The sequence below is a fragment of the Felis catus genome, chromosome X (assembly GCF_018350175.1).
Source record: "Felis catus isolate Fca126 chromosome X, F.catus_Fca126_mat1.0, whole genome shotgun sequence".
NCBI lineage: Eukaryota > Metazoa > Chordata > Mammalia > Carnivora > Felidae > Felis > Felis catus.
Window position 1 is genome coordinate 40,135,276 of NC_058386.1, and position 72,089 is coordinate 40,207,364.

At 44.1% G+C, this 72,089-nt stretch overlaps 1 long non-coding RNA gene across 1 annotated transcript; it reads right to left on the reverse strand.

Moving 5' to 3' along the window:
- Positions 1–33,410: 33,410 nt before the first annotated feature.
- LOC123383403 lies at positions 33,411–57,016 on the reverse strand. The gene is made up of 3 exons (XR_006593098.1): positions 56,849–57,016; positions 56,542–56,708; positions 33,411–33,984 (listed from the first exon to the last, which is right to left on the reverse strand). It is a non-coding gene; the product is annotated as an uncharacterized LOC123383403 (long non-coding RNA).
- Positions 57,017–72,089: the final 15,073 nt, after the last annotated feature.

The window sequence follows — 72,089 nt, forward strand, 5'->3', positions numbered from 1 at the left end:
AAACCTCTTGTGGAGTAGACTTGCCATCGTGACGTAAGTCCTCAGAGAGCGGGGACCTGGTCTTCTTTGTTTTGGACCCTCAGACCTTTGCACAATATCTGGCACGTATTAGGCATTTGATACGTGTTTCCCAAATGAGTGAACGATACCTCAGCCTTGTCCAAGCCCCGCCACCTGGACGGTACAAATCGGGGCGAGATCACAAAATGGTGGTCACCTATATGTATTTTTTAGGACTCTAGACGACGTTGGGCCTCAGCCCCAGAACCGTCTCCCCTCTTAGTCATTTCGGTCACCTCTCGGACCTTAAGGGGTGTTTTACATGTGCTCGCGCACTGTCCTCTCTTATTCTTCCATTCTGTCCTTTAGCCAGTGCTCTAAAAGGGGAAGCCCCCCAGTCGTGCCCACTGTGCAGGGCCACCGCCCCCTCTGCGAGCATGGGGTATGTGCCCAGGCTTTTCTCTCGTGCCCCCACAGCTGCCACAGTGGAGGCCGCGAAGGCATCACAGTCACTTCTGACTCTTGGCATCGAAGATGTATTAATTCTACGGAGAAATGGGGAGGACGGCCTCTTGCCTTCTAGGGTCATACACAGACATGCCTCGTGTCTGACACAGGATCCTCGAAACCTTCAGCTTCTACCTGTCCCAACCCCGAGCAGACGACGGACACCGTGCAGCTCCTTCTACCCACCATCCCCTTCTTTCTGCGCTTACAAAAGAATACACACTGGAAAGCGTGGGGGGGGGGGTATGTGAGGATATGAAATGTTTTAACTTGGCTTGAGCAAAAGGCAGGTCCGGGGGAGCAAGGGCACGAGTTCGCCTCGACAGAAACTGAGTCAAGCACTGATAACGGAGGAGTGGAAAACCATTTAAACGCTATTTGAGGAGGGGGTCATAGTTTTACCCTTAAATATGGAGAAAAACATCATTAGGGCTGCTTGGAGATGTGACAAAGTCCAGGCAGAACAGGGCAGAGGAGTCACACAGACCTAGGTTTGAGTCTCGGGGACCTTGGTTTCGTCGCTTAACCTCAGGGACTCTGTTTTCTTATCTGTAAAGTAGGCGTACCTACTTCTCGAGATTTTTTATAAGAATAATGTTCGTTAAATGCTTAGCACAAAACGTGGCACATAGTCAACGCCTAAGCAAGTGCCCACGAAAAGCAGTGTATTATGGGGTACACCCACTTCTAAGGCAATCGCTCATCAGGGATCCCCCAAAGATAGCCACATAAGAAGTAGGCAAAACCATAGAGGTTTTGCTTACTTGCCATAGAGGAGACCAACGGTCCTGACATTAACTAGGGAACCGGTTCCGTTAATTAATTCACTTCCTGGTGGCAGGCACTTGTTTTTCTTCCGTAGACCCAAGAGGAGGGAAGGTGGGGAGTGACTGGTGGTAGAAGATTAAGGATCAGTAGCAGCTGGGGACAAGGGTGATGAACTTTTGAGTGTAAACTCTTGGTCCCTAACCTTTTGCACCATATCCTTAAGGTGAGTCGTCATCACCCAGCGTTTATTTGGATACAAATGACTCAAGGCTTTTACTCCATTGAGCACCGTGTGCATTTCAGTCAGAGGTCATTGTAAAAGATGGCGGATGAGTAGCGATAAGCCGCGCATCTTTCACGTCTTATCGCTACCCACCCGCCATCTTTTTAAAGCATTCTTTTCCCTGAAGCCAGAAAGCCATGGATTCGAGGCCAGGTTCCACTTACCAAAGGTTTGTAAGCTCTTAGCAGATCAACTTCTACCTTATCAAACACCTTCCACGTATTCTGGAATGGGTGAAAGCACGATCTCTTTTCGGGATCGTGTGCGCAAGCCTAGAGGTTCCCAAAGGGCCTTTACTGTCGCATATTTTAGATCTGCTGACGCTACTTTCAGTAACAGGAAGAAGAGAACGTATTTAAAAGTACCTGTTTGCGAATCTTGCCCATTTTGAATCCATGACGTGGCTAAGAATCACTCATACCAGGTGGGACTAGACTAGCAAGAAGTTTCTTGATGTTCTACTTCCCCGAAAGACACAAAACCACCAAATCTTGCCTCAGTCTGAAGACTGAGTGACTTTGCTGTGCGATATCTGATTTTGGAATAGGGTAATAGGGCCATGCCACGTCCGGGGGACTAGCCTAAGCCTGAGGAAACCTGGGTTCTTCATTCTCTTCGCCCACCTCTTGGAGCTTTGGAGACGGGAGTGTCCAGGAACCTCCCCACGACATGCTCGTTTTGGACCGTGAGAGTTAAGGACAGAAAGAGCTTCAGACTAACTGAATGCGAACCTTACAGCCAATATTTCTGACATTTCAGGAGGCTGGGAAATTCCAGTGGCTTTCTGCTGTCTGAGGCAGAGCCTCCTCTGAGGAAGTCCTCCCGAAGCGACAAGTGTTTTCTTTTCCACTGCTTGAAGGTCACACCAAATCACTTCTTCCTCAAATAGATCTCACTTTCACAGTCTCATAAAATGGTCGGGTTAGAACGTGTCTCGGTGGATGAAGTCAGTGGAGGGTGTGAAGCTGGCTCAGGCCTACCCGAGTTCCCCTGTTTATTCAGTAGCAGAAATATCTAAATCCGAGCTGACCTTAAAATAGCAACTTTTTTTGAAAAAGGGCTCAGTGCTGACTCCTGAGGGCCTCCTGTAGCCTCCCTTCTGACTTTTCTATTCCCGCGATCGCTGCTTAGAAAGTCCGTGATGATATATCCCTTGTGGCTGATCTTTTCATTTTCGTTGATGAACATTATTATGCTACATCAAATGCTAAAATTCATGAGGGCTAATGAGAATACCTTAAGTCCTTTTGCTCACTGAGAGAATGTTAATGGAAGATTTTTTTTTTCTTGGTTGAAGGGATTCAGTTTCTAAAAATTATTTTATTCAGGGGGCGCCTGGGTGGCTCTGTTGAGCCTCCAACTTTGGCTCAGGTCATCAGCTCACCGTTCGTGGGTTCGAGCCCCACGTCGGGCTCTGTGCTGACAGCTCAGAGCCTGGAGCCTGCTTCAGGTTCTGTGCCTCCCTCTCCCTCTCTGCCCCTCCCCAACTCACACTCTGTCTGTCTCAAACATAAACATTAAAAAAATAAAAATAATAAAATCTTAAAAATTATTTTATTCAGGGGCACCTGGCTGGCTCAGTCCGTAGAGCACATGACTCTTGACCTTGGGGTCGTGAATTCAAGCCCCATGTTGGGTGTAGAGCTTACTTTTTTAAAAAAAGGAAAGTGGGGCGCCTGGGTGGCGCAGTCGGTTAAGCGTCCGACTTCAGCCAGGTCACGATCTCGTGGTCCGGGAGTTCGAGCCCCGCGTCAGGCTCTGGGCTGATGGCTCAGAGCCTGGAGCCTGTTTCCGATTCTGTGTTTCCCTCTCTCTCTGCCCCTCCCCCATTCATGCTCTGTCTCTCTCTGTCCCACAAATAAATTAAAAAAAAAAGGAAAGAAAGAAACTACTTTATTGAGGGATAATTGATATACAATGTCTTATAAGTTTCAGGTGTACATCATGGTGATTTGATATTCTCATAAATTACAAAATTATCTCCTCGATAAGTCTAGTTATCATCTGCCACCATAAACGTTATTGCAAGATTGCGATATATTCCTTATGCTGTACATTACATCCCCGTGACTTATTTAGTTTATTAGCGGAGGTTTGTACCTCTTAATTCCCTTCACCTATTTTGCCCATCCCAACTCCTCCCTCCTCTGGTAACGAACAATTTCTTTCCTGTATCTACAAGTCTATTTCTCTTCTGTTTGTTCATTTGTTTTCTTTTTCAGATTCCACGTATAAGTGAATTTTTGTATACTCCACATATAAGTACTTTTCTTTCTCTGATTTATTCCACTTAGCATAATACCCTCTAGGTCCATCCATGTTGTTGCAAATGGCAAGATTCCATTCTCTTATGGCTGAGAAATATTCCATTGTGCCGCATCTCCTTTATCCATTTATCCATTCATCTCCTTTATCCATTCATCTCCTTTATCCATTCATCTATTGACAGACACTTAGGTTGTTTCCATGTCTTTTTTCTTTTAATGTTTGTTTATTTATTTTGAGAGAGACAGCACAAGCAGGGAAGGGGCAGAGAGAGGGAGAAAGAGACCCCCAAGCAGGCTCCGCACCGTCAGCCTCACGTGGGGCTCGAGGTCACAAACCCTGTGATCGTGACCGGAGCTGAAACCAAGAGTCAGACGCTCAATGGACTGAGCCACCCGGGCGCCCTGGTTGTTTCCATGCCTTGACTATTGTAAATAATGCTGCAAGGAGCACAGTGGTGGCATATATCTCTTCAGATAGATACCCAGAAGTGCTGGATCCTAGGGTAGCTCTATTTTTAGTTTTTTGAGGAACCTCCATACTGTTTTTGGTAGCGGCTGCACCAATTTATGTTCCTTCCAACAGTGTACAAGGATTCCCTTTTCTCCACACCCTTGCCAACACCTGTCTTTGTTTTTTGAGAAAGAAAGAGTACACATGCAAGTGGGGGAGAGGGTCAGAAGGAGAGAGGAGAGAAAGAGAGAGAGAGAGAGATGGTATTTCACTGTGGCTTTGGTTTGCACTTCCCAGATGATTAGTGACGGTGAGCATCTTTTCATGTACCTATTAGCCAACTCTGTTTCTTCTTTGGAAAAAATGTCTGTTCAAGTCCTCTGCCCGGTTTTGAATCAGGTTGTTTGAGTTTTTTTTATAGTAAGTTGTGTAAGCTCTTTATATATTTTGGATATTAACCCTTTTTCAGACGTGTGATCATTCAGTAGGTTGCCTTTTCATTTGGTTAACGGTTTCCTTTACCATGCCAAAGATTTTTAGTCCGATGTAATCCCATTTATTTATTTTAGCTTTTGTTATCCTTGCCTGAGGAGACTGGTCCAAATTATTTTTCTAGGACCAATGTCAAAGAGCTTACTGCCTGTGTTTTTGTTTTGTTTTGTTTTTCCCCTAGGACTATCATAGCTTTGTGTCTCACATTCAAGTCTTCAGCCCATTTTGAATTAAGTTTTGCATGGGGTATAAGATAGAGGTCCGGTTTCATTCTTTTGCACATAGCTGTCCAGTTTTCCTAACCATTTATTGAAGAGATTGTTCTCCATTGCCTCCTGTGTCATTGATCAATCGGCCATATATGTGTGGGGTTATTTCTGGGCTCACTATCCTGTTCTCTTGATCTGTGCATATTGTTTTGATTACTATAGCTTTGTAGTAGAGTTTGAAGCCAGCCCTGTTCTTCTGTTTCAGGACTGCGTTGGCTACTCAGGGTCTTTTGTGGTTCCATACAGATTTTAGGATTCTTTGTTCTAGTTCTGCGGACAGTGCTGTTGGTATTTTGATGGGGATTGCAGTGAATCTGTAGATCGCTTTGGCCACTACGAAGACTTTAAAACTATCAATTCTTCCAATCCAGGAGCTCATGGTCCCATCTGGCATTGCCTCCAGTTTATTTTATCAAGGTCTTATCATTTTCAGACTACAGGCCCTTCACTTCCTCGATTAAAGTAAGTACCGCCAGGCATTTTTTTTCTTTCCGGTGTAATTGTAAATGTGATCGTTTTCTTAATTCCTCCTTCTGAAAGCTTGTTATTAGCATATAGAAATGCAACTGATTTCTGTATGTTAATTTTGGATCCGGTGGTTGCACTGAATTTTATCCCCTGCACTGAGATCCTCAGAAATGGACCTGCATGTATGTTTTTGATTGATAGATATCTGAAGTACAAAACTCTTCAGATAACCAGAATGCCAGATTATTTTCTTGTCCGTTGATGTATGATGGTCAAAGCCATTTTGATCATTCTGACTATGATATAATGCCATTGCCCCTCAGACCTCTCTTAAGGTCCAACTGGCTGCTGTAACTTTTCACACGGAATGGTTCTTAGCCACCCCAGACTCCGCGAGGCTGAATGAGAATTCAAGCCTCGCCTGCCTTCTGTCTCTGTCTTAGCTAGTGACACAATAACGGTCAATTCTCCTAAATTGGAGAGGTGTGTATTTATTTGTTCTCGATGTCTCCCTCTTATTCATGCTTAGCGTGTACAGAGTCTCTTGCAGGAATGTTTCCCGGACTAGTCTACATCCCCTCGGCCTGCATTCGGGGACTCCTATCCTTTTTTGGATGCTACCTTCCTTGCTCTGAAACTGAAACTTCAGGCTGTTGGAAGATCAAAACTCAGTCTCCTCGGCTCGGTACTCACAGACTGTAGACAGCTTTTCACCACCCTAAAAATAAAACGAACCCGTTTTCCATGCTTTCTCTGGCTCAGTCACCCCCCCCCCCTTGAATGCCACCCCTGTCCCATCTTGGCCTAGCCAAATGCTACTCATTCTTCAATACCCATTTCAAATGTGTCCTCCCAGGAGAGGGCCTTCCTTGACCGGTTCCCTGGATCCACCCGAAGGTCATGACTCTACTCTTCATGTTGCCTCAGGATTTTGTTCACTCTGCAATAATGAAATTCTCACCCGCTCTACGTGAGTGCTTTGTAAAAGGGTCCCCATAGAAGGGAGCTGCTTACAATTCACTTACTGCTTTGCAAAAGGGTCCCTGTCTTGTAATTCATTTTATCCTTGGTACTACTCAATAGCATCTGATAAATGAATTAGTGGGTAGATGGATGGGTTGAGTAGTAGGAGCCTGGGCTGACATCGGAGGGAAGGTACAGTAAGAAAATGGAGAAAAGGAAAAGGAAACCAGAAATCACACCTCCTCATTCATTCATTCACTTCTAATCTTTTAGCCAACTCATCTTTTTCCTTCAAACACAATTAAAATGAATATTGATCTTCTTAATGTCCCCTGCCCTTAAATCCAATCTAAGAAGCTGGGAGATTAAATTTGGTTTCTAACTCTGCTTACTAAATCCATGAAAACCATTTTCTATGGAGCCCTGGGTAGCTCTGTCAGTTAAGCTCCAACTTCGGCTCAGGTCATGACCTCGCGAGTTCGAGCACCATCTCGGGCTCTGTGCTGACAGCACTCTGAGCAACTTCCTCCTCTGGTCAAGATGGAATAACAGATAGAAGATGTATCCTCTCCTCTTAAACAAAGAAGGAATTGGACAAAATCTACAAAGCAGTTGGACAAGGAATTGGAATTGGACAAAGAAGGAATTGGACAAAATCTACAAAACGGTTATCTAGGCGTTGGATAGCAAAGACAGTGACCCTTAAAAGATAAGAAACGAGGGAGGTGAGTCCCGTGATTGCTTCTGCTTACTGCCTGGAGAAGGTATCTCGGTCACAGTGCAAGAAGGGGGGGTCCAGAGAGGGGAGCAGAAGACCCTTTGAGCTGAAGTAAAAGAGTTGAGAATCTGGGGAGATCAAGGCAACTAGAGGTGACAGTGTATAGAGAAGAGAGCGTACAGAGAAAAAACTCAGTAGAGCAGCAGAAGGTCTCCCTTGAGTACTGAACAGAGTACTACTAATCCACATGAGCATATGAGGAACCTAGACGAGGCTGGGGAAAGAATCACCCAAGAGATACAGAAAAGAACAGTGTCCAGTGTCCCTACAGAGCGAGCAATAGTGAATAGTGCCTGGTCTCCCCAGTCTGAGAGTGGGTGTGGGAGGCAGAGCTATAAGGAATGGGAGGGAGAGATTATAAAAGGTCATGAGGAAATTTCTGGAGGTGATGGACATGTTGGTTATCTTGACTGTGAAGATGGCTTCACACGTTTATACATATGCGAAAACTTATCAAAATGTGTACTTTAAATACGTGCAGCGTATTTAATATGAATTATAACTCAATAGAGCTATTAAAAATACAGCAATCTGGGGCACGTGGAGGACTCAGTCGGTCAGTCGTCTGCGTTCGGCTCAGGTCATGATCTCACGGTTCGTGGGTTCAAGCAAGCCCCGCATGGGGCTCTGTGCTGACTGCTTAGAGCCTGGAGCCTGCTTCGGACTCTGTCTCTCTCTCTCTCTCTCTCTCTCAAAAGTAAATAAAAACATTTTTAAAAATTTAAAAATAAATAAATTAATAAACTTAAAAATATTTAAAAAAAAAGAAAAACAAAAATTACATAACAAAGTAAAACATAGGTCAGCGAGAAAATATACGCTGGGAGGAGGATGGAAAGTGAGCCACTTCTGTCCCAGAGAGAACCTTGGGGTAGAGGGAGCAGCCCCTCCAGGAACATCTCATCACTCAACTGGCGGGAACGGGCAAGCCCAAAATCTGACTCAAGCTGGGTAATCACTGGAAAAAAAAAAAAATCTGTGTTTTTTACAGGTGCTCACCAGAATGGAGGGAGGATCTATGAACACGTTTCAAGGACCAAGATGGCGGCAGAATTAACAGTGAGTCTATTCACTCCCATTTTTAGACCGGCAGGGGCGTGAAGGAACACTGGAATCAAGCAGAGTGTAATTGGAATTACTATAATTTTCCCAGTGGCTTCCCCATAATCTCCAATCGCTTCGGGCTGGAGTAGGGGGACAGAGGTATGTGTGGGGTTGGGCAATGCTAGGCAACTTATTTTTCCTTTCGTTGTTTCGTATGGCGCTTTCCCACACAGGCCTCACAGCCCTTTACAATATGGAGGTTCCATTCGTTGTGTCTTTTTCGAAGACCAGTTGTGGCAAATTTTGATTCTCATTTTCTCTGTGGTCCTAGTATTTGGCCTCCCGTGGGATGCTCCTGGAAGCCCGATCACAGGCACAGATAGCAGAAGAAGGATGGCATTTGCCTGTGAGAAACAGGGTGGTGGGAAACCAAAGTTTCAGAAATTCTCCCTGAGACCTCAGAATTGCTTCATTTGCTTTCTTTTCTGGAAACATGATCAGAATGACCATCAGAAATAATTATCAGGGCAGATCATGCAGAAGAGGTTGACCAAAATTGGGATGGGCGATTTGAATCAACACTTACTGAAGTCTGGTGGGTACAAAGTTGTGCTTGGTGCCATCGGAGATATCCCAGAGGGTAAGCCCCAGGCCCTGCTTTCAGGAGGTCAGTAAGTAGCCTATTAAAGACGAAATGACCAGGGGTGCCTGGGTGGCGCAGTCGGTTAAGTGTCCGACTTCAGCCAGGTCACGATCTCGCGGTCCGTGAGTTCGAGCCCTGCGTCAGGCTCTGGGCTGATGGCTCGGAGCCTGGAGCCTGTTTCCGATTCTGTGTCTCCCTCTCTCTCTGCCCCTCCCCCGTTCATGCTCTGTCTCTCTCTGTCCCCCCAAAAAATAAAACGTTGAAAAAAAAAAAAGACGAAATGACCAGTAGGCAAATGGCTGGAACACAAAACAGAGTTAAAGTAGAGACCTAAGGTTGGGTTGGCAGGTTTAAGCTGGGGAAGGACTGGGGGTTCTCCCCGTGTTATACAGGCACCAGGCAAATTAGTTTAAAGTGAGCCCTAAGGCCACCATCGCAGAGAGCCAAAGTCACAAAATGGCTTCCGGAACAGAGAGCAGGCTGGGATCCTGCTGGCAGGGTGTTGTGGCAATTTACGTGACTTGTTTTGACCAGTAGAATGGGTCAAATTTACATCACATGAGCAGGACTTGTTTAACATAACGAGTACTGCAGGTCTTCCTGAATCTCCCACCTCCCCCCGCCCCGCCAAAAAAAAGTAATTAGCTCAGACTCCAAATGTTTTAAGGTGTCACTTCCTTTGCTACCCTCGACTGTCAAGAATTTGCCGTCTCCCTTGCATCTAGGTGTGGCCTTTGTGACTAGTTCTCATTACTGGAAGTGCACGCAAGTGAGGCGTCACTTTCGGGTTGAGGCATTAAGAGGCGGGGGGCCTTCTCTGTGTTCTCACTACCCACCCTCTGCCTGTAAGCAAATGTCCCAGGATAACTATGAAGCCGTATATAGATGGCGGAGCCCCACAGTGAAAGGAGTTGAAGTCTTGAATTATTACGTGGAGCAGAGCCCCCCATCAGCTGGTATTACACGGGATGTGAGTAAGAAAAATCCATTACATCAAGTCAACTGAGATACTGAGATGGTCTTGAACAGTATTTCACGTAACCAGTTGCGTGCCAGTCAACGCTTAGCGACTGGATCTCCAGATGAAACAAAACCAAACCCCGATTGGTAATTTGCTGATTTCCATGGTGTCAAATACTCCCACCATGGCTGATGTCAAGCCACCAAAGTGACGTCGCCGAACGCAGAGTGGGGACGAGATGCTAACCATTGGTTCCTGTGAGCTCGCACGAGCTAAGTCCTGAACACGGCTGTGCACAAACTACCTTGGCTCGCGTCCTCTGCCGTCTTGAATGCAGGCTGGGTTTGGTAAGAATCCAGTCAGTCTGTCACATGAAGCCACAGACTGCATAAAGCCTGGGGCACCCTACCATCCTGAGGCCACTTTCTGGCTCCATTAGTCTTTGACTCAAGTGTTCAGTTGCTGACATTGGAGGATTGTTTGTTAAAAGAAATTCAATACCTTCTTAGAATCTGTCTGAGATCCAGAACCGGAGGGTCTTCCGCTAAGTGAAATAAGTCAGCCAGAGAAAGACAGATGTCATATGATTTCACGCCTATGTGGAATTTGAGAAACTGATACAATAATCACACTATTGGGGGTTCACCCCCCAAAATACAAAAACACTAATTGAGGGGCACCTGGGTGGCTCAGTCGGTTAAGGGTCCCACTTCGGCTCAGGTCATGATCTCACAGGTCGTGGGTTCGAGCCCCACATAGGCTCTGTGCTGACAGCTCAGAGCCTGGAGCCTGTTTTGGATTCTGTGTCTCCCTCTCTCTCTGCCCCTCCCCAGCTCGCACTCTGTCTCTGTCTCTCTCAAGAATAAATAAATGTTTTAAAAAAAAGAAGAATGCAGGCTAGGAATGTTCAAAATTCAGTCAAATTAGCCTCTTGTGATATATGTCTGAAATGTATATAAATAGATATTATAAATATAAACATAATATTTTTTTTCTTGTCATCACATTTATTATGTGCTAACAAAATATTCCGAATTGGAAATATATATATCAGTTTGATACATATATGCTGATGATGAAGATTCTTTAAAGTTATTTTGCCCAAAGCAGAGACATATCTTGGCTTTCTAGCTGGGTCTCAGTACTCTCATCTGGTAAAGTGAGGGTGATGATCTCTATCTATTGCTGACATCCTTTGATCTAAAAGATCAAATTAGCTGAAAAGCTAATATTGTTAAAAAGGAACTTATGCTCTAGAGTTGATTTTCTAATTTTTTAATTTCCTCCCAGCTACGAAGTTTACTCCATATTTGCCCTTTCGTTCAAACGTTTCCCTTAATGTGATGTACAACTTTGGAAATGTACATCGTCAACTGGGAGATATATATTACAGGTCAAAAACTTCCTTCAATTCTATGTTTAGTCTCGGGACTCACTGAAATGTGAATACCGATGAACCACGTGTGTAGATTCCAGTCGCTGAAAAGGGAGAGAAAGACATTTCCACAAAGAGATCAGATGTAAGCTGGAATGATGACTTTTACCAGAGGCCATGGAAGCCACCTAACTGACAGAAGAGGCTACCCCCCAAAACCCTCTTATGCTGCAAAGAATTGTACTCAGCTCAAAATAGCCATCCTGGAGGAAAGAACAAAATGGAAATCAACTTTACTTATTCCTCGATGTGAAAGCTCAGATTTAGACAGAACCCCTGGCAGCTGAGGTGAAATCAAACGAGAAAAACCCAGGAACAAAATTTGGGGCATGTGAGCTCAAGCCTTCTTTTTTGAAAAAAACTTTTTCTCAGTGTTTATTTTTGAGAGACAGAGAGTGAGCAGGGGAGGGGCAGAGAGAGGAAGACACAGAATCTGAAGTGGGGTCCGGGCTCCAAGCTGTCAGCACAGAGCCCAGCGTGGGGCTCGAACTCACGAACTGTGAGATCATGACCCGGGTCAAGGTTGGACGCTTAACCGACGGAGCCACCCAGGCGCCCTGTGAGCCCAGCCTTCTTTGGCTTATGGGTGACATCCCTTTCAATGGCTGCTTTCATAATGTCTACAGCTCGCCGAGTTCCGCTGGGGTAAAAATTTCCAGGCTTATCGTCTCTGTACCCGCAAAAATCTTTGTTTAAACAGCAATTTGGAGTGGCAATTTTTTAAAAAAATGGAGGATATTCAGCTTACTCCTTTCGGTCACGTATTATGTTCTTTTCTCTTATGAATGACAATGAGTTATTTCGCTATTTATACCTTGGTGACACACGCTCACTCTGTTTCCAATTACTGCCCTTTTTGAACTCACTTATGTTTGCTATTATCTAGAAAAGTGTTCTCTGCAAATAAACTTGCACCAAACATTATGGTCCTTGTGCACCTACCGTAAGGCTGTATGAAGGTTCTGAGCACCTTATAACACTCTTCGAAGCTTCTGCAACTAAACCGATCCCTACTAAACAGAGTCCTACTCTGCTCCATTACAAAACACCAAAATGTCTTACTGGGAGAAAGACCATATGCAAAGTAAGGTAAAATTAAAATTCTTCTTTAAAATTACAAGGTTGAGGATCACACACGTATGTCAGTAACTACTTAGAACTAAAAAAGTACGATGTCACGGGGCACCTGGATGGCTCAGTCAGTTAAGCGTCCCACCTCGGCTCACGTCATGAACTTTCAGTTTGTGGGTTCGAGCCCCACGTAGGGCTCAGTGCTGACAGCTCAGAGCCTGGAGCCTGCTTTGGATTCTGTCTCCCTCTCTCTCTGCCCGTCCCCTGCTTACACTCCATCTCTCTCTCCCCAAAATAAATAAATATTTAAAAAGTTTTTTGAAAGTGTGATGTCAAAAATAATATTAATGGTCACAAGCGTCGTAACTGGCTTCTATAGCAAGACTTTGGACATCAACGTTGCCATATTCCATCGACGCTGATGTCCAACATTTGGGGGACTGTTTTAAAATATAATGCTATATGATCTTTTTACCAAATGTAGGATCAGAACCACTCAAGCAAAAGGGGTATTCTACTGAAGACTGTGGACAGATCACAGGGAAACAGGCTTTCTAGGACACTGAGAAGATGAATTCAGAGAATGTCCAGGGACGTATTGTTTTCCTTTGAACACGAAGGGGGCTTACTGATGCTACGTTTAGCCCAAGAATCGCTTGCCCATCTACTCTCCAGCTTGCCTCTAATGTGCTAGGATATCTCCAAATATTTCCCTCTGACGGCATACATTATTTCTCTGAATTCTTCTTCAGTGATACTGTGGTGCGGTTTAAAAATATGTTTCCCTTGGGGCGCCTGGGTGGCTCTGTCGGTTGAGTGCCCGACAGATCTCGCGGTCCATGAGTTCAAGCCCCGTGTCGGGCTCCGTGCTGACAGCTCGGAGCCTGGAGCCTGCTTTGGATTCTGCGTCTCCCTCCCTCTCTCTCTCTCTCTCTCTCTCTGCCCTCCACCGCTCATGCTCTCTCTCTGCGTCAAAAATAAATAAACATTAAAAAATATATGTTTCCCAGATCAAAAAAGAAAACAAACAAAACATCTCAACTTCATACGTTTGGTGTCACTTGCAGCTTCCAAGATATGCTGAACCTGCCCTTATTCTGTTTGGCCAGCTTGCTTCCAAGATGATTCCGTACTCTTCCTTAAATAAACGAGGTGTCTGATCTAATCATAGTGCGTGCGTGCATGTGTGTGCGTATATGTGTGTCTGTACACGTGCATGCACACTCGCATCACATGTTTTCTTCCAACAGTTGTCCTGAAATCTGCAACTGTCATTCAGAACCTTGCGTATGTCTCATAAATGAGATTCAACATTTGAACATATGGCTACATTGAGGGAAGAGAGGGATGGTGGGAGCAATGGGTGGAAATGAATGTATTAGAAAAGCACCAGAACGTTGTAATGAATTTACGTTGAAAGGAGGGCACTATTCGGGATGATGATGACCAAAAGAACACACACACTGTATCTGCCAGAGAGCCACAGGAACAGAGAGAAGAAAGAGAAGATGACAGCAATAAAATTTTGGAAGCTGGGAAACAGATGGATAAGTGGTAACTGACTTAAGAGGCTCAACTCAGCTGAATTCTAAGCCAGCAGTGGGAAAGCCAAGAAACAACCCATTTTGCACCTCAGAATTCCCTAAGAGCTCAGAGATTGGTGGAAACTGTAGAAACGGCAGTTAAGGTAAGGCTAAAAACAGGTTTCATTGAAAATCTGTGTACGAAGTTAGGCTCCAAAGTGTCTCCTTCACTCCAAACAGCCAAGAGACAGATTCTATCTCATTTTAGCAGAAGACTGAAGTTTTATTCATTTTAGTGAAAAAGAAGGACAGCAAGTCTCCCAGCTAGGGAACACCAGGTACAGCAGATGGTATAAAAGTACTAAAATAAACATAAGGAGAATAAGGGAAATTTGACATACTAAATGTTGACTCGGCCAGCTTTCTTTTCCCAGTCAGCTTTTCAGAGGCTGGCAAAAGATGGTAGGGGTCCTCTCTTGGGAATCTGACCAGTTCAAAGGGAAAATACATATTATTGTTGAGGATTTCATAATGATTCAGTTCAGGCAGATTGTTCTATGGTGCCTCCCACTGTTGAAAAACCTGCTTATGCGTCCAAAGCTTTATCATGTAGTCAGACATTCAAGGGTCACCAGCTAGGAGAAACATGAAACAAAGTCCACAAAAGAACCAAAAAGAAAACAAGAGGAAACAAACTGCAGAGGGAAGAAAACTCTTTATATCCTCAGAGAGACAAAGCATTATATTCATGAAACAAGAACAAGATGATATGAAAAAAGGACATTCGGAATACGCAGAAAGCTGAAACACCGTTGGAAATAAAAGAAAAATTCAATAAAATACTAGGAAAATAAAGTTGAGAAAATCTTTCAAAAATCAGGGTAAAAGTATAAGGTTAAAAATAGAAGAAAAAAGGTAAGTAAAGGAACAATTCAGAAGTTCCAGATTTGAGTAATGTGAGTTAATTTTATAGAGGGAAATTGGAAATATTTTAAATCATTTGCTGAAGCAGTCTTATAAATTCTTAGGTTTTACAAATTGTTTCTTTCAAAGTTTTAGCTGTTTTTCTTATCTATAGCTTACATATAGTTTTCTAAAAGTAGTGGGGAAATGTATATAGTTCGAGAGGCAAATAGGTCTCTAAGACCTCTGAAGAAGATTAGTAGCTGTCCCTCTCTCCCATCCCTGTGTTCCACAAACACAAAGCAGGGGAAAACAGAAGGGAAGACATCATCAGTAAAATAATTCCAGAACATTTCCCAAAATTGAAAGATTTGAATTTCCAGTTTGAAAGACCTCATCACAAATGGAGAAAAATAGATCCACATCAAGGCAGGGTTTTAAATCGCTTGGGGCAAAGAAAAAATCATTGCAGAGAAAAAGAGATCAAAAAAAATAAACCCAAGCTTTTATATAAAGGATCATGAATCATTATGGCATTTTATTTTTCCACAGCAATGCTGGAAGCTAGAAAACAATGGAACAATGCCATCAAAACTTGAAGGAAAAGGCATTTCCAACCTAGAACTCTACATTCCACAAAACTATGAATTAAGTATGAGAGCAAAATGAAACACCTATAGTCTCAAAAATTTCACCTCCCGTGCCCTCTTTCTTGGGAAACTACTGGGGGAGGTGCTCACCAAAAGACAGTAAGCCACAAAAAAAGGAAAATACAAAGCAACAGGAGAACCAAATGAGGAAGAAGGCACAAAAGAATACCTAATATGGGGGCGCCTGGGTGGCTCAGTCGGTTATGTGTCCGATTTGGGCTCAGGTCATGATCTCACCACTCACGAGTTTGAGCCCCACACAGGGCTCTGTGCTGACAGCTCAGAGCCTGGAGCCTGCTTCAGATTCTGTGTCTCCCTCTCTGTCCCTCTGGCACTTGCTCTCTCTCTCTCTCTCTTTCTCTCCACAGGCCTAGAGAGCAAGCTGTCCATATTTAAGCAAATCAGAAGTCTTGGAAGAGATTTCTCAGAAAAAGAAGAAGAAATCGATAGAGTATCTAACGCATGCAAACTTCCTGAGAGGAAGACTAGAGAAGAGTCTAGGGGTGAAGTATTGGTAGGTACACAGAAAACTAAACAAACAGAAAAAAGAAAATGATTTATTCCAGAGAAAACAGAAAGTTATGTGGTTAAAAAAAACCAAGTAGTCATCGTATACTTCGTGACTTAGCTATGACTAGTGTTCATTACACGGCCATAATCATTAGACACAGAACATTGTTCCAGTTGTTCCATACGGCCACACTAGGAGAACGGAGGACGGGAAGTGCACTTGTATGACATGGTAGGGGGATACCTTTTAACAGTGAAAAATGAAGGAGTAGCAGTGTAAGGATTTTATTTAGGAAAAGGGGGGCAAAATGGCTGGCTTGGCTGCTGGAGCAGGCCAACTGTCTATCTCAGCATCATGAGTTTGAGCCCCACAGTGGTGGGTAGAGTTAACTTAAAAAAAAAGAAGAAGAAAAAGGCAGGCAAATATCAAAAGAAAAAAGGAAAGACATTGAAGGGTGCTGTCTCTGGGGAGTGCGAAATGCTGGGGGAGGGGAGAGTAGAGGGAAACGTTCAGGGACAACTGTGCTCCACACGTCCTATAGGCCTATTTGCCTCTTAAACTGTGTATATTCCTACACAACTTTTAGAAAATTAAACTGGGGTGCCTGGGTGGCTCAGTCAGTTAAGCGTTCGACTTCAGCTCAGGTCACGATCATGGGGTTTGTGAATTCGAGTCCCGTGTCGGGCTCTGTGCTGATGGCTCAGAACCTGGAGCCTGCTTAAGATTCTGTGTCTCTCTCTCTCTCTGTCCCTCCCCCATTCTCTCTCTGTCTCTCTCTCTCTCTCTCAAAAATAAACATTAAAAGAATTAGAAAATTAAACTATAAATAAGAAAACAGAAGCAACTAAAACCTTTTTTAAGAGAAACAACTTGTAAAACTTAAGAATTCACGAGACTATCTCAGCAGATGATTTAAGGTACTTCGATTTCCTTCTACAAAATTGACACAATGTTATTGATGAGTACGTGTACAAATTAGGTGACAAAAATGCCACAATTTAAGAAGAAGAGTATATGGCAAACGAGCACACTAGAATAGACAAGACAAGATTCTGTTGTTTCAGTTATTTGTCCCCTAAATCAATTTAGTGAATGACAGGGCAGCTTAAGATTAGTGAGACCCAACAGAAGTAGACTATTAAAAACAACTTATTCTTAATTTCAAAATTTGTGTGAGGCTAATGATGTGAAAATGTTAGAGTTCAGAGGGAATGGTCAAGAAAGAATTCTTCAGGCGTCTCCGGTGCAAAAAGGGTGGTTTTACTAAAGCGTGGGGACAGGACCCCTGGGTAGAAAGATGCATTGGGGTTGTGAGGGGTGACTGATTATATACGTTCAGGTTGGGAGGGGGTTAGGGACAGCATAAGTCTCTAAGGAATTTAGAAGCCAGATTTCCAGGACCTTGACGGGCTAGCTGTTGTCAGGAAAATGTCATTTATTACCGTTCAGTGAAACCTTAGTCATGAGATCCTTCAGATGTATATCGGGGGCCGTATGCTTGGAGTATGACTGCCAGCATGTATCTTGGGCCGGGGGTAGAGATAAAGGCCATTTCCAAGGGAATTTGTATATGTTAAAGGAGACTTACAGGATCCATGAGGTCGGGCTGACGTTAAACTCAAGTCTTAATATCCAGGCAGCTGAGCTCCTAGGGCAAGATTGTTCTGTCTCAAGGACTTGGCAATGGGCTGTCAGTCGGAAGGGAATTTCATTTTTTTTCTCTTGCCTTTATCCTCCACATCAGTTAAGAAAACAAACCACAAAAAGATGGCTATGAAAAAAATACTTTAGGAGAGAGAGTGCACGTGTGTGTGCACGTGGGGGGAGGGAAGGGCGGCGGGGGGGGGGGGGGAGAATCCCAAACAGGCCCCACAAGCACTGTCAGCACAGAGCCCAAAGTGGGGCTTGATCTCACAAGCCGTAAGATTGTGACCTGAACTGAAAACCCAGGGTCAGAACACTTAGCTGACTGAGCCCCCCCCTCCGAGGCATCCCCATAATCCTGATGTCTTCTAAACTAAAAAATGGAAATAATTTAAATTTAATGAGAAGTACATTTTGCTGAATTTTAAAACTGAAAATCCACGCTCCGTGTGGGGCATTAGCCAAATTAATCCTTCCCTAACCCTTGTGGATGAATGACAATGTAGAGCCTCTATTAACAGACGATAGTTATCAGTTCACCTCTTTGTAACAGGACATTTCTGGTAATTGGGTCACAAACTCAAGGAATTATTTCAAGAGTCAAGTGGATTTTATGTAGGATCTCTAATTCCAATTATGTATATGTTCTGGGTTGCCTAAGCACATCTGTGTTGAAATCTGAAATTGTGGGGTGCCTGGGTGGCTCAGTCGGTTGACCTCCAACTCCTCATTTCGGCTCAGGTCATGATCCCCAGGTCATGGGATCCAGCCCCACATAGGGCTCTGCGCTGAGCGTGAAGCCTGCTTAAGTTCTTCTAACGTCTCTCCCCCTGCCCCTCTCCCCTACTCATGCTCTCTCTCTGTCTCAAATAAAAATGATTTTAAATCTGAGATTGTAGATAAACTGTTATTTACCAGATCTGCTTGCGGAAGGCAGGTAAACTTAAATGTCATCAAATACAACAGAAGATTCCCAGGAGACAAAAATCCACTGCCTCTGCCAAGAAATCTTGTGCCCTTGATAGCTAATTCAATCTCCGTTTCTACAATTTATCTTTAACAAAGAGGTCACACTGTTCATGTGTGTCCTCGGGAATGTTTTAGAAGACAAAACCAAGCAAACTTGCATTAACGTTGTCATCATCGTATATGGTGCTTTTATAAAACTGTGTGCATGGCCTTTGAAACTTACTAAAAGAGCTGAAGTTTTTGATTCTCTAGAAGAACCTTATTAAGGGTGGTAAAGAAAAAAAGAGGCAGAGTTCTGAGATAGAAAAATTTACGATGCTAGAGTACATTTTAAATCCAGATGTCCGAGAAGTGTTTTAGGAAGGAAATTTCAGGAATACAGTCAGTTCCTCCGCAAGCACTTTAGGAGTTATCCAGTGAGAATCTACCATATCATCATGCGTTTAGGAACGCAAAGACAAGGTCATAGCTCACGTACGTCAAAGTAACTGCAAGTAAATTCAACCTCAAGAGTAATCAAATAAGTCCAAATTAAACCAAAATACCATTTCTACCTGCCCAATTGATAAAAGATGTAAAATATATATATATATATGTATATATATATATATATATATATATATATATATATATATATATGACTGTTCATTGGTACAACGTTCCCAGAGAACTATTTGAATTAAAAGATTAAACATATTTATGTCCTTTGAACTCAGTCATACTTCTAGGAATCCTAAAAAGAAGATAAATCATTGGTAGGTATAAATCCGTTTGTATAGAATAACTTACAGCACTAAAAATTGTTATTATCCAATGTCTAATAATAGGAGATTGGTTAAGTAAACTATAGGGCGACCATATTAAATAGCTGAAAATCATGTTTTAGAAGAATGTCGACTGTTATGGAAAAGATGTCATAGATTGTAGGCAACTCTGGACAAAAGCCAATAGGTAAAAAATGAAAATATGTATTCACAGCTAAAGGGAGCTCAAGAGAGGGGGAAGACATATACCAGACTGTACTTAGTGGCTGGGTTTGTATTTTCTTCTTCTGTGCTTCTCCTATATTGAATGTTATTACTCTTATTACCCAGGAGGGGAAAAAAGGTTGCTTTTACCGGGATGACATTACTTCAACGAAACCAAATTCCAAGTAAATGAAAGTACCTAACAAAATAAATGCCAAGCGGGGGGCAATGAAGTATTTGCATGGGCTGTCTTCTTTATGCAAATGTGATAAGAAATTCATCATCATTCAGGCACTTTCCAATCAGAGTTCCTTTACAGGGGTAATGGGCGTGAACAAAGAACCCCAGCTAACACTGACCACCCACATCGCCATAGAGAGGGTACTCGGTGTCATGGCTGTGATTTGCAACCCTGGGATAGATATTGTCCCTGTGGGATTCTGACTGATTTTCTTTTTTCTTTTCTTTTTTTTCTTTTCTTTTCTTTTCTTTTCTTTTCTTTTCTTTTCTTTTCTTTTCTTTTCTTTCTTTCTTTCTTTCTTTCTTTCTTTCTTTCTTTCTTTCTTTTTGAAGGAGAAAGAGAGAGACAGAGCATGAGCGAGGGAGGCGCAGAGAAGGAGACACAGAATCCAAAGCAGGCTCCAGGCTCTGAGCTGTCAGCACAGAGCCCGACGCGGGGCTCGAACTCACAGACGGCGAGATCATGACCTGAGCCGAAGTTGGACACGCAACGGACTGAGCCACCCAGGCTCCCCCTGACGGATTTTCAATGTGTCTTGACCTTATCATAGATTTCATTCACGTAACCCTGCCCTAATGAATGCAGCCCTCAACCCTGGATACTTCTCCAATGCAGCATCGTTACTCTCTTTCCTACCATTAAAAAAATAATAAAATCTCTCAAATGTGAGGAGAGCGATAGGTTGGTATATCTGAGCTATACATAGGAAAGGAACTTGTCGATTTTATCCGGGGAGCTTATTGTTCATTTGATGGAAATAAATGTGATATAACCACAGGACTTAAAAAAAATCAAACGTGGCAGGTGAGCATGACATGAAAAGCCAGTCACCCTACCTCTTCAGCCCACTTCCCAGAGGTAACCACTTTAACATTTTGTTGGGTATGCTTCCCGATAATTTTCCTGCGTACAAGCAAGTGGCGGATGGGATCGTATTACAGTCATAACCCCACATGGTGCTCCTCTCATTTAGCAATAAGTTTGGGGAGCTCTCTCATACTAGGGCATTTAGATCTACCTCAGTCTTTTGAACAGCTACATGCATGGATGGATAATTATTCACTTATGGAATCCCACGGAATGATTTCAGATCAGTGCCCTGACACAGTAGTTCAACATCGGACCCTTAAGCTGCAACCTGGTTGAGGAAGTCACATGAAAAGGGAATGAGCTGGGCTATGAGGTTGCCCCGCCAGAAGGTCACCTGTTCCCGGGGTTGATGGGAGATCATATATTTTGTGGAATCTCAAAGAGCTCGGAGGTCACTGTCTCTTATCTTCTTCACTCAGGTCCCTGGATTTTAAGAAATTACGTAAGCTTCATATTGAAGTATAATATATGTACAAGAAATATTTAGGTTCCTTCCACTTCCACTTCTGAATACAGATGCAAAATTCTGAAAGGACATATTAGCCAAATTAATATAAAAATGGAACAACACAACAGAAACAGATCATGTTTGCACCAGGAATTAAGAGATGCTTTACAACAGACTAAAGGAGAGAAGTCATATATTATCTCAATTTATGTAGTGAATACAATTGGATATAGTTCAACATTAATGATAAAAAAAACCTCAGCAATCTAGAAGTGATTTTTCATGCTTAATAAAACTTACCAACAACATTATATTTATTACAGAAAATTTAAGTGCATTCCTCTTAACATTTGGAATAACATTAAAATGCCCATAGGGGACCTGGGTGGCTCAGTCAGGTGGGCATCTGACTTCAGCTCAGGTCATGATCTCACGGTCTGTGAGTTCTAGCCCCGTGTCGGGCTCTGTGCTGATAGCTCAGAGCCCACTCATGCTATCTCTCTCTCTCTCTCTCTCTCTCTCTCTCTTTCAAAAATGAATAAACATTAAAAAAAACTAATAAAGATTAAAATGCCCAGAAAAACTGCCACTAATTAATATGTTACTGGAAATATTAGCCAGAGACATAAAAAAAGAAAAAGAAAGAAGAGGTTAAGTATTAGAAGGAAATATATGCGATTATCATTATCTTCAGACAAGTTGATCTCCCTAGAAAGGCCAACAACAGATGATATGTTCCTCTAGATCACAAATAAATAATACCATTGGTAAAATAAAAAAATAATTTACTTAGGATTCATTTAATCCAAGAATACATAAGGCTTCTTTGGAGAAAACGTAAAAATCTTACAAATGACTGTAAAAGACAATCTATGTAAAGGGGGAGAAATTTCATGTTCTTCGATGGGAAGACAATATTCTAAAGATCTCAGGGCAATGTAAATTAATTTATAAATTCAATGAAGTTCTAACCAGAATCCAAGACGGGTATTTTTTAGAAACACAATAGATTTCCTTTAACGTTTATATAGAAAATAATGGTCATAAGGAGCTAAGTCAACCTCAAAAAAGAGAGTTTAGGAGTGTGCACCATCTACTCAATGGTAAGATCTTAATATCTATAGGATCTGCAATGATATTTCCTTATAGTTCACATTTAATTTGTGGCTTCTCTTTTTTGTTTGATCAATCTAGCTGGGAAGCTTTCAATTTTGTCGATCTTTTCAAAAGCCAGATTTTGGCTTAATTGATTTTTTCTATTGTTTATATATTTCCTATTGTATTGACTTCTATTCTTTTTTTTATTTCCTTCTATTGACTAAGGTTTTATTAGCTCTTTTTCTAGCTTCTTAGAATTTTCAATAATTGACTGAATTATTCGTCTTATCTACTGTAAATATAAATATTTAAAGCTTTGATAAGCTATATTTTCATTTTCATTCAGCTTTAAATATTTTCTAATCTCTATTTTTTTTTACCTCTGTATTACTTAGATAGGTGTTAATTTAAAATATATAGAAACATGTTTTATGGTCCAGAATATGATCTATCTTGGTAAATAGTCCATGTGCACTTGGAAAGAATGTATATTTAAATTTTTTTTAATGTTTATATTTATTTTTGAGACAGAGAGACACCAAGCACGAGCAGCAGAGGGGCAGAGAGAGAGGGAGACACAGAATCGGAAGCAGGCTCCAGGCTCTGAGCTGTCAGCACAGAGCCTGACGCGGGGCTCGAACTCACAGACTGTGAGATCATGGCCTGAGCCAAAGTCAGACGCTTACCCAACTGAACCATCCAGGGGCCCGTTTTTAATTTTTTTTAGATTTTTTTAAGTGCTTAGTTTTGAGAGAGAAAGAGAGAGAGAGAGAGTGCATGAGCAGGGGAGGGACAGAGAGAAAGGGAGAAGAAATTGGATTCTTAATTCAAACTCTTCCCATAAAGAAAACTCCAGGCTCAGATTACTTCACTAGTAAATGTTATCATTTAGAAGAAAAAATACTACCAATCTGATACTCTTTCTTCCCAACTCATTTGATGAGGCCGGCATAACTCTGATACCAAATCAGGAAGAAAAAAAACATTACAAGGGGCGCCTGGGTGGCTCAGTTGAGCGTCCGACTTCGGCTCAGGTCATGATCTCACGGTTCATGGGTTTGAGCCCTGCGTCGGGCTCTGTGTTGACAGCTCAAAGCCTGGAGCCTTGCTTCGGATTCTGTGTCTCCCCTCCCTGCCCCTAACCCACTTGCATTCTGTCTCTGTCTCTCTCAAAAATAAATAAACATTAAAAAAATTAAAAAAAAACATTACAAGAGAAGAAAACCACAGTTATCTTCATGAACATAGCTACAGACATTGTCAACAAAATATTAGCAAGTCACATCTAGCAATATAAAAAAAGAATTATACGCATTGGCCAAATAAAGTATATCATAGGAATGTAAAGTTGATTTAACATTCAAAGTAACTTGCCTTACTGACTAAAAAACCTATGCCATATGATCATCTTATAACATGAAGAAAAAGAAGTATTTATGTTCTCTTATTCAACAACTTCTATTCAACATTGTATTTGAAGTCTTATTCAGGGTAGTTAAGCAAGAAATTATATATATAATATATATTATATATATTATATATAATATATTATGCATAAATATTATATATAATGTATATATACATTATATTTTATATAATATATGAAAATATCTATAATGTATATATTATATATATACATAATATATAATATATACATAATATATATATTATATATACATATATACATATATATACATATATATACATATACATATGTATACATATATAATATATAATATATAATATATATTATATAATATATATAATATATGTATAATTTATATAATATATAATATATAATATATAATATATATATGTATATATAATATATAATTGTTCATGGATTTAAAAGACCAAATATTGTTAATATAATTCTCCCCAAATGTTAATATAATTCTCCCCAAATGTATCTATAGGTTCTATGTAATTACAACAAGAATTCCCCTAGGTTGTTTAGTAGAAATTAAAGAGATGGTTCTAGGGGTGCCTGGGTGGCTCACTTAAGTGCTGGACTCTTGAATTTGGCTCAGATCAAGATCTCACAGTTCATGAGTTCGAGTCCCGCATAGGACTCTGCATTCACAGTGCAGAGCCTGCTTGGGATTCTCTCTCTTTCCCTCTCTCTGCCCCTCCTCAGCTCATGTGCGCCCTCTCTCTCTCTCCCTCTTTCTCTCATAAAATAAACTTTTAAAAAAAGTTGATTCTGGGGGCGCCTGGGTGGCGCAGTCGGTTAAGCGTCCGACTTCAGCCAGGTCACGATCTCTCGGTCCGTGAGTTTGAGCCCCGCGTCTGGCTCTGGGCTGATGGCTCGGAGCCTGGAGCCTGTTTCCGATTCTGTGTCTCCCTCTCTCTCTGCCCCTCCCCCGTTCATGCTCTGTCTCTCTCTGTCCCAAAAATAAATAAACGTTGAAAAAAAATTAAAAAAAAAAAAGATGATTCTGAAATTTATATGGAGGGGCGTTTGGGTGGTTCAGTCGGTTAACCGTCCGACTTTGGCTCAGGTCATGATCTCGCAGTCTGTGAGTTCGAGCCCCGCATCGGGCTCTGTGCTGACAGCTCAGAGCCTGGAGCCTGCTTCAGATCCTGTGTCTCCCTCTCTCTCTACCCTTCCCCCAGTCATGCTCTGTCTCTCTCTGTTTCAAAAAAAGTTTTTAAAATAAAATAAAATAAAATTTATATGGCAAGGCAAAGGATCTAAAATAAGCAAGTAAGTTTTGAAAAAGAAAAATAAAGTTGATGGACATATATTATTGACTTCAGGTCTTACATTAAACCTTCAGTAATCAAGACACTGTGGTATGGACATGAAAATAGGTAATACTTGTCATCAGAACAGAATCGAAAGCATAGAAATAGATCAAACATATAGGGTTAATTGGTTTTTATTAAAAGAAGACAAGAGAAATAATTACAGATAGAAGAGTCTTTGCTCGGCAAATAGTGCTCAAAAAGATTGGCAATCTACATTAAAAAAAAAAGAACTTTGTTACTTCACACCGTATACAAAAGTTAATTACAAATGGATCCTAAACCGAAACATAAAAGCTTAACTGAAGAATATTCTGCAAGGAAACACAAGAAAAAGTATTCCTAACTATGGGGTAGACAACGACAGAGACTTCTTCAGGAGGATATAAAGAGCATGATAATCTTCAAAGTAAAATGCATACATGGGAGGCACCTGTGTGGCCCGGTCAGTTAAGCGTCTGACTCTTGGTTTCAGCTCAGGTCGTGATTTCACGGTTTCGTGGGTTTGAGCCCCTGCATCGGGCTCTGTACTGACATCTCAGAGCCTGGAGCCTGCTTCGTATTCTGTGCCTCCCTCTCTCTCTGCCCCTCCCCACTTGTGCTCTGTCTCTTTCTGTCTCTCAAAAATAAATAAATGAAAAAAAATTAAAAATAGACCTACCCTATGACCCAGCAATAGCACTGCTAAGAATTTGCCCAAGGGATACCAGAGTGCTGATGCATAAGGGCACATGTACCCCAATGTTTACAGCAGCACTTTCAACAATAGCTAAATTATGGAAAGAGCCCAAATGTCCATCAACTGACGAATGGATAAAGAAGTTGTGGTTTATATATACAATGGAATACTACTTGGCAATGAGAAAGAATGAAATCTGGCCTTTTGCAGCAATGTGGGTGGAACTGGAAGGTTATTATGCTGAGTGAAATAAGTCAGAGAAGGACAGATATCATATGTTTTCACTCATATGTGGATGTTGGGAAACTTAACAGAAGTCCATGGGGGAAGGGAAGGGTAAAAATTAGTTACAAACAGAGAGGGAGGGAGGCAAACCACAAGAAACTCTTAAATACAGAGAACAAACTGAGGGTGGATGGGGGGGTGAGGAAGGGGGGAAAATGGGTGATGGGCATTGAGGAGGGCACTTGTTGGGATGAGCACTGGGTGTTGTATGGAAATCAATTTGACAATAAATTATATTAAAAATAAATAAACTTTAATAGACACTTCTCTAAAGAAGACATCCAGATGGCCAACAGGCACATGAAAAGATGCTCAGCGTCACTCCTCATCAGGGAAATACAAATCAAAACCACACTCAGATATCACCTGTCGCCAGAGTGGCCACAATGAACAAATGAGGAGACTATAGATGCTGGAGAGGATGTGGAGAAACGGGAACCCTCTTGCACTGTTGGTGGGAATGCAAATTGGTGCAGCCGCTCTGGAAAGCAGTGTGGAGGTTCCTCAGAAAATTAAAAATAGGCCTACCCTATGACCCAGCAATAGCACTGCTGGGAATTTACCCAAGGGATACAGGAGTACTGATGCATAGGGGCACTTGTACCCCAATGTTTATAGCAGCACTCTCAACAATAGCCAAATCATGGAAAGAGCCCAAATGTCCATCAACTGATGAATGGATAAAGAAATTGTGGTTTACATACACAATGGAATACTACTTGGCAATGAGAAAGAATGAAATCTGGCCTTTTGTAACAACGTGGATGGAACTGGAGAGTGTTCTGCTAAGTGAAATAAGCCCTACAGAGAAAGACAGATACCATATGTTTTCACTCTTATTGGATCCTGAGAAACTTAACAGAAGTCCATGGGGGAGGGGAAAGAGGGGAAAAAAAGTTACAGAGAGGGAGGGAGGCAAACCATAAGAGACTCTTGGATACTGAGAACAAACTGAGGGTTGATGGGGGGTCGGGGGGAAAGGGGAAAGTGGGTGATGGGCATGGAGGAGGGCACTTGTTGGGATGAGCACTGGGTGTTGCATGAAAACCAATTTGACAATAAATTATATTATAAATAAATAAATAAATGAAAAAAAATTTTTTAAAAAGGACACTTTTCGGGGTGAGCACTGGGTGTCATATGTAAGAGATGAATCACTAGAATCCCTGGGTTCTACTCCCGAAACCCAGACTATACTGTACGTTAACGAACTTGAATTTAACTTAAAAAAATAAAATAAAATAAAGTGAATATTTTTTATCTCAAAAAAAAAAACCAGGCTGAAATTTTAAAAGATATCATTTCTGATAGCATCACCAAAGGTCAGATACCTAGGAATGAATCTAATGTATGATACGTTAAGAGTTCTATGCAGAAAACTACACAGAAACTTACACAGTTTCATGTAAGGAAATAAGGAAGACCTACCAAAGGAGAGGTCCCGATCGGTAGAGTATAAATGTCACTTCTCCCCAAATTAACTACCATTCCAATTAAAATTCTAACTTTTTGGTCGAAATTGACAGTGGATGCTGAAATTTACATACAAAGGCCAAGTGCCTAAAAAATCCCAAGCAATATCAAAGAACAACTCTAGTGGATATGAAAACCTACACCGCTAGGATAATAAAGATAGTGTGGTCTTGGCTCAAGAATTCTCAAACAGACCAATAAAATGGAATTGATATCTAGACACGTACATAGAAGCACATCTGATTTACAACAAAAGCGATACTCCAGGGCAGGGGGGAGAATCTCTTCAACAATGTTGGGTAAATTGTATAGCCCTCTACTAAAAACTGAAATGTGATGCCTAATGCACCCAATTTACAAGATCCAATTCCAGGAGAACTGGAGATTTAAATGTGAAAGGCAGGGGCACCTGGATGGCTCAGGTGGTTAAGTGTCCCACTCTTGGTTTTGGCTCAGGCCATGGTCTTGGGTTTCGTGAGCTTGAGCCCCGCATCAGGCTCCTGCTGACAGCACAGAGTCTGCTTGAGATTCTCTCTCTCTCTCTCTCTCTCTCTCTCTCTCTGCCCCTCCCCGGCTCACTCTCTGTCTCTCTCGAAATGAATAAATAAACTTAAAAAAAGTACATGTGGAAAGGCAAAACAATAAAACTTTTGGAGGAGAGAAAGATTTTAACAGGGAACACAAGAAAAATCACACTGTTGTAAAGAAAACATGGATAGATTGGGTTAAGACTGTTTGATCATTGAAACCCCTGAGACATTGAAAGGGACATTAGAGTAAATGATATGTGTAGTAAAATCACAAAAGGCTTACTTCCAGGGTGTACGAAGAGTGCCTTGCAGTCAACAAGTAACCCGACCTAATATAAAAATGAGCTTTGAACAGGTATGTCACCAGAGTGGGTATCTAAATGGCCAATAAATATATAAAAAGGTGCTGAACTTCATTAGTCATCAAATTAAATGCACCATAAGATACTGTTACATACCTAGCAGAGTGTTTAAAATTAAGACCTATAGTGCTGTGTTGGTGAGGATGTACAGCAACATGGCTGATGGAAGGGTAAAGTGTAACTAACAATCGCCGTGTAACATTTGCATTATCTACTAGAGTTGACTTCCGCATACCCTATGATCCAACATTTCTAGCCCTGGATATACTTCAACAGAATGAGGGTGGCTCGGTCGGCTGAGCGTCTGACTTTGGCTCAGCTCATGATCTCGCGGTTCGTGAGTTGGAGCCCGGCATCGGGCTCTGTGCTGACAGCTCGGAGCCTGGAGCCTGCTTCTGATTCTGTGTCTCCCTCTCTCTCAAGAGTAAATTTAAAAAAAAAAAAAAAAATTAAAAAAAAAAAGAGTACTCCAAAAAACGTACACACCTGGCTGCATCCGTATGTTTACTGATGTGGATTACGATGCAGCAGTGAAAACGAACCGACTACAACATGGATCCATTTCCATTTTTTTTTTTGAGCAAAATAAGTCAAAACCAAAAGATTATGTACTACGTAACTCGACTTATACAAACTTCACTAACAAGCAAGGCTAAGCTGTAATTTTAGACTTCAGGATAGGAGTCACCTTTTGGGAGGAGGAGGGATGATGGGTGAGACGGACACATAGAGGTGGGGTTTCTGAAGTCCCAGCAGTATTCTATTTCCTGATCTCGGTGGTGGTCACACAACTCTATTCAGTGAGTCGTTCATTTATTTTATATTTTAAGTTTATTTTTGAGAGAGAGTGCGCACGCATGCGTGCACATGAGTGGGGGAGGGGCAGAGAAAGTAAGAGAGAGGGAATCCCATGCAGGCTCCGCACTGTCAGCACGGAGCCCGATGCAGGGCTCGAACTCACGAACTGTCAGATCATGACCTGAGCCGAAATCAAGAGTCGGACGCTTAATCGACTGAGCCCCCCGGGCGCCCCATTTATTTTATGTACCTTTTCCCACAGGTGTGCTGTAGTTCAGAATCGTAACTTAAAAAATAGAAAAACGTATGAACCTTACCGAAAATTCCCAAAGTCCAAGTGCGTGTGAAAAAATGTCTGTGATCACTAGTAACTGGAGAAATGCAAACTAAAACAGTAGGATATCACTTTACATCTTTTAGACTTGCAAAAACAGCTCCGTTGTATTAATTATCGGCAGGAATGTGCATAAGAAGTCCCATTCGCCTAAGGTGGGAAGCATATACTTATCAAGGCATTCTGAGGGATATGGGGTGCGCGCGTGTGTGTGTGTGTGTGTGTGTGTGTGTGTGTATCTTCTATGACCCAACAACGCCACCTTTCACTATATGATCCAAGTAATGATATATGATCTCACGGTTCGTGGGTTTGAGCCCTGCGTTGGGCTCTGTGCAGACAGCTCAGAGCCTGGAGCCTGCTTCGAATTCTGTGTCTCTCTCTCTCTCTCTCTCTCTCTCTGCCCCTCCCCTGCTCATGCTCTGTCTCTCAAAAACAAATAAATGTAAAAAAAAAAAAAATTAAAAAAAATAGAATGGGACATACCACAATGTCATTCATATAAATTAAAAATACCTGAATGTCAAAAACGATTTTTCAAGGACATATAAAAACAAAATGTTATCTATTACTTTGGGTGGAGAGTAAGGGAAAATGGAGAGTACAAGATGGTGATAAAAGAAACTTTTTATTTTATTATTTTTTAGAGGGGGGCGGGGCAGAAGGAGAGAGAGTCCTAAGCAGGTTCCATGCTCAGCACGGAGTCCGACACAGGGCTGGATCCCACGACCCTGGGATCATGACCAGAGTCGGACGCAGCTGACTGAGCCACCCAGGCACCCCAGGGGAAACCTCCTAAAAAGAAAAATATAAATAGCCAGGATCAGACACCAACTAACCCAAATGGTCAAAGTTAACGATGCCAGTAGTGGGACAAACCAACAGAATATGCTTCCTAAATGATCACGAAGAAAAGCAAATGGCCATTCGTGTGGTATCCTTGCCATATGCGTAACCTGAAGCAGAAGGGACCATCAGAGAAAATACCAGTTGAAGGGCATTCTACACAGTAGCTCGCTCGTGCTCGTCAAGTGTCAAAGTCATGAGAGCCAGGAAGGCTGAGGAACTCTTTTGGGTTAAAGGAGACTAGACACAGGACAGCTAGATCTGGGATCTTCGACCGATCTTGAACCTAAAATAAGGCACTAGTGAGACAGGTGGTGAAATGTGAATCAGGTGACTAGAGTATGGTGTTCTACTGACGTTAACTTCCTAATTTTCGTAACTGTTGTTACGTAAGGTATTCACACTTGGGGAGATGATAAAGGATATGTGAGGCTTTCATATTTTTAGAATTCACATCCCATAAAACTCACCCTAGGTGTACAATTCAGGGGTCTTTAGTGTATTCACAAAGTTGTGCAACCGTCACTAGAAAATGAATCCCAGAACATTTCTATCACCCCAAAGAGAAACCCTATACCCACTAGCATTCCTTCCCTGCTCCCTCCTCCAGGCAGCCCCTGGCGACCATTCACCTCCCGTCAGTCTCTCTATTGCCTATTCTGGACATTTCAAGCTAACGGAATCACATGGCATGTGGCCTGTTGTGTCTGCTTCTTGAACTTTAGTGTAATGTTCTCAAGGTTCATCCCGCCTTATAGCGTGTATCAGCACTTCATTCCTTTTTATGGCCGAATACTATTCCATCGCGTGGATAGATCCCTTTTTATCCATCCACCAGGTGACGGGCATTTGGGTTGTTTTCCACCTTTTGGCTATCATAAACAGGGATAGTGCTTCTGTGAACATGGACCCGTTTCGGTATCTGTTTTCGATGCGTTTGGGTCTATACCTGGGAGCAGAACTGCCCTGTCACATGGGAACTCTATTGAACTTTTGGTAGGACGGTCTTTATAGTATTCTTTGTAATTTTTCGAAAGTCCGAAATTGTTTCAAAATGGAAAGTTAAAAAAAAAAAAAGACTACAGCCGTGTTGCCATGCGTCTTTTAGGAAGAGCCAACACACCAAATGTCCATCCCTTTCTTGGTCCCAGAGAGAGAGAAAAGGTTGAGAAGAATGGAGAATATAAAATGGAGAGTGGGAAATGAAACCCTGACCACGTAAGGAGTTCTTCACAGCCGGTCTCGTCGTCAACACTCTTTTTTTAAGGACAGGCAAAGGGACTCAAAGGGCATCACAAGTATGGGAGTGGACAGAGGGGAAAGAAAACTGTCCTTTTGGGAATTATGATTTATTAAATATAAGCATGCCACCCAGAGACCTTTATCCCTCCTCTAAGGATGTCAGATACCTCAAGTGCAAGGACTTTCTCTCTTAGGGCACACAGGCCAGTGGTTTCAGTGCAGAACAGGTAACAGAACTGATAGGTGGATAAAAAGCCAAAAGACACACACACACACACACACACACACACACACACGATGCACACACAAAAAAAGTTCCAAGTCATTAGCTTTATTCTTCCTGAATTCAGCATGGGGTGACAAAAATGCATTATGATCACAAAAATCAACCATTACATACAAACATTTCCTTATCATTCACTTTCTCCTTTAAATCTGTTAATTCATATTAATTAAAAACATATTAAGCATATTAAACATATTAAAATTAAACATATTAAACATATTAAAAACACACGATCTCTTACTAAAATTCTCCAATTCATATAACCAAGAGGTTACAAACTTCTTTAAAAAGTTATATTCCTTTCTTACTGAGAATTTAATGGTTTAAATTGCTAGAGTTTTTTTTTTTTTAATGTTTAGACGATTACATTATTTACCAGGAGCAGACAAACAAAACATAACGTAAAAAGTCTTCCAGAAGCTATTTCCATTCTCTTCTTCCTTTTCTCTTGCAAACTGGTGTCTTGTCTTTACAAGTTCTCGGTCATGCCATAAAGCTGTTCTTTTGGTTTCATAACAGAGATGGTGAACAGTGGTAAGAAAACAAACAAACATCCAGTTTACATAAATTCCAGAGCTCAGTTCAGGGAGCAAATGATGGGGTTGAATGTTGGGGCCGAGTGAAAGCTCTGGAGTCTGGTGAGACAGAGTCACTCACTTACGGGGCTGTGGTAAAGGGAGAACAAAACTAAACTGGGTTCCTGGGCAAGAAACCAAAACGAGCCTTGTGATAGTAATTACGAACAGAAACCAAACACTGATTAATAACGGCATGGAAGGGGATCAATCTTTGAGAGCGGAGGCAGAAAGAAGGAAGAATGGCATGACGCCTTTTCTCTGGTTCATTCCGTTTCCTCGGCTGGTGTGGGAGAGCATCTTGGGTGAAATCAGGGCAAAATAATTCTTTGCTAAGGTGATATCAGCTCTCATGAGGTCCTTTCTCTACGCTGTGTCCAATGCTAAAGCCCACAGGTTTATGCCTCCTGGGAAACAGTTATTCCAACCTCGTACAGGTGAAGCGCTGAGGGCATAACCATGAAGAACATGTTTCCAGGTAGCTTGAAACCCAGCAGACAATGTAGCTGTTGCCCAAGAAACACAGATATCTACATTGTATGCCAGGTTCACGCCCCAGACCTGGACGCTGGCTTTGCAAGTCCTCCCCATGCATGATTTCAACACAATTGCCGGCTATGTTCAAAGTTCCTGGTATGTATCTTATCTACCATACTGAAAAGACAAGTCAGAATGCACTGCTGGGACTTATCAACGACAAGTAAAATTTCCTTAAACTGCCATACCGTCAGATTGTCATTATTTAATCACATAATTGTGAAAATGCCATTTAAAAGTCAAGAGATGAAAAGGATGGGTGGATGGATGGGCGGATGGGTGGGTGGATGGATGGATAGATGGATGGGTGGATGGGCGGGTGGGTGGGTGGGTGGATGGGCGGGTGGGTGGATGGATGGGCGGATGGGCGAGTGGGTGGGTGGGTGGATGGATGGGCGGGTGGGCAGGTGGGCGGGTGGATGGGTGGATGGATGGGCAGATGGGTGGGCGGATGGATGGATGGATGGATGGATGGATGGATGGGTGGATGGATGGGCGGATGGATGGATGGATGGGTGGATGGGTGGGTGGATGGATGGATGGATGGATGGATGGGTGGGTGGATGGGTAGGTGGATGGGTGGACGGAGGGATGAATAAGATATACAGGTAGAGAAGTAGGTAGGTAGACAGATGGTTTTGTGACCAAATGACACCTTCCACATGGGGAAAAGAGGAAAGAAAAAGAGAGTCTATGGATTCCCCTATCTTGTGGTGCTGAAATCAAGTCACCTCATCATTCATAAAACCTTGATGGTTCTCACACTCCAGCTAATAATGGAAGAGTTACCACTCGGGAACTTAACTCTGTGTGTGTGTGTGTGTGTGTATGTGTGTGTGTGTGTGTGTGTGTGTGTGTAAATCAAGGCAACAACTGAATTATTAAGGACTTCCCAGTCACCTCGCTCAGGACGCTGTAACAGAAGCCAGAAGATGCCATCAGAGACCCAGTAGCCAGATGTAGCTACTGATTACAAAAGACAGGATCTACACTGGCTACTGAGCCATTGAGGGTACCTACACACGCCAGCAGCTAGGTGATCCGCAGCCTTCTGGGGAGGGGTTCTGTGGAAGGAAAGAGAAAAACATCAATCCTGGAAACTTACGGGGAAGTGATATCAATGGATTTCAATTCCGTATTTTCTTTATTGACATAGCTGACAATAATCCCATGTATACAGTTTTAAAACAAACCTCTAGATTTATTCACTCAGTGTATATTGATTGAGTGGTATTGAATCAAGGGCCAGATACTCTCCCAGGTGCTAGAGATCCAGCAGCAAACAAGAGATGAAAATCCCTGCCTTTCTGGGCACATGATTGTGAGAAAATCTACAACTGATTACCTGGCACGTGTTTGCAGTAAAATGTTATTATATGAAAAACTGATCAATTACAGTAAAGAAATAATATTTCCCCACTATAAATTGAGGATGATAAAGTTATTTCTACCAAATGTCTAACACACCAAAGAAACCTGCAAAAAAGAGATGTCACCAAGTATTCAAAGCAGCAGCTCACCAGTATGTCAGTTCCAAGCTTTCCTCCCCTAATCTGATGTCGGAAGACAAAAAAGTTCGAGGATAGATGTCCTCTCCATGGATGCATTCATTCATTCATTCACCCCAGAAATGCCTACCGAGTGCCTTCTCCGTACTTTCTGCTGGGCCCCGGAAGTGTGACACTGACCAGAGGCCCTGCACTCATAGAACTGAGTGTCTAAGATCCGAGGGGTGTGTAGGCAAAGACAAAAAAGAAACTCGATTGATATGTATGACCGTTTCACAGAGTAATGGGACAGTAAAGAGGAACGCTATTTGCATAGGTAGTCAGGGAAAAGCCTCATTTGAGCAGATCCTTGGAGGAGGAGGAGGAGGAGAAGGAGGGAGGTGGAGAACCTGTCACAGACCTGGGGTGAGAAAGAACACCGAGGAGAGAGGCAAGAGTCAGAACAAAGGCCCCGAAGCAGGAAAAAGCCCGGTGTCTTCGAGAAGGCACTCTCATACTGGCACATGACCACCGTGGCCAATTATTATTTTTGACTTTTAAGATTACTTAGAATCCTACCTTCTTATGAATTTAAAATGCTTTGGCTGTCACTTTGAAAAGACTGAGGAAAGTTATCATCAACTGGAAGAAAGCCTATACTTAGAACTTTAATTTTTTTTTAACGTTTATTTTTGAGAGAGAGAGAGCGTGAGCGGGTGAAGGGCAAAGACAGAGAGAGGGAGACACAGAATCTGAAGCAGGCTCCAGGCTCCGAGCTGTCAGCACAGAGGCCGACGCAGGGCTCAAACCCACGAACTGCGAGATCATGACCTGAGCCACAGTCCGGCGCTTAAACGACTGAGCCACCCAGGCGCCCCAATACTTAGAACTTTAAATCACGGCAATCCGACTGGACATGTAGCTAGACCACGGAATGACACTGAAATATTCGTGGCCAGGAAAAGCGCCTTTAAAAAAAACTGTGTTGGCTGTGAGAAAAGATGACCGGCTTTCTGGGAGTTCTAAATACATACATTTCAAAGGAATGATTTAACTATTTAATCACAGATGTCTAATTTTAAGACAGAAGCTACTTGCCAAGTTCTAATAATGGTGTTTCACCAGGTGGTTCGCTCTTAGGGGAGGAGGGTGAAATTTACAAGGTGAAGTAGGTTTTTGTTTGATTGGTTTTTTTTTTCTTTTTCCATTAAATTAAAACCAACTCTATGGTGAAGGACATTTTGGCCCTGCCTGAAAGCCCGGGCAGAAGTACCAAAGTGGAAAAAAAAAAGACTGCTTGTGCAGGTTTGGCTGAATCTCACCCTCAGTGTAAAATGAAGCATTTTATAGAACACGCCAATTTATTTTTCATAAGCCGCTAAGACTAAATGTTCATAACTCTACTTTTATGAATAACACTGACAATTACAGTGAAGCAAGGGTTCAATTTGGTTAGTTTTAATGCCAAAATCCAAAGGATTATCTTTTATAAGTTTTGGTCCATATTTAAATTAGAAGAATGAACGATACTTTTAATTGTTAAAGCTTGCCCTGGCTATCCTCCAAATGTTCCTAAATTTAAAGAACTATGAAGTTAATGTGGTCTTTCCCCCCCACTCCTTTTACACTTATCTAGGTAATACCAAAAGGGAAAACTAAGTAAGATTTTACTAAAGACTGTACTATAGATTACTGTCAGCCACTAACACACTTTTAAAGTTATTAAAATATAGAACAGAATATCTAAGAAATATACTATAACACAGAGTATTAACCAATAGTACATTTTCAAAGCGTAGGGCTACCTGGGTGGCTCAGTCGGTTGAACGTCCAAATCTTGATTTCAGCTCATGATCCCAGGGTTTTGGGATTAAGCCCCGCATTGGGCTCTGCACTGAGTGTGCAGCCTGCCTAAGATTCTCTCTCCCTCTGCCCCTCTCCCCTAGTTGAGCACGCACTCAATCTGAGATGAAAAAAAAATTATTTGATTTTAATTTTTTAATGTTTATTAAGCATTAAAGAGATATAGAGAGAATGAGACAGAGCGTGAGCAGGGGAGGGGCAGAAAGAGAAGGAGACACAGAATCCGAAGCAGGCTCCAAGCTCTGAGCTGTTAGCGCAGAGCCCCGCGCGGGGTTCGAACCCACAAACTGTGAGATCATGACCTGAGCCGAAGGTGGACGCTCAACCGCCTGAGCCACCCAGGCGCCGCCCCCCCCCAAAAATAAAATGTTTAGATAAAAATTTTAAAGAACCATTTTCAGAGTTTATAAGTAAAAGTCAAAGAAAAGGAATTGGGTCCAACTGAAAATGTCACATTATATATAATTCCATTATCTAGCAATTAAGAAGCCAGCTAAGCCCAGGGACGGGTGACAAAACTATAACCAAGGTACTTGCTGCTCAAGTCTCATTCACGGTGCAAGCAAACAAAATAAAGACAACGGATTAAAAAATTTCTGTCCATTCAAGCTAAAGACCATTTATTCGAGGTGTACAGAATGGGAAAGGGAGTTTGAAGGAAGAAGACTGATGAACAGTGAAGCCTAACACCTGCTGTTGGAAAGCCTGGTTGGAATGGAGATAAAGCCCATTTCTTGAAATGTTAACCTAGAATTTGAAGAGCTCACTCTCCAGAATTAGAACAGGGGTGACCTATAAACCAAATCAAGAAGTAAAGAAGCCCACTGATGTTTCAAGCTAAGATGACAGATATAAAATGGCATTCTCATCAAAGTTCCACTAGAAATGCAAGAAACGCAGTGTCGCAGGTCATTCAACGAAACAAGAGTAGACTTACCCTGTCTCTTTTAAGGGATTATTGGGACAATTCTATTTGCCCCACCCCAAAGTATCACTGACTTTAGAAATTGTGGTTTTTGGAAAGAAATTTAACCCCAGGCACTGTATTTGGAAGTCAACAAAGAGGGATGAATAGAACGTTGACTTTCCCAAGTCAAAATGGTCAAGTTTGACTCTAGATGTCCCCTCCAACACCCACCCATGCGATTTCGCATATTTTAGTGCATGTCCCAGTAGCTTTCGGAAACTAAATAGGAATACAAATATATCTATGGATCTGACAGGACTCACCCCAGAAAGCTATTTTAACAAAGTCAGAGTTTACTTTAGAAAGCGAACAAAAATGGGGCGCCTGGATGGCTCAGTCGGTTAAGTGTCCGACTTCAGCTCAGGTCATGACCTCATGGTTCATGGGTTCGAGCCCCACATCGGGCTCTTTGCTGACAGCTCAGAGCCTGGAGCCTGCTTCCGATTCTGTGTTTCCCTCTCCCTCCCCCTCCCCCACTCATGCTCTCTCCCCAAAACGAATAAACATTAAAAAAAATTTTTTTTAAATGAACAAAAACGGCCTCCCATGGGGTAGATCTTATGTTAAGTGCTCTTAACACACACACACACACACACACACACACACACACGGACATAAAGGCAGCTTTAAGAGGTGTTGCATATGTCTGTTACATCTCGATTGTGGTGATAGTATCGTGGGCATTTGCATATGTCCAAACTCATCAAATTGCATACAAGAAATACGTACAGTTCCTTGTCGATCAATCATATCCCTCCACAAAGTTGTTGACCAAAAACGCAAAAACAACTACCAAACTGCCTCCAGTGTGGTTAAGAACAAAAAATCTAATGAACTCAACCAGCCAGCCCAGGGAAGAAATGTACACATATATACACACCGGGCCCCATGGGGTGAAACTATGTCAGAGGGAAAAAAAAAAACAACCCGACCCAACCTTTTAAACACAGGTGACTAAGTAAAGTACATTCTTGCGGACCTAGATTCCTTTTGGGTTACGTTAAGAGGTATGTGAGCCAGGGTCTCACCATAACCAGCACGTGGTTGCAGCCCATCCAACTCCTGCATACCTGAGATCCTGTGACCAGACGGACCAAAAACATTTACACCAGCTGATGGTCACTTGATTTTCGCATCGCTCTATTTAGTAAATTGCTCTGCAGGTCAACCTGAAGCCTGAGGTGAACATTTTCTGAGACGTTCCTGCTCAAGACATTTTTTTTTTTAAAGGACTTTGCCTGCCAGATAATTCTAGTCCGAACAGGCCTGGGAAGGGATGGGGTTGGCACGAGATCCTAAAACAAGCTTGCAAAGGCGAAACCACTTAGAGCCCATAAAGACAGACCCAGACTAGTTTCTTAAAAATACTATTTAGCAATTAGACACATGCCTTTAATCCTTCTCAACGAAAACCAAATTTTTTTTGCTTTTTTACACAATCACTGGATGAAAACATGAATCATTTGGCTCATTAAAAACACTCAAGAGAAAAAGGATGGTCTTCACCTAAGGAACAGCCTTTTTTTTATGGACAAGGTCCAGAAATTAACTGAACTTCCATCCATGTGCAAATATCTCTCTGTGTCACTCTCCCTCTCTCTGAAAGAAACCACTCAATTCACTTCATACAATGTCTGCAGGTGCGCAACTGCAGTGAGGAACTCTTATCACTGAAGAAGAAAGGTCATTTGCATTCTATCAATGGTAAGTAAAAAGAGAGTTAAGATCAAAACAAGGTGATTCTTCTGAACCTGTAATTACCAAACCAGGCAATTCGACCAAGATTCTGTGACTTAGCCCTTTACTTTGTCACAATTAACCCCCTACTCCTTTTCCATTATTACTGGGGTCTTTCAAAATGTGTCAGTATCACAGACACGTAAGTGTTGCAGGTTTCATTCAGTATCAGATGTCCACCAGGCCTCTGCTTTCGCCGCAGCACCAAACTCCCTTTTGTCACCGAATGTGCTCACGGTGTGAAATTCTTCGTTTAGTCTTTCTTTGCTCTTCCCATCAAGTTTCAGAGGATCTCCATTCCAGGAAAATTCTTACGTATCCTTATCCTTTAAACAATACATGCTTCCCAACTTAGTTTTATGGTGCCTTTCTGTAACATTTGTGGGTGTTTATAGGAGCAACCTATTTACTTGTAAAGGAGCCAGTTTCCTAACAGAAGTATAGGCCAGTGACAGCACGTTCCTATATAATCCCTTGAGGGTACCGAAGAGTCCTGGGCATTCAGGAAGGTTCTCCTAAATGCCTTCATTCCACAGGATAAGTAAGCAAGATCTACTGTGGTGCAATGCAAACAATTGAGACAACCGAACAAGTAACAGTGGAGGAGGGAAGAGAATAGAAGAAGGAAAAGAACAAAAGGAACATCCACATGTTACGGTTTCTTTGGCTCACGATGGTTTTACAATGAACTACACTGTAATCAAATGAAGCCTCTTCCGAAAATCATAGCTGTCTACCAGAAGTCGTACTGGACTTCAATTATTACGAGGTCCGTGGTAGTATGTTGATTTTTTAAATTATTGGTTTGGGTAAATGACTCATACCACAAAGGAAAAGGGAAGACGGCTAACGGATACGTGTGAAGGTTTGGAGGGGCCAATAATAACCGTTTGAAAAGGTGGAGGGCTACATGTATATATCATGCTTGCTGACACTATCTGATGACCTAGCGGTTACAATACCCACAAGATATTCACCAGGGCAAACAGGATGATAACGTGGATTCTACTATGTAGCCAAGAGAAAACAGGAAAGTTGATGGAGATTTATAAAAGACTGTTCTGATGTGTGTTACACTGGGGAAAGGGACAGAATTGGGTGTTTTTCAGTTTCTAGAGAATGGAAGAAAGACAGCCTTATAAAGTCCCAACCTGCACATCAAATATTTGCTCCCAGAGCGATCTCCACCCAGTGGATGTGTGGCCACTTCAACTGGTCACAAAGAAACCAAAGGTAGGGGCGCCTGGGTGGCTCAGCTGGTTACGCGTCAGTCTCTTGATTTCAGCTCAGGTCATGAGCCCAGGGTTGTGGGACCGAGCCCCGCGTCGGGCTCTGCGCTGAGCATGGAGCCTGCCTGGGATTCTCTCTCTCTCTGTCTCCCTCCCTCTGCTCCTCTCCTGCTCATGTTCTTGCCTGCGCCCTCTCTCTCAAAATAAATAAACATTATTATTGGGCAGTACTGAGTTACTACCACCGAAACACTTTCTCTCCCTTCTTCCCTCATTAGTTGATGCTCGACTGGTCTAACACTCAGTACGTTTTTGACAATATATGGATGATTCTGCAGAGTACATGTCAGCGTTTAGAGAGACACTATCAATCTAATTAAAATGAGCCAGATTCAAAAAAATAACGAAGAAAATATCAAAGGATCAAGCTCTCAACTTAGAGGAAGAGGGCTACTTAAGACAGAGGGCCACTGGAAATGACAAAGAGTTAGGGCGCCTGGGTGGCTCAGTGGGTTGAGCGTCCGACTCCTGATTTCGGCTCATGTCATGATCTCACGGTTCGTGGGTTCAAGCCCCACATTGGGCTCCGCGCTGGCAAGTGCCAAGTGCGGAGCCTGCCTGGGATTCTTTCTCTCTCCCTCTCTCTCTCTCTCTGTCCCTCCCCGGCTCACTTGCACACACGCTCTCAAAAAAAAAAAAGGAAAACAATAAAGAGCAAGGAGAAGAGACAGAGGTCAATACAGCCAAGAAGAAAAGGGGTGTAAGAGAAGCCTGACACCCAACTACAGCACCTAGGCACTCATCAATGAGGTAAGGCTTCCTGGGCTGTCCTGTTACACTAGGTAGAAGAGGAAGGGGGCTCAGTTGGTTAAGTGTCCGACCTCGGCTCAGGTCATGATCTCACGGTCCGTGAGTTCGAGCCCCGCATCGGGCTCTGTGCTGACCGCTCAGAGCCTGGAGCCTGTTTCCGATTCTGTGTCTCCCTCTCTCTCTCTGCCCCTCCCCCGTTCATGCTCTATCTCTCTCTGTCTCAGAAATAAATAAACGTTGAAAAAAAAAGTTAGCAAAGGTGAGCATCCAGAGTCCGAGAGAAAGGGAAGACTAGTCACAGTCCTGAGCAAAAAGGCAAGAGATGAAGGAAGGAAGTCTTTCTTCCTGTGCAAGGTGGGGGAAGACACAGTGGCAAACTTTATCGCTAAGTTGAAAGGGGAAATAACAGAAACACAACTGTTGTTTATACTCATGGCAAGTAACACAAGGGAAATCTGTTTCCCCTTTCTGTGAGTGGAGAAAGGCATCAGGAGAGACACTTGGCACTGAAGGGTAATGTACAACCTTGAAAGGACTGGTTACGGAGGACAGGAGAGGATGTGTCTACCGAAGCAGTGCCTTTCAGTCAAAAAGGAATAGCAAAACGCCCTCATGTACAGAAAACGGCAAGGCCTAAGAAGCTAGAAGATGGGGGTGCCTGGGTCACTCAGTCAGTTCAGCGTCCGACCCTTGATTTCGGCTCAGGTCATGATCTCACGGTTTGTGGGATCGAGCCCCGTGTCTCCTAGGGAGATGTGACAAGCCAGGAACGACCCCAACTCACCGAAGTCCAGAATCACCTGGTCCGCTTTACAACTCAACGATCCTAGCCCCACATTCATTCCCCTGCTTCCCGTTCCTCGCTGGCAGACAACGGCATTGAAACTATTCGAATTTCTCCCTGACAATTACGATTCATTCTGACATGAGCTCCCTTTTAAGTCCTATCCTGATGATTGAACTTTTGTGTCGTCTGGGGGAACAAACTGTTAAAAAAAAAAAATCTATACAATGTAATTCTTTTCATGCTGAGAGGTCAAATTCATCCTACTGCTGTACTCACTAACAGTTAACATGCCCACAGGACAGCTATTGGGGCCCCAGAACAGGGATGGAATAAATGGAGGGACTTCAAACAGCAGAATCTAGACGATTTGGTGAAAAACCAAAATAAAACAAAACCAAAAACAGGAGAAATTCCTTCCATTGACTTTCATGCTTGGGCAAAACCTCACTATCTCTGTGCCCTCAGAGGATTACATCTCCTGATTTTTCTAAGGTGAAAATAAACCTGAATGAGTTTTAAAACCATCAATAGAAAGTTTAGAAACTGGAACTCTCCAGACCCGAGTCAGGAAAACAAGTCACGATTTGTTTTCCATGTACAAGGATGGACAGACAGAAAACTCGTAGGGAAATTGTCATTTTACCAACACAGCAAATGACAAGTTACAAGACAGCATTTTCCAAAGTGTATTCAACTTTGGAGTATTAAACCAAGAGACAAGTCCACACACACACACACACACACACACACACCACAGTTCTATGAATCTCTTAAAATATGGGAAATGTTACCGAGGTACTCTATGCTTCTCTTGAAGTTTCAATACAAACATAAAAGGTTCTGAGAAGTCCTGCAGGAAAGAAACTTAATTTCATGGTTGTTCAAGCCAGTGTTTCCTGAACTTATTCAACCAGAGAAGTTTTTCCCTGTCTTCTGAAAACATGTTTTGTGAAAGGCCATCCTAGGGAGTAAAAAAGGCTACAACGGTCCCCACGTTGTTCATCACGTCAGCTGGGGAGGACTTTGGTTGGCAACAGACCCATCAGAAAGGAAGAGGGATACTAAAGAAAGAGGGCCACTGAATGTGACAAAGAGCAAAGAGAACTGTCAGTCAACATAGCCAACGAGGAAAAAGGTGCCAGGCATGGACGGGCCAACCTTCTTAGCTAAGTAAACCCTAATGGCACCTGCCTTCAGCTCTTTAGTGTCCTTTCAAACCATGAGTTTTAGGCGTCAGGACTCAACTAAGCACTGTGTAGTATCTTTTGTTTTTGTTTTTGTTTTGTTTTGTTTTTGAGAGCTAGAGAGAGCACAGATGAGCAAGAGAAGGGGGGGGAGGGTCAGAGAGAGAGAAACTGCCCAGCGCAGAGCCCAGTGCGGGGCTCGATCCCGCGAACCGTGAGCTCATGACCTGAGCCGAAATCAGGATTCGGACACTTAACCGACCGAGCCACCCAGGTGCTCCAGGACTGTTTGGTATCTTTTAAAGAAAAGTTGACAATAATCCAGCGCACAAGATTTCACGTATCATGAAACGTGGCAATGTTGATGGAAGCCACAACGCAACTAATGGAGTTAACTTAACTCTAATGGAGTTAAGTATCGTGCCATCAGTAAGCACGCCTGATAGGGAAATCACATAGTAAATATCAATATCCGCTGCGAATACGATGTTTACGGGCTACCGTGGCTCTTTCACCAAATGAGTCTTTGGCCCTTAGAACATTCTCGTGAAGCCTGGGGTTGTATTACTACCCTTCTAGACAACGGGAAACAGGATTAAAGACCATCACCGCGGGCAGCTCGTATGCAAACAGAGGAGACTCTAGTAAGTGACAAACCAATGAGCAAAGAACCCTGGCCAAGTACCCAATGACATGAATTTGGGGAAGCAACAAGGTACAGTAGGAAGAATGGTGACCTCTCCCCAAGAAGTTGGGGGCTCTGTGATCCAGGCAAACAGCTTGGCTTCTCTGGGCTGCAGCGTGTGCCCCAAGAAAACGAGGGGAATATTGATCCTACCGATAACAGGACGGTGGAGATGATCACACAAAATGAGGTTTACCAAAGTACTCTATCAATGTCCCCGTGCTCTGCAAATAGAGTTACTTCTCTAACGGTGGTAGAATCTGAAGGTGGGATTTTCATCTTTGCCATGTGAACCCTGCTGCAGAGGCTTTAGCCCTCCCTCATCATATGGCGAGTGCTACAGGAGTTGTGTTTAAGTTGCCGATGTTTCTACACGAGGCAGGTAGCTGGCCCCACAGTGCTGGACAAGATATGTCTGGAATCATCTGTTTCAATGCCCTGGAAACAGGAGGAACTAAACCTATCCCATCTATTACGTTCGGTTTAACTTGGGTTTCTCATCTGCGCTAGAAGGTTATAGATCTATCCCCCCAAAATTAAACTTTCATCAGGTTTTTTTTTCCCTAAGAGAGGCCAAGTCTTTATTTTGTCAAATAAGGGCATTTTTAAATGCTCCATCTACTAGCATCATGATCGCTCATTTTTTTAAGTTGTTTTTAACTGAGGAATAACTAACACGCCATAAAGGGCACCTATTTAAAGCATATAATTTGATTAAGCTTTGACATGTGTCCACACCTGTGAAACTATCACCACAACCAAGATAGTGAAATTATCCACCAGCCCCAAAGTTTCCCTGTGCCTTCCTGTAATCCCTCCCACTTAGCACCCGAAGCAACCAGGAATCTGCTGTCCTTATGAATTTCTTTTGCATGTTCTAGAATTTTACATAAATTGAATCACACAGTGTGTCCTCTCTTCTGTCTGGCTTCTTGCACTCAGGGTGGGGTCCTCTATGTTGCGGACTACATTAATAACTCACTTCGTTTCGTTCTTGAGTGGCATCCAACATACGGATACACCATAGTTTGATGATCTATTCACCTGTTGATGGACATCAGGGTTGTTTCCGGTTTTTAGCTATTACTTATAGGAGCAGAAATGTCTGCACCATACGGTAGGTGTATGTTTAATATCGTAAGACTTTGCCAACGGTCTTCCAAAATGTGCCATTTTACGTTTCTACCGAAATGTATTAGGAGAGTTCTAGATCATCCGCAAACTTGCCGACCCTCGAATGAATGATCACCTGGTGTTTCGGTTTGCATTTCCCTCATGACGACTGATGGAGAACATCTTTTCACATGCAGATCTGTCATTTGTCTCTCTTCTTGGGTAAAGCGTCTGTTCAAACCGTTTGCCCCTTTTTTTCTAGGCTGTGTCTTCATTATTGAAAACTCCGTCGGCTTTAATGGGTGGTGCAAAACGGACACCTAAGAACTCGGGTCGAAATTTCACATTAATTCACGGGTCCCCGAGAGGATCAAAAAACCTCACCAATGCCGAACTAAAATACTGTCCAAATGTTAGGACAAACTTGAAATTCTTTTAAAGCTAGAAAAGAGTGGGATTATTTTTACTGGTATTGCCGCTAACTCTACATAGGCTCAGAGCTCCATCACTGAACAAAATAATCCTATTTCCGCGAGTCGCAGTGGTACCTAAACCATCTTAGTTCTTCCTCAGCGCCATCAGCTTAAGATCCCCAAAGTTCCTGTCCCCCGGGCCACATTTCACGCTTTGTGCTCAGTGCGTTCTAATCCCTGAAGATTCCAGTTTGCAAAAAGAATTTCTCGCGTCAAACTCGCACCCACGTTCAAAAAGCGACGCAAGGCCAAACCTCTTTCGCACTTGTTTGTGCAATCAGTTATGGCTACAGTCTTCCTTTAAGATCTACAGAGTAGGCTAGTTTGAGGGCAGCTACAGGCTTTCCTTTGAGGAAAAGCAGGCCGGGTTCTGCCGTGCGGGGCCACTGGTTCGCAGCTCAATTGTTACAGTTGATGTGGGTTTCCTGGAAAATGACTCTGCTGACCACATCCACATTCTGAAATACTTTTTGAGAACTTGTAACCAAACTGCAGGAACTGACTCATTTTGCAGCGCCCAGACACCACACAGGCGTTCCAGAATGGACTCCAGTCAAAGGCAGAAATAGCAAGGCCTTAGAACACAGGCAGCAAATGGCCTATTTATATGGGGGAGACAAGGGGGGAAATCCCGGGATGCATGGGGCAAAACGGCGCAGGCCCCGGGAGACCATCGGAGGTGACCGGCTTTAGGAAAAAGGACCAAAGAGAACACAACGACTTCATGAGTTAACACATGTGTTGCCCTCAAAGCTAGAAGTCAGAGACCAGGTGGCAAAGGGACCTTAACATCTAGCTCTCTATCTTTCACCTAGAAAGCAGATTCGGTTGAGACACGTACACGGGGGAATTTGGGGGCCACTGGGTCTCAACTCCCATTCCTGAATTCCTTGATAAACCAGGAACACACCCCCGCCCCCCCATGTCTCAGGAGCTAAACGGGGATGGACCCCCAGGTCGAAGATGACAGACAGAAGTCACCTGGGCTTCAGACCAGAAATCTGCAGGTACCCTGGGGGGGCGGGGGGTCTCCTACCTCCTTCCTTATCTACTTCTACACCTTTCTCTCTCAACTCCCAAGCTCATCCAAGGGGGCTGGCTTCCACAGGAAGTGCCAACTCTCAGCTCCCTTTCTCCCAGTCCAGAGTTCCCACCTCCACGGAGGTGGCGGGGGGGGGGGGGGAACAAGAGCAAACCAGGCCCTCCTCGGGCAAACACTCTATGTTCCCCAATTACTAATTTCTCCAACCCGCAAGTGAAACTCTCAATCTCTCAGTCAGTTTCAGCCAGAGGCAGTGAGGAAATCCGGTCCAGTTGAACTAAACTATAAATGACAAAACCAGTTAACTCTTTTCTGCAGGTGGGGTCCCTGGCTCAAAGAATAGGAGTGCTAACCCAAATGCATAACTAACTAGTGGAAAGTCAGGCGAGGCGGTAAGAAAATAAAGTCTCAACGGGGGGGGGGGGGGCGGGTGAAGGAAGATAAACGTGGACAAGACGTACAAACAGCTCTCAAGGCCTGTGGCGCGGTGCGTGCCGTTAGACCTGGTTGCGGGGTCCAATGTCGGTAAAATGACGTGTATACGCATTTTACGTCCGCTCTCACTGATGCCACGTCTGTTAACACAAAAGGGAGGACTTCTAACATCAGATGATGACAAAGCGGATGATGACAAGGGACGGCAACCCATCTGCAGCAATCGACTCTATCTTTAAGAAATTGCAAGGAAGCGAACATACAACTAAGGGACCCCAAAAAGAAAACACGGAGTTTTTGACACAGAGTTACGTGGAAACCAGGGAAGTTACCAACCCTCAGCTGTTTCACTGAGTATAAAATCAGCAAAGACGTGCCCCTTGGAGAGTGAAGCATTAACCCACTTTTGGCTCCTTGGCTGATAAGGAGTTGCTAGCTCAACTTTCTCTCTCTGTCTCCCTCTTTCCTCCTCCCAAGGTTTTCAGGTAATTTAAAAGACAAAAGTGGCATTCTATCCAAAGAGAGCCCTGTGTAACTTGTACACAACTCCAGTTATGAGGCACCATGGGCTGGTCTCTCTGGGATCCCTACATAAAATCACCCATACTCTCGGAACGCCATCCTCCTTCTCTCTAGTTATCGTCTCCTACTTTCCAGCAGCTTCTGTGGCCAACAAGGCCCTAGGAGACCTGATATTCACTACCTCCCAGACCTCATCTGCTACCTTCCCCCTTGCTTACTGTTCCACACTGGCCTCTTTTCTTAAGAGTTTTTCCAAGTTTGGGGTGCCTGGGTGGCTCAGTCGGTTGAGCATCTGACTTTGGCTCAGGTCATGATCTCGCGGTTTGTGAGTTCAAGCCCCGCGTCGGGCTCTGTGCTGACAGCTCGGAGCCTGGAGCCTGCTTCCGATTCTGTGTCTCCCCCTCTCTCTGCCCCTCCCCTGCTCACGCTCTGTCTCTGTCTGTCTCTCAATAATAAACGTTAAAAAAATAAAGTTTCTCAAGTTTATTTATTTATTTTTAGAGAGAGAGAGAGAGAGCAAGCGGGGTAGGGGCAGAGAGAGAGAGAGGGAGGGAGGGCGAGAGAGAATCCCAAGCAGGCTCCACGCTGTCAGCGTAGAGCCCGACACGGGGCTCGAACTCATGAACCGTGAGATCATGACTTGAGCTGCAATAAACAGGCACCTAGGTGACTGAGCCACCCAGGTGCCCCAACACTGGCCTCTTTTCTAACTCATGGACATACCAAGCTTGCCCCCAACTCCACTGGAGTGGTTTTTGTCTTCTCTGCCTACAATCCTTTTCCTCCGCATACCTGTGGGTAAGTCTCTGAGCAAAGTATCACAACATCAGAGAGGCCTTTCCTGACAGCCCCAGATAAGCCGCTCTTCCTGGACCCCTCGGGTACTCCTCTGTCTGACCTAAGTACCTACTGACACCTGGCTGTCCGCCTCCCCCCACTGCCATGCGGGCAGGAACCCTGTGCATGGTCGTATTCCCAGACCCAAAACACCACCCGGCCCGTGGGAGGTGTGCAACACGTTTTTGCAAAATGCACATTTCTCTGCCAATTGTTCCACGACAAGCCTATGAAGTCTAGTCGGCACCCGGGACAATTTCTGTTAACCCCTCACCCAAACGCCCCGTACTTCAAGGGCCAGGTGGACGGAGGTTAGAAGAGAGCCCATATCCCCAAGCATTAGAATGCAGGCAGGACCGCGGGGGAGGAAGAATAGATTCCTTATGGGTAGAAGAGAAGGAAGGGTTTCACCTTTGCTGCTGTGTGGTCAACCCTCTACCAGAAAACACACACGGTTTGTGCCAGGACAAAGAACCTGAATGGTTAGTTATGTGTTGTTGTTGGCTTCTCCCCCCCCACAAAAAAAAAAAAACGTGCCAAATGACTCCCAGGCTAAAAATCACCAAGTGTGAGGGGCGCCTGGGTGGCTCAGTGGGTTAAGCGTCCGACTTTGGCTCAAGTCATGATCTCGCGGTATGTGAGTTCGAGCCCCACGTCGGGCTCCGTGCTGACAGCTCAGAGCCTGGAGCCTGCTTCGGATTCTGCGTCTGCCCCTCCCATGCTCATGTTCTGTGTCTGTCTCTCAATAATAAATAAATGTTAAAAAAATTTTTTTAATAAAAAAATAATCACCAAGTGTGAGTACAAATCCTCCTCCCTCCGTATCTTCCTCTCCCCAAAAGAGAGGGTATCCCTCGTGGTTCCCATCCCTACTGAAAGACGTTTTCCAAAATCTCACAATAAATTTAATTGAGGGCACAGCAGGATTTCGCCCCCCCCCTCCAAATTAGCCTAAATCCTACTTAAAAAATCTTTTCCAACACATCGTTGCGGTCTCTTCATGTGCTCCAAACAGCGAAAGGAGTTGAAAGCTTGGGGCTTCTTAGACTGTATTTCCTGCCACATTCCCTACTAGGGGGCCCTTCCTCCGCCACCATCAAAAAAGAAAAGAAAGAAAGACCATTTCTCTGCATTATTTTCCTGTCACAAGCCTTTTCTCTCCCTTACTTTAAAAAAAGGAAGCCTGGCTGCCAAAGGAAGATGCTTAAAGACTTTTATGAATGTCAGCCTGTGAAATGTGCAAAGGATCAAATAAAAGATGGAGTCACTGAGGGGAAAGGCACAAAGAGTGGGCTGCCTTCCCCTAATGGACCCTCACACTGCCATTTCTTTCATCTGTCTGCAGGTAGGCGTTGAATGAGTTGTGTGAGAATATGGATAAAGGAAGGAGGGGGGGGAGAGTGGGAGTGAGGGAGGGGAGGAGGGAGGGAGGAAGGAGGGAGGGAAGGAAGGAAGGAAGGAAGGAAGGAAGGAAGGAAGGATTATTATATCCTCCTATATCCTCCTACGGGCAAGGTCAATCCAAGGCCAAGAGATGTTTTGAAAACATTTCTTTTTTTTTTTAATTTATTTTTGCGAGGAAAGCTGGAAAGTGGGGTAGAAGCAGAGAGAGAGAGAGAGAGACAGAGAATCCCAAGCAGACTCCACAATGTCAGCGTAGAGCCCGACGTAGGGCTCGAACCCGCCCACCGCGAGATCGTGACCTGAGCCGAAGTCAGAAGCCAACTGACTGAGCCACCCAGGTGCCCCGAGATTTCAAAGCGCCCTGAACCCGTCAGCTTGGGTAGCTTGCCCTCACCTTCCAAGTCAAATTCTCACTGAAAGAGGAGGAAAATTCTCAAATGTGAACCCCCTCTCCCACACTCTGAAAATGAACTCCTCATCCAAAGATAGGCTTTTTATGCACATCGGTTCCTGCAATTCTTTGCTCGGCAGTTTCGCCCTCCTAGACAGCACCCAGAACTAGATGCGGATAAAGGAGAAAGACATCAGTCACTGCGGATTCGTACTCATTTTCCATTTCTAGGGATTAATTCCACGCCAGATAGAAGAATCTCCAGAAAGGTTAATAACCGTGCGTCCCTGGGACCCAAAGGCTCACAAACTTCTCACTTCCACCCCCACTTTCAAGTGAAAACATTCGAGAAAAAAAAAAAAAAAAGCAGGGGAAGTTACATGAGTAAATTTGTGAAGCGCGTGAGATCAAATGAAAACAAGGAATTCCCCTCCTGGCCTTTCGTGGCCTAATTTAAACTCATAACACACAAATGACTAAAACTGCCCCCGCTGATCTGTGAAGTAAGAAACAGAAAAAGTCAACTGTGTATTTCACTATTGAGAGGGCCAGGCTCGGAAGACGTGACACTTTGCAGAATAGAAATGAGAAGACCATTTCTGAGACTTTCAGGTTCAGTCAACTTTTATTCTGCTTTTCTGCCTATTTGGATTTACATTCTGGTTCCAAGGCTTACCGGGTGAATGGCCCTACGCACGTTCCTTTACCCCTGTGCCTTAGTGTCCTCATCCATGAAACGGGCCCCCCCAGATCGCGCCAGTGGGATGTCGAGGGGATTGAAACGGTCAGCGCGGACAGAGCACTTATAACGGCGCTCTGTTGTAACAGAAAAAGAAAGACACATACCTTAGAATGGATCCACAGGCCTTGCGACCGAACTGAAGCCTGTTCCCAAAAGGATCCGGGAAGGGCACTCAAGTGTGTGAAGCACCATGATTCCAGGGACCACAGCAGGGGCTTTACACGTGGTCGTCTCATTTCCTGCCATAGCCCCGTGAGCCTCTGAGTCCTGACCCTCCACTCTCGAGGGCTTCTGGAAATAAATGGACTCATTTACTCACCTAGCGAGGGGCAGGATGCGCTTAAAGCACAGGTCTGTTGGTGCCCAAAGGCTAGACCTCTGGGGGAGCAAACGCTTCAATGGGTGCCGTGAACGGGCACCTTCTTGGGGTCACCGTAACCACTGCCACGTACTTGATCCACTCACTAGACAATGCCTGGAGGTTTGGAGATTGTTTCCCCAGGTGATCAGAACTTTGAAAGCACCCTGGAAAGCTTTGCTGGGCTCGTACAAACTCAACTCAGTTTCTCTCAATTGTAAGACCTTCGGGTCTCACTTTACACAGATGTCACACACATCCTAACGGAGAGAAATCGATGGGCTTTCATTGAAAAAGCCTTTATCCATCTACTTTTAAGAGAGGTGGGACAACAAAGCATTCTTCCAATGCCACCACCAGCAATGGGTTTTTAGTGGAACAGGTGCTTATGGAGAATTAAAGTCTTCCAAGGCAGAAAAAGAAGATCCTTTAAAATAAAACCTTACCTTCCTTTTCACAATCGATGACTCCACCTTCTACCTTAAAGGAAGCCGTTACACTGAGCTTTTAAGCAAGGTATTACTTTATCATCGAAAGCAATGAGAAACTATTTTGCTATTAAAATGTAGCAAAGAAAAACAAAATGTCCCAAATATTGTATCGACTTACAAAAGCATATTGTATTCAGTTTTACAGGCATCTCACCTGTTCCTTTAGGAATTAATTTAAAGAAAGAAAATCAACTATTTAAATGCTCTAAATACTTTGGAATGTGCAAACCAGAATCAATATAGGATATTATGGCAATAGGTTATAGTTGAGAACTTAGGAACCTGACCCACAAACTGTCCAAGATTTGATCACTTATATTCTTTTTATGTTTTTTAAAGTTTATTTATTTTGAGAGACAGAGACAGAGACAGAGAGAGAGAGAGATTGAGCAGAGGGAGGGGCAGAGAGAGCGAGAGAGAGAGAGAGAGAGAGAGAGAATCCCAAGCAGGCTCTGCACCATCAGGGCAGAGTCCGATGTGGGGCTTGAACTCACAAAATGTGAGATCATGACCTGTGCAGAAACCAAGAGTCACATGCTTAACCGAATGAGCCATCCAGGGACCCCTAATCACTTACATTCCTTAGTGTAATTTTGTAGAATTGTCTTATATTGAAATTTTTCTTAATTTCCAACCCCCCAAAAAAATACTGGTACCAGGTAGGTGAGTTTAACATGTTAACCCCTGGAAACATGAGTTTCCATGTTTTCACTGGAATAAAAATTTTGCATGGTTCCCCAGCTCCCTATCTAGATTGAAGGCAGTTCACAAAGCATGGAAGTATTTTACTTTGCATATCCTCCTTAGTCCTTTAAAATACGCTTGATTTTAAAAATCCTCAATGATTATGTTCAAATTTGGCTAGTTTCCTCTCCTGAATGAAGCCATCAGTTCTCCGAATACTGACTGCACAATCAAAGCTGTTGAAGAAATTCTCGTGGCTGTGAATACAAAAATGGTAACTAATAAGTAAGAGAAATCCAAAGGGCAGAAAAAATTTCATTACCGACAGCAGCCTGAGACTGATGGGAGGGACTATCAGACGGAGATCAAAGAGAAATAAATCGAAGATCCTTACATTTGTTCAAAAATAACATTTCTGCTAGTGATTGACTGAACCAGCAAACGAACACAGAAGTAATACATCAGGGAGAGACAAGTGCTAAGAGGAAAAATGAAGCAGGGTAGAGGGACAGAGAATTTGGGAAGGAGAATGGGGAGGTTGCTCTCAGCTTGGAATGAATTTTTTTTAGCCCTAGAAATGCACAGGTATTGAAGAGACACCTTATATACTTGTTTGAAAAGTGCTGTTAACAAGTTTCTTTTTGTGGGGCACCTGGGTGGCTTGGTGAGTTAAGCAACCGACTCTCGATCTCAGCTCCGGTCATGATCTTGCGGTCATTCAAGGTCATGCAACTCAAGTTCCACAGACTGCTTGAATCCGCCCCCCCCCCCAAAAAAAAGGCCCTTGCTTTGTCCCAACGTGGCTCCCATGCCAGGGTGCTCACCCCCTCTGAGGTGACCCTATGCCTTCCACAGGGCGCACACCACCTGCTGGCTCAGGGGCCCAGAAAATGTCTATGAAACGACTTTTCCCTGCTACTCAAGATTGTTTCCTTGGGGCTGAGGAAAGAGTTGTTTTGTGCGTCTTAATTTTTCAAGATCAAGAAGTCCTGCTGCCTGCTGGTGGAGATCAGTGCTGGCAAGCCTGTAAAGAGATTAACAGCCTCTCACACCCCTGGAGCTCCCACACTCCCACCCAGGAGGACCTGGGAGAAGCATTCCACTGCAGGCTCCTGGCCGTGACCACGGGGGCGAGGTCATCGGCTTCTGATGACAGCAGGGCACCGGGTGACCTAGGAATCAGGTAAGTAGCTGACCCACCCCTCTGACTCAGCCAAGACTTCCTGTGCCACCGGCGTCTCTCAGACCTAAGTGGGCTCATTAAGGGCAGACCGCGTGGGCGGTGTCACACTGGGCAAGTCGCTTCCCCATTGTGTGCATCAGGTTCCCCGCGTAAAACAGGGGTGAACGGATTGGCGATATTCACTTTTTGCGAGGATTCAATATAAGTTAAGGTAGGTAAAGCATTTGATACGTCTAGGGGCCAGGACACTGCTGTGGGCGTCAGTGATGCATTTACATCAGTGCCTGGCACATGAGAGGAGCTCAATGTGTTGTCAGTAATTAGAGGTCCACCGACCTGTATCGGACACTGTGATCATTACGATGACGATCTGATAACGGTAACAGGGGGAACTCTTCTACCCATGAAAACTCCCAGGGGGTCTGGTACAGCACTCCGTAATCAAACACCAGTAAACCATACGAACGCTTGTACTAAGTGGGATAAATAGAGACTATATATAAATAGCCTCCCCCCTCAGTTCAGGTCATGGTTAATGACCAAATAAATAGTCAAAACCACTTAGGAGCAGAACATAGGAAGCCCTTCAGGCATGGAAAATCCATGACTCCCTAATTAATCTATGCCAAACAGTATCTAAACCACCCCTCCCCCCTCCAAATACAGGGCACCGTAAGAGACTCGGTCAACCGAGTCACTTCTACGAACGGCAGGTCTTAAAGTAGTTTTTCACTACAGGACGAAATACTTGGGTTTTACCACCATTTCCAGGGTACAACCTTCTTTCCCACAGGAAACAGACAAGCTATCAAAGGGCAAATAACTGACTTCAAAACATGTGCCTTAAAAGAATACAGTGTTCTCCGCAGTCAGCCCAGAGGAGATGAAGAAACGTGCTATGCCAAAGTGGTTAAAGGATCCTGCCACCAAAGGATTTGCACCAACCCATGGAAGCCGACCTCTCCCGTCTCTTTATTAGCCCCATATGTTGTTATTTATCTTCCCCAACTTTTCGGACCCCTTTCCGTGGATTCTATTCCTCAAGTATTTGCTTTGTTCGAAACCTGTGTTTACCACTCCCATGGCGATCCGGACACAAAGGCGAGTCAGGAAGACATGGAATGAATGGAGGTACTTAATGTTGCTTCATGGTTTTTTCCCCTTCTCATTATCCTCCTACTCAATGAGACTGTAGTGGGAGGTCTGAATGACATTTCCAAACCGAGAACTTAAAGCTACATTTCAACACCCAACCCCTCAGTTGTCATAGGAACAACACTAGGCGGCTTATCTAGATTCTAACAAACAGCCACTTGTTTCGCTAAGAAATTAAGCCTCCTCCCCCAATCAAATATATACACACACCCCATATACCTAACCTTAAAAAAAAATACTTGTGGATAAAACTGTATACTACACCAAAAACTTAAGAAACAAGCCCAAAGGGAGCATGTTCATCTCCCTGAGTATGCAAATATCAAATGCTATTTGCGAGAAATTGTTTTGAGGTCTGTCACTTGACCTGCATACCTTCAGTCTGTAGTTTTTACAAGCCCCACAAAGCCAAGGTGCTCGTATCTTTTCAGAGCACACAAAAATAATACTCTCCATAACCCCAGTAGAGAAGTCAGGGCAATGTTAATGGCATTTATCCTACATGTATTTTTAAAACTTAGTAAGTTGATAACAAAAGAGCAAAGAGAATTAAAACCATGAAGAGCTAAAGGAACTCTTCTGGAATATACTTCCTGGCATTTACTGTTTCCACCTGCTTCTGCTTCCATTATAGTTTTACCACTCAAAACAACGGCTTCTCAGTGGATGAGTAAAACCTAATACTTAGAGGCTTTTTTTTTTCTCATTAAGCATGGCAGTAGCCAGATTATTAAATCATCAAGTTTTGCCCAGGTATTTACATGAAATACAGAGCTCAAGGTAACTGCGAATCACAGAACACAAGCTAACAATTGGATAGAAGTTACCTGTAAATATCTCAAACCTATAAATTCAGGGGCTTCAGGGAAACCAGGAGAGTTTTTCCTGTCCTCAGCCACACCTTAATTAAAGTCAAATAACCTGTAACAGTCACACGTTTGGATCACCAATCTGGTTTGCTGGCCATGTTCACGTTGCTTTTTGTTTCTTTCTTTGAAACTAAATCCTGATACCGGAGTTTTGAGAGCTCTTAGTCTGAGCAAAATAGACCTTACAAGTCATTCTGTTTTTTATGATACGTTTTTCTCCTTTTCAAGTTAAGGATTTTTAAGATTTTGAAAGTAACGGAATGGGAAGCAAAAGTCAGACGGGCAGATTCGACTTTCAATTTGGCTTAAGGTACTTAAAAACAGAAATCAACAGCATTATGTCCTACAGAACCCCAAACGTAACCACTCTGTCAGTAACGGTTTTAATTATATATAGTCACTTTCACAAAGGAACATCACCAAAACTACCTATATCATTGCTAGCAGTTAAATAACAACATTTTTTTTCCTGTCGGATTCTATAAGGAGACATCACATGGTTGCTCGTAGTGACCAATAAGAAACTAGTAAGATCAGGTAGCCACCCCCCACCCCCCATTCTAACTATATTTTCTTATTCTAGTCCCCCTTCCCGGCACATTCATTCTTAAAAAGCCAAATCAAGAAATCAGACACTTTAAAATGTAAAAAAACCTATTACCAGCTGAATCAGCCCCTCGCGATCGGTAGGAAATGTTTCCAATGCATTACTTAAACTTTCATTTTGTAGAGTTCTAAGTAAATAGTTGTCATCCTCGGGTAGAGGGAGGGCTAGGAGGGCAAGCTGGGGAATTCTGAAAGCAACCCTTCAAATATTATACAGACTATTCAGACTAAATGGAAACCTATACCCATGGACTATCAGTGCCCCAACTCTACCAAACAGCCCGTTTGATTTGTGTCTCCCCACTGAAAAGAAAAAGGGGGAGGGGAAGCCAACTGGTTATATTACATGTATTTGTCTAAACCGGCAAAGCCCAGCTCATCATCTTTGTTAATAACCTGGCTTCTTCTCAGACTTTATGGTATATTCCTGGGCGACTTCTTTCGAGAATTCCTCCCTGTTTATGTGTTCTCTGGTTCAACACAGTTGTTAGGGGTCTGTGAACAATTTTACAATCCCCACGTACACCATATGATATCTATTAGGGAGTGATGCCACTCTTCACTTACCAATTCTGGATAAAGCAGTATTTCCTGGTGACAGAATGCTGCTGCTTCCGTTCGCTACAACTCCCTCTTCACAGCTTGATAAATCTGATTATAAAATGTCTTTGTTCCAGATCACACGAGGCGCTTTTCCTGCGAAAGCTTTCTAAAGAGTTAACTGCATTTCATTCCTGTTACAAAACGAACAAGAACAAGGGGTGGGGGGGTGGGGTGGGGAACAGGGAGTTAAGTCCACACAAGTTCCTGGCAAAAAAATTTTAGCTGCATTTTTCTGAGTTTAATCAGTAAGCTATATTAAAGTGACAGTTACCAGTTCGGGGAGCCGGAGTTTGATCAAGTCGGCCACCACCGGTGTTGGGTGTCTTCTAGTGATGTGCAGACCCCAAGGAAGAAGTCACTTGGTCATCTATCACATGTAGCTGAATCACTGGACACCCGCCACCCCCCCCCCCACACACCTCCACCCTTGTTGAGCAGCACTCCGGGCAGGATGGTGGCTGGACACCCAAAGCAGGACCTCTTATAGGGACCCGCCAATTAGCTGCTGACCAATCACAGACAGCACCTAGTACCTAAGTCACATGACAGGGCAGTCCCTATGACTGCAGGATTTCTGAATTACTGGGGTTACACAAAGGACACTCATTCAGGAAAAGAGAAAAAAAAAAAAGCCATAAGCCGAAACAGAAAACGCCCAGGCTGTGACAACTCCGGCTTTAAAACAGGGAACACCCGAACTTCACACAGACCGAGAGAAAGCCACAGCCAAGCCAGGATGAAAATCAGGAATGCCTGGCACTTATTAAAAATTAATCCCAAAGCAAAGGCTGAGTTTACAAACCCACGTCAGCTATAAATACACTCTTCCTTCCTCTACAGTCTCCCCGACAATTCTGCATTCTAAACGTCTTTAGTTCAGAAGGCTCCCGTGAGCCTCGCGAAAACTCCGGTAGGAAACTGGGTAAGAGACGCGAGCCCCTTCTCTTCCCATCCCCTCAAAATACCCCCAACGGAGATTCGAGGTGCGCCATCAACAAGTTGCTTAACCAAAATGCATTCCTTTCAAAATGGTTGGAGAACTCAGGCCAAATTAAACCTTGTCGTGACACATTTGTACGGTAGCTACCAAGTCATATGTGTCTCCCCCCACCCCCACTCTCTCTCTCTCTCTCTCTCATGCAATCGTTTTAGGCTGCTCACATCAAGAACATTCTCATTAAGTAAATGAGTCCCCCCCCCACCACATACTAGCTACCAATCTATTTATGTTTAACACCTCCGATTTACTGCTTACACATTTATGTCCTAGGAAAAATTCAATTGTGAAAACCCCCTACCATTTCTTTGCCCCCTCCCACCCGAAAACGGTACTTACAAATGTGGTCTGTTTGGGTCTGTCAGTTTCTCCCCCTCCCCCGACATCTGAAGCCAAAACATGCGCTCAACTTCATCCTTCAAGCCTAAAGGCCCTATTTTGATCGTGCAAGGCTGCAACGGCTCTTTCTCCGAGGCAAGCCCAGAACACTGTGCTGCTGGCCATTCCCAATTTATGGAAGGAAGCGTATGTCAAACAAACCAGGTGATGACTCACACTGCCTCCCCCAGCCACATTTTCCCTAGAATGGGAGGGTAGCGTAAGTGCAGCCCATTTGGATGTGACTCAGTTTTATGAGACTGGTGATTGTAGTTCATCTGACAAGCTCACATTTTTTTTTTTTTTCCTTTATAACGTGTACATTTCAGGATCAGAATGCACGTTCTAAACCGTTTCAAAGAACTGGACCGGGGAAACGAGAAAGTTGCAAGATTATTTTTAAGGTACGGCAAAGCTCTGGTTCTAGTCCCAAATCCTTAAAACTTCCTGATTATCCCTTGAAAATGTCATACCTGAGGCAACCTAACCTTTGCGTTCACAGGGCAGCCGTAAACGAATTTTATACATTTAGGTCTACTAGAGGCTTTCACCGGGGGAGGGGGGACTCAGACTCTTTCTGTCCTGAGGACCCAACTGCAAGTCCAAGTCTGGGGCCCACGTGGCAGGTTCTTCAGGAAGTGGTCTGGAGCATAAGAGCCACGTTGAGGCTTTCACTTTTGCATTTACTGCAATTCACATACTAACCTGAGCTTCTCTCTCTCTCTCTCTCTCTCTCTCTCTCTCTCTCTCACACACACACACACACACACTCATGCAATTCAACCACATCACACGCACACTCACACAAATCTATACAGTCCTCTCATCCCAATATGCTAAGAGCTGCAAGAGAAAAACTTGGAAATCATCAACTGTCATCTATGAAAATTCCCATTAAATACACGGCCAGGCCGAAAAGTCTTCACCTCAGGAAAAAGTTTACTACCAAGATGGCAGAGGAATTATATGGAATAAATTGTTCCCGGGTATTACACAGGCAGGAAGAAGGCAGTCCTAAGAAGTGCAATTCCCCACCCGAAAAATCTGGAAGGCTTGGTCTGAGCAAGTTTCACTAGAGTTATCTCTTGTCAGAGTGCTTCCTTTAACCTTGAGCAAAGCCAGCAACCGCTTGGACTAAGGCTTAACATTTATGGTTGACAATGCCTTGATGGAGGACTAATTCTGTTACAACAGGAAAAAGATTCTATTTCTAGAATTCACAAAATTGTTCAAACACCTAACTTTCAAATTGGTAGATGAGGCCAGAGAAAGGGTATACACACTGAAACAGTGAAAAAGAGCTAATTCCGGGCCTGACTATTCACTTTACAAAACGATTCCCTTGAGGGTTTTGCTGGAATAAACCCTACGTTAAATATACATAGAGAACTGACTTTCGGAAACTAAAGTCACATGATACAATTCAGAAGCCCATTTCTTTTTTTTTAACATTTTTTTAAATGTTTTTCTTTATTTTTGAGACAGAGAGAGACAGACATGAGCAAGGGAGGGGCAGAGACAGAGGGAGACACAGAATCGGAAGCAGGCTCCAGGCTCCGAGCTGTCCGCACAGAGCCTGACACGGGGCTCGAACTCACAGACTGTGAGACCATGACCTGAGCTGAAGTCGGACGCTTAACCGACTGAGCCACCCAGGCGCCCCTGGAAGCGCATTTCTGAATTACACTTTTGAAGCCTTGGTATTTTAACTGCACGCACATAGTTGTCACTCAGTTATTAAAACATATTCATACTTCAAAAGGGATGTGTTAATCTAGCCACGGACTTTTTGAGTAAAATTCTACTGGCTTAAAGAAAGTTACCTCCGTATGACAGAGAACATAAAATCTATGATTACGTGGCTTTCAATGGAAATAAAAACAGGCTATGAAAACAGAACGTTAATAAAACCAAACACTGAAAACTTTGGCATCTAAAAGAATCTATAACATTTTAAAAGCTTGGAGCCAGACTTGCTGGGATTCGAATCCTGGCTCTGTCATTCCTACAGCTTTTCTATTATTGTCATCATGTCACTTCTACCCTTTGCGCCATTCTTTGTGCCACTGTTTTAGAGTCAGAGACACCTTAGTCTAAACAACACTTCTGCCTGAGAAAAATACAATCCTGTAACTTTTTTTTTTAAAAACTCACTTGTGACTATTTTACTAATGATGACAAATACCTCACCAGGCCATATTCTCCTACCAAAGTTTTGGTACATATTCCTCTGATTTTACATTTGACATCTGTTTGGGGTCTTTCCGTCCAAACTTCTCGGAGTTTCCAAAATCCGGTACAGAATCGGGTCCGGACCGGCCAGGGAAGACGTTCAAAAAGAACTTCCATTCCAGGCGGCCCAGATGGGTCAAGACATGAAACTCATCAGCTAGAAACAAAGGTGAATGGGTCAAAGACTAGGGGTAACACTACATCCCTGTCGGGGCCAGGGGCGGGGTGGGGGGCAAACAGAGGTATGAGGAAGGGGTTCCAGGCTCAGAAAACAGTATGTGAGATCCACTGTTTATACAGGGTCAAGACACAAAACTTTATGATGGTTACCCTAAGGGAAAATCATGAAACGGAGGGTGCATTCTCTCCTTTGTGGTCTTTCATTAAGAAATTTCAATTCTTTTTTTTTCCTAATATTTATTGATTTTTTCTTAATTTTATTTTTTATTTTTTAAAAGATGTTTGAAAGAGACAGAGAGACAGAGCGCAAGCGGGGGAGGGACAGAGAAACAGGGAGACCCAGAATCCGAAGCAGGCTCCAGGCTCCGAGCCGTCGGCATGGAGCCCGACGCGGGGCTCGAACTCATGAACCGCGAGATCATGACCTGAGCCGAAGTCAGACACTTAACTGACTGAGCCACTCCAGGCGCCCCAAGAAATTTCATTTCTTAAAGGAGAAAACTACATGGGTTTCCATCTGAAAACCATACGAAGAAATTCAAGCATCCCACAAACCCTTCAGTAACAAAAGCTAATCGTTTCCAGCCAGCATATAACATATTTGAAGAATGATAAGAAGGACAGCAACCAGACATTTCTGAGGCTCAGGCAAGCTTTATAAATATGGAGCTCCTCAAATACGGTGCTCGACACTGCTCTGGGGGATATGAGAAGTAATTCTAGGTTTTGTTCGAGGGCGAACAACTGCTCCAACCTGTCTTTATCCAGGCAACGTTTGTGAGACAGATGGTAACATGATGGGGGGAAAGCCGGCAACACGGGGAGAAGGTGGTTAGGATTACAAATGAGTGTTTGGGGGACGGTTTGGTTTTGCTCCCCTGCATGTCAGTTCCGAGACGCCCGGAGACCCGGTTCAACGGTTCAGTTAAAGGCAGGTCCGGAGCCCCGGCACAGAGCTTCCTCTGGGCCACCACTCCTGTCCCCAGGCAATCGCTAAAATACCAAATGACCCAACTGTGTCGGGTTCCCACGAACCGGAACTGCAGGTCAGGACGCAAACAAGCTGGGTTCCCGGTTCCAAGACTGGCTCTGGGACTAGCACGTGGGGAGGGACGTGGGAAAGTCACTTCATTTCACGGAGGCTTTGTTTGCTTGTTTGTTTCATCTGGAGAAGGGGAATCGGTGAGAAGAACTCCATGGCTGCCATCCCCAGTTACCAACCTGACGACTCCTGGCGGGGCTCGGAGGGGGGCAGGGGGACCCCAACATTCTTAGGCTTCCAAGCCACACTGTTCTTTTGAAGGTTGAAGGTTCCAGAGCAACGTCATCACGTCCCAGTGATCAAAAATCTTTCGGACGGCTGCTCGATTCACTTTTTGGCTGCTCACGAAGTACCCTACTTGGAGATCAGAAGACCACCTTCGTGTGTATACGGTACAAGGGAGAGTCCCGATCTGAACAAAATGAAAACCTGCCTACGTGGCGACGGGTGTGCACGCCCGATGGGCACGCACGCAAACGAAGTCTAGGCTTACGTAAGACCATCTGAACGTTTCTCTAGGAGAGCGCTGCCTCGGGTTCCACGCGTTTTTGTGTGTTATATAAGCAGCCACTTTGCCCGTCTTCCTGCAGTGCTTTCAGAGCTGAGCAGTATACTGTGCTCAGAAAAGTTTTTATTCATCGTCTGCTTTCCCCCACCCGTTTTAAAGAACGAACTGACTCAGTTTTCTGATGGCAATGCCACCGGGTGGGAGTGAGTATGGGGGCGGCAGGGTGGGAGAAAGGGGGATGAGGAGAAGGTGGTGGTAGGAACCAAGAGCTGAATCACAGCCATGTGAGTAATCTTAGGCTTTTTTTTTTTTCTTCCTAAGGGTATGAATCAAATTAAGCTTGTTTTGCTGTGGGTGAAGGAAGAGGAATATAATAGCATGAATCAGAGCAATTATCAAATATGCGGCACTCACTGAAAATTAATTACAATCACTGCCTTCCCTCACTCGTCTGCCATCAGAAAACTTGATCCTCGCCCGCTTCCCTTTAAAAATTTCCTTTTACACACGAATTTCAGAAACAGGAATCACTTCGGAGCTTCTGCAAGATAATCTTTGGCCCTTGGAGACAAGTGTGAAAACAACGTGGCTAAGCGCTGGGTAGAGACCAGGTTACATAGGCTCTAGCCGTGAGGGCTGGAAGCAAAATACTGAGTTTATGAAAACAATCGCTCAGAAATGAGTTTAACCTCTCCAGAGCTCTCCAAGGGGAATGCTGTGTGCAACAACAAACCCTTGGGGGGGAAAAAAAGTGGGCATCCTTTCACAAGGGTTTTCGGCGAGAATAAAGCTGCCGCACATTTCTGAACTACCTTATGCTGACATAAGTGGATCCTCATCGGTTTGAGAATTTACGAAGAGTCATATTGAGAAAACAATGGCTCAGAACATATAAAATCAGGTTTTCTGGAATTTACGTAAAGAGGAAGAACACAGCTCAGTTATTTGTAGTCAGGGAGCAGATCTAACCAGATTTATAGAAAGGCACTTCCTTTTAGGCCATATTTTTAAATCCGATCTATTTAGTAATTCATGGCATCTAAATATTACCATGGGAAAAAACTGGCTACCTAAAGAGAAAGGCGCGATATATCTATAGATATTCTATACATAGGCAAGTGCACCCTGTGAATTCAGTACCCTTACAGAACATTCCACACACAGGAGCTCGAGGAGGATAGTGTCTTTATCACACTGTCACGTTTTCCAAAGTTCATTTCTATTTATGGGACAACGTACTTTGTGCCAATACCTTTGCTGGGGGGGGGGGGGAGGGCGGGAGGGTCTCCAAATAAATGATTTCAAGAGTACTCTGAATAAGCAAAAGTTTTTAACTTTTCCATGCCTCTGTGTTCTTCAACCTGGAAACTGTAATCTGTAACACACTTCCAAACTTGTCATGTAACATTAACATTTTGGAGATTTTAGTCAAGATCTATTTACATAATCTAGAAAGATATAGCAATAGAAGGTTCACATAACATGAGCCAGATGTATTTTGAGACTAGGGGACTTGGCGATCTCTGGATAGCCCCAGCCCTCCAGTTACCTGCTACCTGGTCACAGCCAAGTTCACGACATGGCAGTATTTAACTTTCTACATTTCAAGCCAGTAACTCTCCCCACTTAGACTGTCTAGTTTCTCATGCAGCAGAACCAATATTCCCAAACTTGATTTTGTCACATCCTGAACTGTCTCTACGGCAAGGGGCTAGGAGTGACCAGAAATTTTCTATTCACGTTTTAGCTCTTTCTCTTTCTTTTTTTTAAATGTCCTCAACAGTAGGGGCGCCTGGGTGGCTCAGTCGGTTAAGCGTCCGACTTCGGCTCAGGTCATGATCTCCCGGTTCATGGCTTCAAAGCCCACGTCGGGCTCTGAGCTGCCAATGCGGAACCCGCTTGGGATTCTGTCTCTCTTTGTCTCTCTCTCTGCTGCTCCCCGGCTTGTGTGTGCGCGCGCTCTCTCTCAAAATAAACTTTAAAACAAATTTAAAAAATGGAAAAAAAAAACACTACTATTTTAATGGCGAGCTTTTATTTCCAAGTTTGTACCAAGTCCTGTTTATTATTATTTTTCCTATACTGTATCTCCCAGTTCACTCCCTAATTAAAATACCTGACCCATCATTATCCTGTCTCCAGGATGTGGCCAAGCTATCAAAAAACGCAGCAGTGAGATCGTGACCTGAGCCAAAGTCAGATGCTCAGCCGACTGAGCCACCCAGGCACCCCATCCACATGATAGGCGTTCGTGAGTTCGAGCCTCGCGTCGGGCTCTGTGCTGTCAGCCTGTCAGTGCAGAGCCTGCTTCAGATCCTCTCCCTCTCTCTCTCTCTCTCTCTCTCTCTCTCTCTCAAAGATAAATAAACATTAAAAAAAGGGGGGGGCTGAAATAGGAACCTGGCAGGGAGGTTAAAAGAGAAGTCACCCTATCCAGCGTGTGGCTGGCCTTAAGTCCCTTCTGACTGTGCGATTCTAGAACTGCACTATTTCCAGAGTTTTTGTAGAGCATTGTAACTCACTCTAAATTTCGTTACAAGAAAGCTTGTGCTGAAGCAAAAACACAAGTCGATGCAGGGTTCCCCTGGTGGAGAAACAGGTCGCAAATCAATTCAACCTGATTATTTCCTCCGTGACGTGACAATCAATACTCGAATCCCTGTGACGTCTCTGCCTCTGATCTCAGCTCCCGTGACGGAGAGTGGGGGGGGCTATAAAGTGAATGGGCTGGTTGTACCGTAGGACAAAGCCGCTTATCATCTCCACTCCTACCCCCACAGGTCACTGGGAGAAAACAAGATGATCCAGTTAACACGCGTGGCTGTGCTGCAGTTAACGTAAGATGTCACCAGCGGGGGAGAAAGCTGGGAGGTGGGTGTACGAGCCCTCTGCATCCCGGTCGGGACTTCCTGGGAGCCTATTGCTATTTCAAAAGAAAGAGCTGGAAAGCAAAACCTGCCGCTGTCCGAAAAACTGACCTTCGCCTCATCGTTCCCAAACCAAAGGCAAAACTCATTTTTGGATAATTACTCCCAAGGGTGCCGGGGGGCTCTCAATGCCGGAGAAAACGTTCGGTAAGAAACCCAGCACACCGTAACTCCAGTTACCTGCCCAAGCCTCTCCCTTCTTTTGGAATGCCTACGCTAGAGTGGGCATGAAGTACGCACGACCTGAAGATACGCCGGCGTTTCCGAAGCTAAAGTGAGTAGAGAAAGGGAGACAGAGAATTTGAAACGGACTCTGCTCAGAGAGCAGAGAGCTGCATGGCGGGGCGGGGGCTCAAACTCACGAACCAAGAGATCATGACCTGAGCTGCAGTCAGACACTTACCGGACAGAGCCACCCAGGTGCCCCCAGGATATCTTTTATTTTTTAATTTTTTTTTTAATTTTTTTTTCAACGTTTATTTATTTTTGGGACAGAGAGAGACAGAGCATGAACGGGGGAGGGGCAGAGAGAGAGGGAGACACAGAATCGGAAACAGGCTCCAGGCTCTGAGCCATCAGCCCAGAGCCCGACGCGGGGCTCGAACTCCCGGACCGCGAGATCGTGACCTGGCTGAAGTCGGACGCTTAACCGACAGCGCCACCCAGGCGCCCCCAGGATATCTTTTAAAGGAAGGGACGACGGGACTTGCAGACGCGGGGTAAGCTAAAGAGAAGACTCAATGGGGACTCCAGGGTTTCTGGAAGAAAGGACCGGCTGGGTATGGCAGGGGTGGGGAGGTGTACAGAGGGGAAGGAAGAGCTGAGTTTTAGACATGCTCGGTGGGAGATGCCAATCAGACATCCAAGCAGAGATGGAAGTTGAAATTGAGCAGAGTCGTAAGATGAAATCATCAGTGTTTAAGTGGCATGTAAAGCCAAGGGATTAACTTGACTTTGGGAGTGAGGACAGATAGAGAAGTGGTAGGAGGACCGAGGCACTTGAGTATGAAGAGGTTGGGGCCATGCCAGGAAATGAGCAAAGGAGACTGGCAAGGAACACCCTCGGGCGGGCAAAACACCAAGGAAAGCCAAGTAAAGAAAATGATTTCAAGGAAAAGGAAACCGATTTCAGGAGCAGCGGGGTCGAATCTTGCCTGAAGGCTGAATGAGATAAGGATTGGGAGCTCCTCACTGGAGGCGACACATGGAGGTCCCAGGCACTCGGGACAGGAGTCATTTGGGGGGCTGGGGTGTAGGTTGTAGGTGCATACAACCTAACTGGAGGGCAAACAATGGGGCATGGGAGGAAACGTATTTGAGGCAGCAGATAACGTAAACACCAAGAAATAGCACAGTAGCTGCAAAAGGATGCGGGTGGAAGAAACGGATGATGCTGGGGAACACAGGTAAGTGCGGGAGCCTCAATTAGGAGACAGAGGATAGGACCCAGTTTGCCACGGAGAGGTTGGTCTTCGTAAGGCACTACAGGAAAACAACCCCATGCACACCCATTGAGATATGCCAGTAGATCCAGGGGTGGGACGTGTGGAAGGTCTAAATTCTATGTTATACGTCCCTTTAAGACCTTTCTTTTTAGAGCTGGATTCATTTGTCCTCCGTGACTTCGGGTTGTTGCTGTTGCCTTAATGGATACAGAAAGCCTACCGTCCTGATCCAAATATTTAAACAATTTTTTAACATTTATTTATTTTTTTGGGACAGAGAGAGACAGAGCATGAACGGGGGGAGGGCCAGAGAGAGAGGGAGACACAGAATCGGAAGCAGGCTCCAGGCTCTGAGCTGTCAGCCCAGAGCCTGATGCGGGGCTCGAACTCACGGACCGTGAGATCGTGACCTGTGCGAAGTCGGACGCTCAACCGACTGAGCCACCCAGGCGCCCCCTAAACAATTTTTTAAATGACTAAAGAAACATGGGGGCACCTGGGTGGCTCCGTCGGTGAAGCACTTGACTTCGGCTCGGGTGACGATCTTGAGTGTGACGAGTTCAAGCCCCACATGGGTCTCTGTGCTGACGGCTCGGAGCCTGGAGCCTGCTTCGGATTCTGGGTGTCCCTCGCTCTCTGCCCCTCCCCCGCTCATGCTCGGTCTCTCTCCGTATCAAGAATAAACATTAAACGGGGTTGTGGGTTGGGGCGCCTGGGTGGCTCAGTCGGTTAGGCGGCCGACTTCGGCTCAGGTCATGATCTCACGGTCTGTGAGTTCAAGCCCCGCGTCGGGCTCTGTGCTGACAGCTCGGAGCCTGGAGCCTGTTTCGGATTCCGTGTCTCCCTCTCTCTGACCCTCCCCCATTCATGCTCTGTCTCTGTCTCAAAAATAAATAAACGTTAAAAAAAAATTTAAACGGGGTTGTGGGTAATGAGTGGCATTAGCCTTAGTTTACATAGCTACAAAACACAATGCACGCTAACTAAAGAGCATCGGTACCAAATAACACCGCAAAGCCACCACAGCGACTTCAGTATCAGTATCTTTTGTATCTGAGCCACGCTGTTGGGAAAACACCCCAACTACATGGCTTATGGAGATCCATCACCTGATGTCATGACACAAACTTCAGACCGAATCTCTCTCTAGTCTGAGACGGGTCACTCCAATCAGAGAGGCACTCCCTCTGTGGCATCTCTCAGAAGCTGAGGAGTTGGTGGTTATCGGGTAGAGTCTGTCTGCAGCCACAGAACTGAGGCTGACCAAGTTCTGGCTAAGTGAGGACACGAAGCCCCACTATTGAGCCTCTTGAGTTCTAGATAAATAAGTTACCTGGAAATGACATTACAATCGATTGCAGAAACGCTGTGCGTCATATAGTGGCTGTGAAAAGCAGCACCAAAATTCTAACCATTGTTAATCACACACACACACACACACACACACACACACACACACACACACAATCAATTGGTTTTCTTGAATTCGTTTACTCTATCACACTTGTCTACACTGCAGACAGCAGAGTAAGGTTAAGAGCACAGGTTTTAAGAGCCAGACTGCCAGGGTCAAGTCCCAGCTTCACCATTTACAAACCGTGTAACTTTGGGCAACTTCCTGAACATCTCTGGACCTGTTTTCTCCTCTATAAAATGGAGGTAACTAACAGTACCTATTTTATATGGTTACTAGGAGGATAAAGAGAATTGCTATCCACAGTAAATATTATAAACTCATATTTTCCATCGGGGAACCGAAAACTGACCCAACATGGAACAATTACACAGAAGTGGGGCACCTGGGTGGCTCAGTGGGTTAAACGTCCAACTTCAGCTCAGGTCATGATCTTGTGGTTCGTGGGCTTGAGTCCCGCGTTGGGCTCTGGGCTGACAGCTTAGAGCCTGGAGCCTGCTTCAGATTCTGTCTCCCTCTCTCTCCGCCCCACCCCTGCTTGGGCTCTGTGTCTGTCTTTCAAGAACGAATAAACCTTGGGGCGCCTGGGTGCCTCAGTCGGTTGGGCGTCCGACTTCGGCTCAGGTCATGATCTCACAGTCCGTGAGTTGGAGCCCCGCATCGGGCTCTGTGCTGCCAGCTCAGAGCCTGGAGCCTGTTTCAGATTCTGTATCTCCCTCTCTCTCTGATCCTCCCCCGTTCATGCTCCGTCTCTCTCTGTCTCAAAAATAAACGTAAAAAAAAATTTTTTTTAAAGAATGAATAAACCTTAAAAAAAAGGTGAGTGACTGCTGAGGGTTAAATACATAGAATATGGTGGGGTTAACAAGTAAACCAGGGCTCCCAACTGCAGGTTCAGTCATGCCTCCAACTTGACCTGGGATGTGGGGTCTTCCCGAGAGGGTACTTAGTTGCCCAGGGAGAGATGCCTTGTTGTAAGTACGATGTTTTTTAGCAGGAGAGTTTGGGAATCCCCAGGGTATTTCTGACAGGACTGTGGTCTCCACCCTGAATACTGTCAAAGTGCCCGGCCCTCCCTGGTTCTCCCTCACATAAGGTGGCTTGAGGCTCCCAGGATTGTTCCAACCAGGCCTGTCACCACTTGTCCCTTACTTTTAGCCCTTGATTTAATAAGACAGATCCCAACAGATTGGGGAAATAAAGAGACGATGCTATGGATGGCTTCCATATTCAAAATTATACAAATTTTAAGAGGAGCAAGGAATGCACGTGCCCTCAGAAGAGGGTCTCAGGGTATTAAAATTTAAATTTGGGGGCGCCTGGGCGGCTCAGTCGGTTAAGCGTCCGACTTCGGCTCAGGTCCTGATCTCACAGTTTGTGAGTTCGAGCCCCGCATCGGGCTCTGTGCTGATGGCTCTGAGCCTGGAGCCTGCTTCAGACTGTGTCTCCTTCTCTCTCTGCCCCTCCCCCAACTTGTGCTCTGTCTCTGTCTCTCAAAAATAAATAAATGTAAAAAAAAAAAGTTAAAGCAGAATAATGCTTTAAAAAAAATTTAAATTTGTATCACCTATAGACCCTGTGCCCTAAAAATCAGTAAGTGAAATATTGGTTTGATTGTGCCCCAAATATCTATTCTAACTCACTTCGTGCAGTCCAAGGCTGGGCTCTGGGTCAGTAGAAACATAGGGGACAGAGACCCCGCCCTCCAGAATTCAAGATGCAATTAGAGAGACCAGATACAAAGATTAAGAAAGATAACGAATAACCTAAGGCAATTTGTGGGCTCTAAATTAGTGAAACAGACAATACTTTAAGCTCTGGAAGGCTTTCTTCAAAGGAAATGTACAAAAAAAGCCCAATATGTAAATCAGATCAAAGCAAGTGACCTGGCAGAAGCTGGAAGAGCCCCAGCGTGCAGCTCTGTTCTCTGTTGCCTGCCCCCCAGCCTCGAGCCCCAAAAGTGCCTAGCCTTCAGAATGCTCGAGAAGGAGAGGTAGGGTGTGCTCTCAAAGGTGAGCGGCACCGTAAGCAGGTAAGAACTGCAGAGACAGGTGTGGAGGACTAGAAAAAACTGGCAGCACAATTTCCCCTTTCTGATTTAAATTCTAATCCTGAACCTCGCAAGGCAGCTAGCTGCGCAGCAAGCCAGAGTGGCCTGGGAAGGGCGGGGGTGAAGGGCAGAGTTCAAGAGCATTGCCCACTGGCAGAGAGAACTGCTGGGAGCCACACCTCCCATCCCAACCAACCTGGCCTCTTACCCCGGCTCTCACCCAAGGCTCCCCATCTCAGAGGGTGATCACTGTGTAGGGAGGCGCATAAAGAGGGGGATCCCAACCAAAGGTGCCCCCGAGAGCTAAAATACCAGATACAAATCTCCCAATTTTTCAAGAGGAAAAAACACCATAGCGTTTATAGCACTGGGTGAGCCAAAGAGAACGGACCAACAGGCCACATTAGAAGAGGGGTCTGAGGCTGTCTTGCCTACTACAACGGTCCCAGCATCTTGCCCAGGGTCCCAACGCACACGGGGTGTGTCCAATACATATCTGTTCAATGAGTGTGTGAGAATCAAATATCAGAATAGGCAGCCAACGGTAAGCCGGCTTCTTTGTCTCTCCTCCCCTAGAGAAACGCTGCAGTTTGAGGGACAGAGATCGGGTAGCAGGTTCTAAGTAAAGGGAGGTCTATGTAGAAATTACTCACAAAGTCACCATGAACAGTGTCAGGGTTACTGTATCTGCTCTCCGCACTGAACCTCCTCAAGTTCATTTATTATGCAGTTACACATAATCGCAATCGAATGCTTCCCTTCCTCTTTTCCCTTCTCACCCTCTTCAAGGACTTCACTTGGAGTTGGGCCAAGAAAAGAAAGTCATTATCACAAAGTAAATGGGGAGCGTATTGTAGTTGCACATCAGGGTGGCAGGTGGCGTTACATCTGTCTCCAGCCTCAGAAGGTAGCAAGGACCTGGGCGGGCTCTGAGCGTCTGCCCTTCAGAGCCCTGTTCCTCGCTGGGAGACCTAGGAAGGACACGTGCACACTCATGGGGTTGCTAGAAATAGCTCTGGAGCTCTTATTTCAAAATGTATTTCTGGGGTTTTGAAGATGGGTCCCAAGACTCTGTTCTCAGTAGCTCTGGTTGGACTTTACAGAAAGCCAAGTGTGAGGTCTGAGGAATCAGGGGAGCTCCAAGATGCACACGGGGGGAAGTTTTACCTAAGGTGTATCCCATACATCAGAATGAAACCGCCCTTACAGGGGCACCTGGGTGGCTCAGTGGGTCAAGCTCCCGACTTCGGCTTAGGTCATGATCTCACGGTCTGTGAGTCTGAGCCCCGCGTCGGGCTCTGTGCTGAAGGCTCGGAGCCTGGAGCCTACTTCTCATTCTGTGCCTTCCTCTCGCTCTCTCTCTCTCTCTCTCTCTCTTCCCCTCCCCCACTCATTCTCGTTCTCTCTCTCTCTCTCTCAAAAATAAACATTAAAATTTTTTTTTAAAAAACAAGAAAGGCAACCACTGACATGAGACATTTAATCGGAGCTTGAGAGCAAAGACCAAAGCGTCCCCGAAATGAGCCTGATCATCTTGCTGAGAGCATGTTAAGATTTTGGCAATGGTTTGGGCCAGTTTTCGGGTAAAAGGAAAACAACAGGCTGAAGGGGATGAGCACACAATAGGCTTCACTGGAAAAGTGCCTTCGCTGGAGGCTTTATGGGAGCCAGGTCTATTGGTGGGAACGCAAACGGGTGCGGCCACTCTGGAAAACAGTACGGAGGTCCCTCAAAGTTAAAAATAAAACTATTCTACTCGGATACAGTAATCACACTATTGGGGGTTCACCCCCCAAAATACAAAGACACTAATTCAGGGGCACCTGGGTGGCTCAGTCGGTTAAGCGTCCGACTTCGGCTCAGGTCATGACCTCACGGTTTGTGAGTTCGAGCCCCACGTCAGGCTCTGTGCTGACAGCTCAGAGCCCGGAGCCTGCTTCTGATCCTGTCTCCCTCTCTCTCTATCCCTCCCCGACCAGTGCCCTGCCTCTCTGGCTCTAAAGAATAAATAAATGTACAAAAACAAATTAAAAGAAAAACACTAATTCAAAGGCTATATGCACCCCCAATGTTTACAGCGGCATTATGGCGATAGCCAAATTATGGAAGCAACCCAAGCATCCATGGATAGATGAATGAATGAAGACGCGCGGTGTATATATATATATATATATAGAAAATGGAGTATCATTCGGCCATAAAAAATGAGATCTTGCCATTTGCGACAACAGGGACAGACCTGGAGTGTGTAACGCTAAGCAAAATAAGTCAGTCAGAGAAAGACAAATACCGTCAAATACCGAGCAAAGAAAAATATCGACAGATACTGAGCAAAGAAA